The sequence below is a fragment of the Accipiter gentilis genome, chromosome 20 (assembly GCF_929443795.1).
Source record: "Accipiter gentilis chromosome 20, bAccGen1.1, whole genome shotgun sequence".
NCBI classification, from domain to species: domain Eukaryota; kingdom Metazoa; phylum Chordata; class Aves; order Accipitriformes; family Accipitridae; genus Astur; species Astur gentilis.
In genome coordinates, this window is record NC_064899.1 from 16,306,075 (window position 1) to 16,377,754 (window position 71,680).

Genomic DNA, 71,680 nt, shown 5'->3' on the forward strand with positions numbered 1-71,680 from the left:
TTACCACAAAATTGGCTCAGAGCAAGGTTAGTGGTTATCAGAGTAGTGGTTAAAACAGAGCTGGCCAGCCTACACAAAATCCTTACTAGCGTTCCTGAGGGTAGGCTGTTGCTAAAACAACAGTGGACTGTTTCACTTAAGGGCTGTATCCACAGAGGGAATGCGAGATGCTTGCAGAGGGTGAGGAGGAGGAGGGCAGGAGGGACACCTGACATCATGCCGTGTTACGCTGATAATCACCTGCCACGTGGAGCATGTCCACGCCACGGCTGAAGGTGCAACTGCAGCACGGGTGGGCTCCGCTGGGCTTTGTTTAGTGGCGCCGGCTCAGGTGGTAATGGCAATATAATGGCAAGAATGCAGTATCAGCAAGTAGCTGCGCAAGACATATTCTGGTCATCGGCCATGCTAAGTCCCTGCTGCTGGAGTTTCACCACTGCTGGCATCTGGTTGAAGATAACCCCCAGGCTTCTTGCTATGCTGGGGTCACGGGCAATCCCACAGCTACGTAGTCAGCCCCACCGGTGGGTTGCAGGCTGCTTCTGGTACAGCGCAACCACACGTGGGCTCTGCTCGCAGCACTCAGCTAGCCGGGAAACAGGCATATATTCTCGCTTAAAAATGCTGAACAGTCACGGTACAACTGCAGGCTTCTTCGTCTTTGATCAGCAACTTGCGGTAACGCTTCCCCCCTTCCTGAGAAATCCTTGATTTCAGCCATTCAGTGCTGCACCTCCTCCAGCTCTTCCCACAGCTTGCCCTGGAGCAGCCTTCCAGGAGCCCTGTAGAAAACTGCTCATCTGCTCCAGATGAAGCAACACAGCAAAATTAATATCTTAGTATGACGAGAGACTACCAGTGAGCCTACACAATCCGTGGTCTGCTTGGGAAGTAAACCCTGACCGCCTCAGGAAGAAAAGTCTGACCTACCAAGCAGTGGAGTGTCTTGTGTCTTTGGAGCCGGGACGTGGGAATTTTGTGCCCTCTGGGAGGGAGCAAGTTGATTTTCTCAATGTAGGAGGCCTGGGGGCAAACCAGCATGTCAGTGGTATGGACAATCAGGGGCCCAGGAGTGAAACAGGGAGTGAACCACAATGATAGTGTAGATGTGTCCTAAGGATGATGCTTGACAGTTTTACAACAGATTGTTCTAAGCAGAGAAAATGAAACTTAAACTGTAAATCAGCTTGGTTTCCATTTCTTCATAAGAATTTTGCATTGTTTTCTGCTTGTTACATTTCTAATGTTAGCATAGCCTTTATGTTGTCTCATCTCATTAGGTTGGCTCATTTGGCATCTCTCAGAGATGCCAAAATAGAGGGGATGTTTTTGGAAAGTATTTCATCAGTATTGTTACTGGGAAAATTACAATCAGCTCTAGTGTTCTAACATGCTTGAATGTGGATATCTAACTATAAAAAATAATAATAAAAAAAATCCCCTATGGAAAGTATTGTCTTCATCCACCCAGAAGAAAGAAATATCAGGCTCTCTACTGAGTCTGCCAGAACTTCTGTGTATGCTACTGAATAATGAAGGTGGTGATTTATGCCCTTTGGAATAAGGATATTCTAGGACAGATATGGCGTGTTCATGCTGCTATCAAACCTTTCTGAGGGACAGTGGTGAATGTGAAAGCTTTGTTACATGAATGAGAAGGTGGTGACTGGGAACGGCCAACATGGATCTACCAAGGTTAGATCATCAGATCACGTAGGCTTTGCGGGACCTCTAGAGGTCTCTCGTCCCACCCTTGCCCAAAGCAGGTCCAGGTAGAGCAGGTTGCTCAGGGCCTTGCCCAGCTGAGTTTTGAGTATCTCTAGGGTGGAGACTCCACAGCCCCTCTGGGCACCTGCTCCGGTGTTTACCCTCACGGTAAATTTATTTCCCCTAATATTGAGTGGGAATTTCCCCTGCTTGACCAACCTGATTGCTTTCTGTGATATGGGAAGAGCAGTGGTTGTTATCTACCTTGACTTTAACTTAATGTTAGACAGGAACTCCTACAGCACCTTTGTATCTTAAGCTGGAACATTCTGGTCTGGACAGATGGATTAGTAGAAGGGTGAAAAACTGGCTTGTTTGTTGAGCTTAAAGGGTTCATATTCTACCTGGAGGCCTTTACAAGCAGAGTTCTCCAGGGATCTATTCTGTCAATTTAATATCTTTGTCAGTGATAGGAAAGTGGAGACAGCATGCACCCTTATCAAGTTTGCAGCTGACACCAAACTGGGAAAGCAATCGACACATTCCAGTGCACGGTCGCCACTCAGAGGGACCTTGGCAGCTGGAGGAAGGGGTCAAGAAGAACCTTATGAAATTTGACAAGGACAAATGCAAAGTCCTGTAACTGGGGTGAAACAGCTCCTTGCAACCGTACAGGCTGCTGCTGAGCTCTGCAGGAGAGGACATAGGGGTGGTGCTGAGCAGTAGGCTAAATGTGAGCCAGCAGTGTGCTCTGGCAGCAAGGAAGGCCAAGAGCCCGACGCAGCCGGGGCTGTATCGACAGGAGCGCAGCCACTGGAAGGAGGGCAGCGATCATCCCCCTCTGTGCAGGACGCATTAGATCCATCTAGAGTACTGCATCCAGATGTCAGCACCGGTAGATAAATCTGTTACGAAGCCACCAAGATGGTTGGGGTTTAGAGACCGGCCCTGTAAGGAGAGGCTGAGGGACCATGCCTTGTCCAGCCCAGGGATGAGACATCTTCAGGGGAAGCTAAAAGCAGCTGTCAGCATCTACGAGCCACCAAAGCTCTTCACAGTGGTGTCTGGTGAGAGGACAACAGGCAGGGGGCATAAATTGAAACAAGAGAAGGTCCAACTGGGTATGAAGATGAACTTTTCCCCATGAGGATAACAAGCGGTGCAACAGGCAATGACGTTGTGCAGGTATCGTCCTTGGAGGTTTTCAAGACCTCGCTGGACAAAGCCCCGAGCCACTTTGTTCTCATAGCTAAAGGGCTTTGAGCAGGAGGTTGAACAACAGACCTGCTGAGATCCCTTCCAACCAAAACCATTCTGTGATTTCTTGTTAAAACTGGGAAGGGAGACTTTATTACTTATGTCGTTCAGCACCTAGAAGCCCTGGTGTCGTCCTACTGATATCAGGAAGTTCCCAGTGCTAGTCAGTGCTCACACACAGAAGTCCAGAAAAACTTAAGGCCTGATGAGATGAGGCAGGGAAAACTTTATAGCAAAATATGTCCGACATACATAAGAGTCCCTTCCTCCTCCTGCCCAGCGCTGCTGCACAGCAGCTCCCCTCGGGCACAGTGTCTCATGCCAATTCCCGTACACCCTTTGCCCAGTTCAGAAGCAGGTGGAGCGAGCCCCGGGTGCTCCTGCCTCTCCCAGAAGAGCCAGGTTGTGGTTCCTCTTGTTCTTGTCTGTGTCAACAGAGTGCATTAGCTGCAAAAGCACAAGAAAGCACACTGCCGTAAACAGTAGCCCAGTTCATAATTATTATTTTATTACTTTCTTGCAGACAAAACTGGCCTTTTTTCAAGGATGTGGCTAGAGTCTGTCCTGGAGGTGAGGCCATACCTGTCATGCAACTGGAAGGACTGGACTTATTCTTAATTTAAACTCATACTACATTTAACAGAGCAACATTGACAAGTGAAATTTCTGCTTACGTTGAAGGAAATCACGTATACAGTGTGTCACAGTGTTCTACACAGAGTGGTCCTCCAGTGTCTGTTTACAATGTTTTAAGGACTACTTGAGCACAGTTTGTTCACTGAGACATGTGCACAAGGAGGCATTGTTATAGTAAGTTGGTCTTGTTTCTTACAATGCTGTTTGGAGGTGATTTCTCAGGAATCCACAGGAGAAAATAAAACTAAGGAGAGCTGTCAGTCCCTCAGTGCCAGCATAAGAGCTCAGAGCTGTGCCAACAAGGTTAACTTGAAGCAATCCTTTTTTTTCCTGTTTCCCACAATTTACTTTTTTTTTTAATTGATGGTAACCTCACTGGTTCTTATGCTGCTAATCATGCAAAAGATGAGCATTTTTATGGAAACAGCTGGCTGTGTCCTAAAGGGATCTAAATGATCCTAACAGAAAAGTGGAGCTGAACAGAAGAAGAGGAAATAAAGTGATAATTTTATTTCCTACATGTCTGACTTAGACCTACTTACATAGAGAAGATATTGTAGATACCCACAGACACATCCAAATCACATGGAGAGCTGGGAAGAAAACATTAATGCAAAGTAGCCTTTTTAGCATCTCGTATCATATTAGAGCTCTAATCCTCTGGTCTCTTTATCAGACTTTTATAATTACATGGAGCTGAGAATGAGAAGGCAAAAAACTAAATGCAATTGATTCTGCTATTTGAACTACAAGGTTTGTGTAGGTGTTTGGGGGAAGGAAGAGAAGCGCACCAGCTCTTGAACGCTGAGCAGCAACACTATAGCAATAATTGAGGTCTGAGGAGGAGGACAGTATTCCATTGCAAGTCTGAGTGAAACCTAGGCAGCACTGGAATTTGGTCTAGACAGGAGAACACTTCCACATTTACATCGTCACATCTTGAAAGCTGTGGTAATCACAGATGTTTCATGATCCCCAGTGGCTGCCTTGCAGTATTCTGGTCCCACTGATGACAACTACTCAAGATTTAAATGATTTACGGTGATGGTTGTGCTTTTGTCATGGATGAGAATACAGTTGTAATAAAAAGCTCCCATTTCTGTTCAACATGACTCAGCTGGAAGAAGGAGAAAGGCTAACTTCAACTTCTTGCTTCCGATTTTGTCTTCAGAGGGTTAAGGGGGTGTGTGAGAGGGAAGGCTGGCTTTTTTTTTTTCTCACTTGTACTGCAAACTTTATACTAACAAAATTCCCTGTTAAATGATCGGGATAAAGACAACTCTTAGGAAACTTTCTTAAGTTTACACATTTGAAAAGGCTTTTTCAGCACAAAGCAATTCTTAATGCTGCCTTTACCAAGTAGTTCAAGGTCCCTTTGGTGTGGGGAGCTCTTGCTGGCTGAGTGTACAAGCAAGCACAGCTGGAGCACACAATGCTGTGATAACATCTGGAGTTTGTAGAGAGGGTATCTTGGTAAGGAGGTTTCCAATTCTACCAGGAGATAAATTTCCCTCCATAGCCTTAGGGTTTTGGAGAACAAAATATTCCTGTAAGGATGACACCCCCACTCCTCAGCTGTGAGAAGCAGTAAAGAACTGAACCTTTATCTTCCCTGGTTGTTATCAAAATAGTTGTGGTATGACCCACAAATTGAACATGAAACAACAGGTCTGCTTGCAAAAACTAATGCAAAGTGAGTTAATTGGCATTCTTTCCTATATATTAGATCCAGTTCTCCATTGTCCTCCACAGCCTGCAGCCATTATACACCATAAAAGTTCAGCAAAGGGGAGACGTGCATGAAAATCTGTTTTAAAAATCGTACTCTTCTCCATTAAGTTGGTAAAGATACTTGGGACCTTTATAACTGCTCTGATCTGGTATTCCCTCTTACAAGTTACAACATATTTTAAATTATGGTGGTAACATTTTAATAAGGCTATCAGTGCTCCAGGCCAAAGCAATAGCCCAGTTACTTGACATGTTGGGATGACAAGCATCTGTGACAATGTGCAACCTTGCTAATGGAGGATTCACGCTAATGAGGGGGAAGCCTGGGTGTCTACAGGGCTACTGTAGCAGCTCCCATTTGACCCTTTACTCCCATTTCCAAGAATGAGGGCATAAGCAGAAGAAAGGGATGGGTGTCAATAAAATCATCATGCTCCTTATCCCCTTGGGCTTGCAGATACCTGAGTGTAAATTACAGCAGCTGCAGCGTGAAGCAAGTGTAAAGATCCCTTGGGAGCTTCCACTGTCCCGTGTTTCGTCTTGTACTGCACGTGGCTGAGCCGCACTGTGGTATCTAGCATCAATTATCAAACTGCCTGAATAATGAGGGGAAGATGCCCCTTGCCAAAAGTTCATGTTTTATTAAAATAATTCATCCTCACGAATGCATTTTGCATGCAAGTCATGTGGCTGAAAAGATTTGTGTCCCACTACTAAAGAATACCTAGTCAGAAATGGCCTTGCATTGCTCTCAGCACTGTTAAGTATCTTTCTATATGTTAACTTCTCAAGCTCCAGCAAATGTCACCAAGTGTTGATGAAACAGAATTGTGAAGTGAGCTTTTAAAGGAACAGAAATAACGTAACACTAAGTAATTGACCTTGTACTGTCACTGTTGGGGTGCTCTGCTTGCAGTAACATGAGATCAAGAGCTGTATAGAAATATTGTGCGCACGCTCTGTCAGTCATGGTGGGACCATGGTGAGAAAAGGATGTCACGTGTTGGTTTCCACCTGAAGCAAAACAGCGAGGCATCTTGAAACTTTTTGTCTGAGTAGTCAGTCAGGTTTGACAAGGCTGACACATCCCTTACCACACCCTTTACTTCTGCATGGTATAGAAGGAATTGTGCAGTCCTAAGATGCATTCCCTCCTGATGAATTCAAAGACATTTTTTTTAACCCTACCAGAAACTGGTAGCATAATATTCCAGGGACTGTCTAAAAGGAGCACAGAGGGTGTTCAGGGACCTGGGAGCGATAACTCTTGGCAGGCAGTCCTGGGCTAGCACTGAGCACCTTGTGTCAGTCATTCCCTGCCCTCCCCAACCCCTCCAAACACTCGCTGGGGCATATCTACATTTTAAAATGGATTGTGCTGCAGGGCACCATAAATCTGCCCATAATTAGGCACCAGTTGAGTGTGTTTAAGATATATCTTCCCCACGACAGGGATATCTTTGAATAAGCTGTCTGAGCCCTCTCGGTTTGTTATTAATGCCATTTCAGACCATCTCTGCAGTCCCTATAGAGGTGTTGCTACTGGCACCAGCTGGTGAGTCTCTCTTCCCATGCAGAGAAGAGCTCAGACTGTGGACTCGGGAGCGATAACTGAATTTTCTGGGGAGAGTTCACCCTGAGTGAAGTGAGGAAGTCGAAATTCCCAGGACTGCCCTTCAGTCATAATAAACATGGACTTTGTGAATGCTGCCACTCAGCTTAAGCTGTCGCTTCCCAGGCAGCCCTTGCACAGGAGTGGTGGTGCATAGCAATCATTTTACAAAGGCACATAGCCAGATTAGTGGCTTGCACGTGCAAACTTGTCCTTCTCAAAACTGTAGGAGTTAGGAACACAGGAGTCACATGCTGTTTTACCTGGATGATTTGATCTCTGTTTGGAATACCAGACCTGTTTTTTCGCAAGCTACAATAATGGAAATCAGTTACCAAGCCATATTCAGATTTGTACTTTGAATGTCAGATGTCACTGGTTATCCATGTGTTTCAGCTATTTTAAATTTGTTTGGTTCCTCTCCATGCAAGGAGGGCATTAAAGAGAGGATGACATTAAATAAGCTCAGAAGATGGCATGTGAAATAGGAGGGGCTGGCAGCTACTGTTAGAATTAGTTAATTAACAAGCCATTGAGGGGAATTTCAGTGTGCCCCTGGGAATTCAGTTCTTAAAATAAAATACAGATATCTCTTTGGTATAGACAGGGACAAATGCAGCTTGTTACATTCACCTCAGGTAGTGTCCTGAATAACTAAAGACCCACTATCCAGCAGCCTAAGCCTAAAATAGAGCTTTTGGGTACACCATTTGGTGTTGGGAAGGAGCCTTTTATGAAACCTAAAGAAATAGATTATGCCTAGCCCTCGTATTATGTATAAATGAACTTCCCTCTGTTTACTAAAGCAGTGTTCAGCTGTAGCCCCTTTGCTTCTTTGGAATTGCTTTCTCCTAATATCCTTACGGTGTCTGCAATTCCAAAGGAGGTGAGTTAGGCTACAGGGCTGCAGGATGGACCTTGGGACTAGCTTGGTTTAAGGTGCCCAGAGGGAATATTATATCTCCTTTAGACTAACTTGCTTAAAGAGGGTCTGCTAAGACCCAGACAGTTTTTATGGATCCATGTCTTAAGAGGCAGAACTCAACCTTCTGCGAAGGCAGATGAGCAAGAAACTCCAAATTACTGCATTTTATTCTTTCCTGCACAGAGTTTTCCTCAGAAGGAAAATGAGACTCTGCAGCTTGCAGAGTTTGCTGGACATTTGCTCTCAAAAACTCTTTGAACTCAATGAAGGTCAAGGAACTTAGCATGTGGCCTTAGGTACATCAGGACCGGACCTTTCCAGAAGTAGTGGAGCAAGGTTTAAGCGAGATCATCCAGTTACAACACTGATATTTTCCTGTAGTCGGTAGAATTTTAAGCAATACCCATGTGACTTGATCCTGCTTCAAGATAACAGAGTCCACCACTTGGGTAAGCACCCAAGTAAAATTGACTGTTTCAGCAAATAAAAATATTCATATTTAGTTCTTTCATTTGCCTATGTATGAAAACAGACAGGACTATTGAGCTGTTTTCAGTATTGGTTCAGTCTTACCCTCTCCTCTTCATTTCAGTGGGGCTAATTCTGCAAGCAGGACCAGCAGAATCCACTTGCTATTTAAGTACATTTTTCTACATGTCCAAGTAACAGTGACTCATCCAGGCCTCTGGGTGTATCACACACATGCTGTCTCCATCACAGATAATGGAGTGTCTCACTGAGCTGGCACACCAGTCCAAGCTGAAAGGTGGGGCTGATTGGAGGTGGTGCTAAAACTTAGCAAGAACCTCAAATCAGTGTAATACTTTTGGATTTCTAAATACACATACGTAAAACTGGACAGCTCTCAAAGGGACTTGCTGAAAAATGCTTTCTGTTCGTATATGTCTCAATTCAAGTGCCTGGCTTGATGCATCACCACTCAAAAAATCTGACTTTTAGGTACGCTGGTGGTACTAATGCGGTGATCTGTATTTATGTTTCAAAAAGTTTGGACTGGAATATCAAGGCACAAAGTTCAACTTTCCCTCATTCTGCATTTCCCTCCTATTCTACATCAGTTTTCTAGCTTTTTACTTCCTTCTTTATGGCATTAAGCCTATGTATTTGTCTGTCTTACTCATCCTGACTGCTTTTGTATTCTGCTCCCTAATGACTTTGGAATGTAATGTCAAATCATCAAATCGTGCAGATGTAATCTGTATTCAAAGAAGCACCCCAAATCCACATATACATACATACATATATATGTATGTATGCGTGTGTGTGTATATGTATATATACGCACTGACATACAATGATTCACGTTATATATAATACAGCATATATATTACAATATAGAAGTCACTGTATGACTTCACAGATAATAGCCGACTTGCATTCTGCTTCTTTGTAGCACTCCATACAGCTCTGGGCAGTGCTGACAGGATGCCTTTTGGGACCAAGCAACCCCACGTTTGCTTGGAGGAGCTCTTATGCCCCCGCTACGCTGTGCCCACCATCACCTCCAGCAGCAGAGCAGGTTCTCACGTAACCTGCACCATGGTGCTCACACAGACCCCCAGCAGTTTCAGTGGCATTGAGGAGAATTGCTCTCATTTGGTTTTCTCTTTTTGTCCTTCGGTATGTTTGTGTAGTTGTTATTTGCTGTCCTGTGGCCTACCGCTTGGATTTAAAATACCGGGAAAATGATCAAGAAACAGGCCCAAGAATTTATGCATGGTGCAGGCTGCTGGTGACATCCCACAAGTTTAAAAAACTTACAGCACATGCACTGTTGCAGAGCATCAGATGACTGATATGGCTGGCTTCCGTACTGCACTTTGGGATGAAAGCCTCGGCATTATTTTGGAAAAGCTCGGCAGGGTTATTCACAAGTGACTCCTGCTTCTTAAAGTCAGGTCATCTTCTCTTTGTTTTCTGACACCATGGACAAGTGCCCCGACCAGCTGAGGCAGTGCCACTGAGCATAGCTAAGAAATTGTTCCCAGCCGACCCTTGACACTGACCCAGTGGTCAATGGCTGGTCACGAAGGCACCACTGGGCATCCTACAGCAAACTGCCTTTGCCGACACCCTGCACGCACACAAATGTATTAAGACGTTTTTTCCTCTAGGATCTGGCTTATTTTTTATTTTTTAAGAGTAAAGCTCAACTTTCAGAGCATCAGAAGGCAGGAATCAAGAAAAACTAAGGGAAAGAGTCAGTTTAAACACGCGTTTCTGGATATCCTCTTTCTCACGCACAAATGCGCTCAGCGCATGACACAACTCAAACATTTCATGTGCTGGGGCACAAGTTTCAGGGCTGTTTCAGAAACGCACTGGGCTTGGGGTACTGACAGCCTTCCCAAATGCGGGACCCGATGTATTTTGGAGTTGACGACGCAAACATTTACGCCGTTTTCCTGACGAGCACGCCGGCCCTGTGATGCGCAGGGAGGAGAGGGCTGCTGCCAGCAGACCGGACCCATCCTCCACATAACGGTGCCGATTTAACCGGCTTTGCCGTGTTTGGGTGTCGGTGCTTTCCGGAGCGGCAGAAGGGTGTTTGGTGTCGTGGGCACCCCCGGCCCTGCCGCCCTCACGGCAGCGCTCCCGGCCCCGTGCCCCAAGGCCCCTGCGAAGGCCACAGGGAAAGCGCAAAGCCGGTAGATACGATAGAGGCCAGGAGGGAGTTTTTAATGGGCTCCAACCTCCACTGGCAACTTACGAGGGCAGTCCACGCACCGAGGAAGGTGGAAACACCGGTGCGAGGCTGGGAGAGGCTTTGCGGCGCCCGGGCGGCCACCGGGGAGCGACACCGCCGCCGCCCCGGGGAGGCCGGGCCGGGGCGGGCCGGGACCGCGGAGAAACCCGAGTCGGCCGCCGAGGAGGACGCAGGAGAGGCGGCGGCTCCACGCCCAGGAGCGCCGCTTAAAACGGCCGCCGAAAGGTGTGGCTTCTCCTTTCCTCTGCCGGCGGGGAGGGGAGAGGACGGGACGGGACCTCCGCTCTTGCCGCCGCCGCCGCCGCCAGCCTCCGCCACCTCACACCGCTCCGCGGCGTCCCTGCCCTCCCCTCGACCTGCGGGCCGCGCCGACCCCCCGGCGCTCGGCCCTTCCCCGGCCCTCCTCGGTGGGCTGCGAGGGAGAGGCGGCACCGCGGCGGGCCCTCCCGGGGGTGAATGCCTTTCCCCCCGTCGCGTCTGGGTCAGTCTCCCCGTCGCTTGCCCGCTCGTCCCCTCTCCCCCCGGGCTCCCCCGCCGCCATGAGCATCAACGGCGGCTCGCACCCGCGGATCAACACCCTGGGCCGGATGGCGCGGGCCGAGTCGGGCACCGACCTGCGCTACGAGATGAGCTCCCATGTGGTGGGGGGCGGCGGCGGCGGCGGCGGCACCCACACCCACAAGACCTACTACTACCAGAAGACCTACGGCGGGGACTACGCCTCCGACGGATACGGGTACGTGGGGGCCGGGGTCGGGGTGGGGGGGGCTGTGGGGGAGCGGGCCCCGCCGGCCCCGCTGCCTCGGGCCCGCCTGGGCAGGGCTGCCGTGAGGCGCTGGCGGCTCGAGCTCGCAAGTCTTCCTTCTCCTCCCCGAGAAGACCAACCTCTAAAAGGCTTTTTAAAATGCAAGTAAAGAGCTGGCTTAATTTATTTAAAAGAAAAAAAACGAACACCCACGAAACGACTTTTGGCCGGGACTCTCTGTGAGGAGAGCGACGGGATGAAAGGCAGAACGGTAACCTCAGCGTCCCCGCTTCACGCTCTGGGGTGTCCCTGCCTCTGTGCCGGCTGTACCGACCCAACAGCTCTCTGCTGATAAAACCCCGCTTTGCTGGGTCGTGGAGAACAAGCTGTGCTGAGGTAAATTGCTTTATACCTCGTGCAGCCAGGCTCGGCTCTCGCTGTCCTCACCAGCAGTTGCGTTAACTAGGGCTATAGAACGATTCCAACCGGTGGGAATCGTTCTCTTGGTCATTTTTGAGTTTGTTTCTAGCTTGTGCAAGGCCCACGGGTTTAAGGCGGTGGTCTTTCATGCAGCGATCCCTGATACTTGGTGGCTGGAGCAAAGGTACAGCCTGCTTCCCCCCCTCTACCTTCTTAACTGTTTGCCGTGTTGCCGTGAGCGCCATGAAGATCTTGCGGGCAGGGTACTGGCTGTGGATCCTGGCTTGAAGAACACCTGCTTTCATGGATGCAGCTGTACCGGCAATCCCCGCAGATCGAGTCTGACAAAATAAGTGCAGTGGCCGTGAAGACCTCTCCATTAATCCCTTCGGCTGGGAGTTCACGGGACTGAAAAGCAGGCGGCAGTTAGAGTCGCTGAAGGAAACGGCACTGGTGTGTGATAAGGCGACTATACAAAACACTGCTGGTGATTACTCTTTTTCACATGTGGAATAGCTCCATTAAAGCTGTTGGCCTAATTATTCATGCCACTGACTTAGGGATTGATTTGGAAGTACTGTCATGTAATTTGTGTTAGAATTTAAGCCCTAATTGTACGGATAGTACATCAGGATTAGATTGCAGAAGGATGAGAATTACACATATATATTAAATAAACAGCAGATGAGAACAGGTGGGCTTTATTCTATCAAGCAGATCTATAAATGGCTGTAGAGAATTAGGATTATTACCCTAGAGAGCACCGAGAGCTCCGTTTAGGTACATCAGACCTGTTGCTAGAGGACTGCTGAACAAAAGACAAAACTTGCATTCTACCTATTTTTTTGTCTGTTACTCTGCCCAGTTCTTAGTTTTAGTTATTCATTTGGCTTTCAGTTTGGTATGTGCACAGGTAAGTTAGTTACGATGAATCGCAGCTATAACTCGTCTACTTACCATTACGGTAGTATGAGAATACCTATTTATTGCTATATAATTAGAAAGGTTCAGTACTTTACCATGGGAGAGTGCACATACTAGGACTGCAAAATGCCATCGCTGTGTTGCGCTTGTGAGGATCTGTTTTGCTAGTGGTGCTCCACTACAAATGCCTTTACTGTTTGCAAGAGACAGACATGAAAAATTAATGACAGAACATGTTACTTCCTGGCTGTTCTCTTTTTCCAGGCTTTACTCTGGTGCAACTATATTGGATTCACTAGACTGACTTCCCTATTATTCCTGACTTTCACTAGAGGAGAAATACCTTCCTTTAATTTAGCATTCCTGGGGTTTCTTACATATTTTAAACAGTCTATAGTTTGTTAGGCTCTTCTTTCTTTAGTATTCTGGGGTGGTGTAGCCAGAGTGGAAAGGACGCGCCTGATCAAGAGGTTAAAAACTTATCAACATCCTTTCATTTACTCTCTATAACATAATATTCATATCTCCTTTTTTGGAAGGCATATCTGGCAATGAGACTGCAATTAAAGTTCCTGTTCACTTTATTGCAAGGCTTCGGCATGGAACTAAAGACCCCTGTTAATGAGATCAAAATACATACATATACATATTTACATACAGGTTTTTTTGTATGAGAAAAGATCTGACCATTCAAAGCACTTTAAATAATTATTTACAAAACAATATACATGTTTGCACCTTTCTGAGTTGCATAGGTTTATTTTTAATCAGTGCTGATTTGAATTAAGATGTCCCCCGCAATACAAAATGAGGGTTTTGTTGCCAGTTAATGAAAAAAAGCAATCGCCCGATTTCTCACATTCACTGCGTGCAGAAAGTCCACTAAATCCTGTGCATGTTGTGCTTGCAGAATCAGGGCCATCGTCTATGGAATTGGTTTTAATAATTGCTTTCAGCCTGACATCTTCAGTGCCAAAGTATAGTGGCAGTTACCAAACTCGTAAAACTGAGGCTTCTTTTTCCATTGGGGAAGATTACTGTACCTTAATCCTAAATGGAGTAGGATTCAATTTAGGGTCTAGTCTTGTAAGTTTTGGGGCGTATTCTGCCGAACAAGTCCGTGCTGAGTATTACATTACTCACAGAGCAGTATAGGACGCTCCCTACCCTTAGGGCTCAGCAAGGTGCTTTTACAACATTCCCGGTTTCTTCTGGCTTGGGAACTCAGGATGAGCTTGGCCCTAGTACAGATACTCAGCTTGATGGTGAGTCACACGCTCCTAAAGTGCCAATTCATCAGTCGAATATTTATCAATGTTTTTGCTACAGAGAGATAAAATCTGATATGCTGTGAGAGAAAGGAAAGAAGTGGCAAGTTATGCAGTTTTATTTGTCATTGCTGAGAACAGAGAAAAAAAATAGCCTAGGATTCATGATCACTGTGTGATGTGAAAATAAATTAATTTACACAATTCTGCTTAAGAGTTAATGTAACTTCTGTGCTTTAAGCTAGAAAAGGAGTTAGAAATTCACATCCTGTGCCCTGACATTACTTTCAGGGACTAACAGACAAAGTAAGCTTGGAGAAAACAGATTCAAAGCTGTGGTTTTGCCCTTCTCATCAATCTTGCAGGGATCTGCAGGGTCCTGGCCAAGCTAAGTGGTGGTAGGGCTGGCGTGGTAAGGTCCCCTTTAAGCTCCTCTGCCACAGCATTGCATGGAGTGGGTAGAAACTGCCCCATGATGAACAAAAACATGGGCAGATGGAGAGGGAGGAATGTGTCTGAATTGCTGCTGAATACCTGCCACACCAGCAGAGCCTGCGCTGTGCTTGAGCTGGCTGAGAAATGGGTTTCAGCAACAGCTGGTGATGCTGCCACGCCATGAGACGAAAACCAGGTTGTACCTATCCCAGCTCACCTTTTCATAGGTACATGCATGAGATTTCAAGCTAGATACCTTTGCAAGCATGAAAGCCTCTGTCAGGCGAGGGATTTGCTGGCGTTTCGAGTGGCTGCTCTCCAGCACAGGTATATTTCCATGGTCCAGGCTGGACCCTGTGTTTGGCACCTCCCTCTCCCAGAGCCAGAGGTGGGAGAGGCAGCGTGTCTGCAGCACAGGGCAGGCATGGCCTTTGGAAATAGCGCTGTTGCTCCTGGTGGTTAATACCAGTGGGAAAAAGTGTGAGGATTTTCTGCAAATAGGTGTGGCGGGATCCCTTGTGAAACCCTGCTTGCTCTGAAGGCACTTGTCCTCAGGGGTCTTATGATTTCACCCACGACTCTTAAGGTTTTGCACATTTCTAATGGTGTTTAGAGCCCGATCGTGCAAGATGCAGGCATCTTTTGAGGTTTCCTGTCATCGTGCCTTAGTCCGTGTGGATACTCCGCAGATGGGACTAGTTTGGCGAGGCCATGGTGTACCAAAACTGATCCTAGTAAGAGCAGAGATGTATGGGGAGAACCCAGTTACAAAACTTTCGATGATTTCTGACACCGACATTCACCTTCTTTGAGGTGTGTGTGTGGGGGGAAGCTGTCCTGTATTATTTTAATTACTGGTTATATTCTTACGGATGTTGTGATTTGCCACCTTTTGCCAGTGTATGCCTGTGCAGGGGTTTTCAGGGGCACACACACACAACTGGCAGGTGGTGGCGGATGGGTGGTGGTTTAGTTGGTATGTGCAGGCTGTGTGCTGGGAATGGCCATTCCAGGTCAGGTTTTTCTTCTAACTTGCCTACCCTGGGCATACCAGGTAATCCCTTGATGAATCTATTGCTTGTTCAAACAAGTTTGTGTGGATGGGGTGGGGGGGTGGCGGCAGGCAGGGAAGAAAAAGTAGTGCTATTGTTTTGCTCTCATCGTTGTTATGGGAGTACCTCAATACTTTGGATCTGCAAAAAGACCTCTTTTTAAAGCTTCCTTTACTTTTTGAATGAAAAAAAAATGCTTTGAATTTTTAAAAGGCTAAATGTTTTGTGGAGGAATCAGAAAATTTAACAAGGATTATTCTAATTTGGTTTAAATTGCATCTTTGGGCCAAGAGTCTCCCCTTTGTGCTTCAAAAGCTTTAAGGAGCTGTCAAGCTGCTGGAAGGCTCCGCAGAGCTGCTGGAGGTGCTCCTGTGTCTCCTTTGCCTTGCTTCTCTAGACGCTAATCGCCCCCCGGATAACTCAGCGGCTGTGTACTAACAAAGGCAGAAACCAGAGCAGCCTCCACGTTGCAGGCGTTTATGCTGGGGGTGTGCAGGTCTTCAGCAGCAGGAGCCAAATGAGAAAGCAGAAGGTAGCTGGCTTTCTTCCTTGCCCCTCAGGTTCTGCAGTAGTGACAACTCGGTTGGGCCTGTAAGGGTGCAAGCTGAGTGCTTACAGAGGATATATCATTTATTCAAAACTTATCACTTAGGAAATCTTGCGACTGCTTGAATAAGTCAGTGGCAGCAGTAGTCAGCCCTGCTGTGTTCCCGGGACGTGGGCACTGCTGGGTTTGCCATGTCTGTCTCAACTCATCGCGTGACCTCGAGTGCATTTCTCAGTCCCGTTTATGAAAAACAGGAATAGTTATTTCTTGTTTCTGTAGAGCTGGGGGTCTTGTGAGGATCACTGGTACTGCTTAACAGTTAAGTACAATTCTAGTTCAGAAATTGCGGATTCACTGGGAAGGTAACGGCTGAGTTTAGCTCAGGTGGGGTATATTGCAGCAGGAAGATGATGTCTGAGCTACCATCCTGCCGAAATCCCAGTGGCAGCAGAGATGGGCTGTCCTCTCATCTCTCTAGGAGAGCAAGAGTGCAGTGGGAGAAATGTGTTCTGCCTTGACATGCAGCAAGCAGGGTGGCTTCTGTACAGAATGACAACAATGTGAAGATGCTGTGCCTTTCCTAGGGTTCTTCTGGCAGTAGAGAGATAGAGGGCTACATTTTCAGATCCCAAATAAAGTGATTCTTCTGTGTTTTGAAGTGTTCTCATAATTTTAAAGCAAAGACACTACCCCCCTTTGTTTTCCTTTATTCCTATTAAACTATGTAACTATTAAAATTAATGACTATTAAAACTAAGTCATTTTAATAAAGAACTCTGCTTAATAGTATCTTTCTGAAATTCGTGAGTTACCTTCAGAATAAGTGTCATGGTCTAAAATTTTGAATTGTAGGGACAAATAGGTAGTTAAGGTCTGAAGCAGTCCAGGTAGTTTTGCTCAGTGCTGTTCTGCAGGGTTTACAAAACCAAAGTAGTACAGCAAATAGTCAGATTATTGCAAATGTGTGTATTTGTTAGTAGGAGTCCCTGCACTCTTGTGTTAAAAGTCCTGCTAAAAGACCAAGCTCCAGTTCTTTGCCTTTCTGCTGGAGTGGTTGAAAATGTACGCTTTGTTTACAGGGGTGCAGTAAAACAAGTGAAAAACCTGTCCATGTTTTCACTGTGTGGTGTGCCTACAGTGTTTGGTGCAGCAGGATCATATTCACAGGTTCAAACTTTAGATGCTGCCAGAGTTAAAATCAAATCAAATTGTTTTCATAGCAGCAGTAGTTGTTACAATGACCAAACATTACTTTAAACTCATTCAGTTTCATGTAAACAAAATCAGAGAAAGCAAGAGAGACATTGACAAAATACCATCTATAGTAATCTGCTTACTCTGTGTCCTGTGAGGATTGTTGGGGTCCTATATCTTTCTGAGGGACAGAAATGTATTTTTATATAGTATCTAGGTTACATGGTTGTACTTTGAAAATCCAGCTTCATTCTTGCCTCCGCTTTACGATGCTGTCTAGCATGTTCAGGGGTTAGGGTTCGCCTCAGCTTCTTTGGGCCAGTATTTTTTGTGTTGGATATGGTTTTCCTTTGGCTGGCTCGTTCCTTCTGCTTCAAGGTTGGATGTCTGCTTACTCTGCATTGGGGTTTCCACTTTGATCTACTCATTTCCATTAAAGGCCTGTTGGCTTCAATAAGAGGAATATTATACTGAGGGCCTTTGAAACTGCTTATGAAATACTCTCCTGTCACATGAATGAAAAGTACTGAAGATGTGTCCATGTGAGACTGTGCTAGTGCCATCTGATGTATCAAGCAATATATGTTGAGGTATTGTCTTGTTAAGTATTTTTATTTTTTAAGTTCAGAAATTGATTTATGCCCTTCTTGAGTGTGTTTGTGCAGCTGAATCCTCTTCAGATTTGAAGTCTTTGAGTCCTGTTGACTTGGTGGAGCTATGCCATCAAACGTCAGCTCCTGTATTGGCATCTGTAGTCTCTGGGTATGCCCCATGTGGCTCTATTTGGTCGGCTGACGGATTTGAAGGCCGTTGGCTCGGCCAGTGTCATCAGCTGCCTTTAACAGGCCACTGCCTTTTCACCTGTTATCCCAGTATTGATCTCGGTATTTTGACTAGCAAAACAGTTACTTGTTTAAAAACAAAACTGACATCCAAGTTGTTAAAAACAGCATTGATGAAATATTGTGCTCTTTTTTGGTTTCAGTTTGTATTGCTCCAACTTCTGCCATTATTTTGGTTCGTCTTTATCGACTAGATTGGAGAGCCTTAAACACTTGCTGCTTTCTTCTTGTGAAGGTCCCCATGAACTGTAAACAAGTAACTTGTAGAGCTTTATATTAAGATCTAAATAGGGTGCGTTTAAGCCTCCCACTTTAAGGCATCTGCTCCTGCCTTTGAAACTGTTTTGTGCATCTGTATTAAACCATCTTCAGTTTTCCACCTTTTTTATTATTTGGACAATAATTCTGGATGTGGTATTCAAACATTATTGGGATGAACATAAAATACTTGTAATTCTACTTGTCCTATCTTTTAAATGGTTTTAGTAGTTTGATTTATTTGAAAATAGCTTTTCTTCACAATTTCTGAGTATGTTAACTGTGACAGCCATTGTTCAGACCTCCTTTCAGTGTAAAGTGAAGTAATGCCATTGAGGTCAGTGAAGTTACGCTGAAGCAAGTGGAGATACACTAATTTATTACAGTAGAAGTCTGGTCCCCATCTATAGTTCTTTTGGCTTTAATGGATATCCAGCTTTTATAGCTGTCAGGAGATGACTGAAAACGCAATTGAAGAAAAAACCCACTCTTCTGATGTTCTAAAAAGAGAAAATTGCTTGGAAGGTTCCTCTCTCTTCTTTATTATGTTTCATTCATGAGAATAATTGTGGGTATAATTAAATGTAAATTTTAGATGCAGTCAGATACTTCTGGATCCAAACACAACAGTGATGCCTAAGGAGAAGGAATGATTTAGAAAAGGAAGCTGATGGGAAGCCTGGCACACAATCAGACCCATATGTTATTCTTCACAATTGTTTTCTTTAAGCTGTTTCCAAGATATACAGGGGTGCATAGCAGAGTAGGGCGCAGCATTTGTGCAGCCAAAGGGTCGCAGTGCAAGCCAGGAGTTACATGTGTACAGCTTGTTTTAAGTTACCCAGTGATTCTTGAGTCCTGTCTCTGACAGTCTATTCCCTGGTAGTGGGGGAGGCTGGTGAAAATTTGCTCAAACTTTTTCCACTTGTTCGAGAAGAGCTAATAGGAGAACGGCAGGCTGCTGAAGCACCAACCGCACGCACTGCAGAAGAGCTCTTAAAAATATACTGTTCAACATTTCTCATCACTGCAGTGATTCTCCCAAGGACAGCTCTGACAAGTTTTTCATGTTGTCACAATTCCTTTTGCAAAGGATGGTTAGAGTCTGTTGAAGTCAGTGGAAAGATTTCCATTGAATCCACATGACTTCCTGGCTCTGAGCTGGACAGGTTTGCACCGATAGTCTTTTTGATGGTAGTGTTGTGTGGAAGATTTGTAATGGAAAAGGTTACCTACTGTGAACACAGGAGTTAGAAAACTAGACAAGGCTCGGAAGCATCTTAATTTCTTACTGTCTCTTAGTAGTGGTTTATTTTAGTTTCACTGGCAAGTGCTGGTGTTTGGGAGCCGCCTGGGCTTGCTTGGGAGCTCTGATTCCATCAGCAAGGAATGGTTCTGTGCTTGAAGCACCTCACCCATGTTCAATCAACTAGCAGTGGCTCGCTTTGGTGGCTGAATCCCAAATGCTGGAAGAGCAGCCTTCTGGTGGTATGGATGCAGTAAATTATGTGCAAGACAAAAATAACGACCCTGTTATCAATCTTGGCTTTTTCCCCCACTAGTGTTTTCAGTTCTGGAGTTTTAACTGGAATCCCCAAACTCCCACTTTATCTGTAAGAAAGCATGTCCTCTAACTCCAGGCCATACATCTGTTTTTGTAGTAGCTTGTGCATCTTGCAGTTCCTTCTTAAGACACTGCACTAAGCTTCATGCATTTCTGCTTATAGGAGAGCGCTTCGTACGTTTGTATGGACTTGTGTGCTCATACGCCTCTGTAGCAGAGGATCCTGCTTTCCTTTTGTGCTCTGACATTCGATGGCTGGTGTCATAACACTTACAATAACATCACCCAAAGGCTATGTTCTAATGTATTGACTTTAACAGAAGATTGTGAATAATTAATTCTCACTGTAATACTGCCAGAGTTTTGTCTATCAAAGCTACAAATACCTGTACTGGAAGAAAAACTTTCTCCTTTATGGCATGCCAGTTTCCACCTTCTACTCTATCCTGTGGCGAAGTCGGTCAATGCCTGCTGTTAGAGAGTTATAAAGTGGCTTTGCCATCATGGAATCAGCATTAAAACTTCAGAGTACAGTTATGCAGGAGGGCCAGATAAAGCGTGTGTGTTACTGAAGCTAAATGAGGTGGATTATTCCATGTAACTTCCCTTAGCTGTTCTGAATCTGTATGTCTCATGTCTCTTCAAAATGTGCGATTACTCTGTACTTACTTCATCTTCTTCTCCCCCACAACAGTCAGAATGGGACCTGTACAGTGTCCAGACGCCAGAACACCATCCAGGAGCTTTTGCAAAACTGTTCGGATTGCCTGATGCGAGCTGAGCTCATAGTACAACCCGTGAGTGCTTCTTGTTGTTCTTATCAAAAGTGATTATGAATATTACAGGGAGTGAACGCTGCGTTGTTATCTGGACTTACAGGCTCTGCTTCTTGGTCTCATTTCTCGCCTCTCAGCTGTTTGTGAGAGGCAACTGGGAGCAGAACAGCATACTTCCTTCGTAGGTCTCCCTCTTCTGTCTCCACTCAGTGTTCAGTAAAACTGACTGAAATGCATCCGATTAAGAAAAGGGGGACTTCTTGATTTAAAAAGACCCAACCCACCCTTCAAACAGGTTCTGCTCAGTGTAAACAGCTGTTAATAATGTTATGACCACTTATACTCTCTTAGTGTGTCTTGTAGAATATCATCATCATTTTCTGGGCCGTAATGAACCTGAACCACCATAGGAAACACCTTCATTACCTTTATATTTTATTTTTCCAGGTGATTCCTAAAGAAGTATATGAAAGTAGATTAAAATCTTGTTGACTGTTTCATCCCAAAAGCATACAGATGATTTTTGCTGTATGTTACACTGATATAAACCCATAGTGCCTGGGGGTGGGTTACTCATTGATGCTAGATTCAGCCCTGATGAACATGACTGTGCCAAAGTCAGAGGAGGTGCAGGGTGGTGAAGGCATCCTGCTGTTGAGGCCACTGAGATGCAAAACCTGTTCACAGTTCTGTCAGTAGATGTGATTTAATGCACACTTTTGGACCCTCTGTGGACAGAAAATTCTTTCAGGAATGAACTCTGGGGTTAGCAGTTCATTTCCTTTTCAGAGATACAGCATGTGTGAACATGTTTATATAAAAATCAATGCCAGAGTAAATACTGCCTCTTGTTAAGGATTAATATTATTCCAGTGAAGTTAAAACAAAGTGATGTTTAGTTCCAGCTCGGTGCCACAACATGCATTGCTTACTTGGGGTTTTTTCTTTTCTTTATGAAGGACAAAGTAATGAGGTCCAACATTTTATTTGCAAAATCAAATCACAGCTGGGTTATGTTTTGTTCAGCATGGCTGTGTCAGTGTGGGATGAGATCAAAGAGCCATGTTTTCCTGCTTGAAGCACCATGACTGTGCTGGTCCACTCCACTGAGGGTGCACAGAGAATTTGCCTGGACTTTGGGTGATAAGGTGGGATGCAAGTGTGACAGGGCATGGAGCTGGTCCCAGGCAAACAGGGTGCAGTCTGTGTTTTTGCAGGAGAGAAGGGTCTTAGAACCTCAGGGAAACTTCTGAAAAATCAGGAGCTATATCCACAAACTCCCACTAGGACAGTGTTTGCTTCTCATCCTCTAAACACAAAAGCATAAGGTCTTAAAAACTTAGCACACCGTGTGAAGCCTTGGCTCCACTGAAATAAACATCAGTCAGGATGTGCTGTTCTTTATGGAAAGATTTGGTTGGTACTATGTTTTAATAATTTTCTTTCGTATTTTATTTGTAATTAGGACTTTCCAATGACTGTGGATCCTCTGTTAATTGGCCTTCTGCCAGCTAAAATAGGCAGAGACCTAGCGGTTGAAACCTATCATGCTTCTTAAAAATAATCAGTCCTCATAACATATCTTTTAAAACAACCAAGCTGAAGCTTAGGTGATGAATATTTAATTTAATCTCCCATTTCTTTCTTTTTTATTTTGTTTGTTTTAGGAATTGAAATATGGGGATGGTGTCCAGATTAGAGGGAACAGAGATCTGGAAGAGTGTTTTGCACAGGCAAATGACCAAATGGATATCCTGGATGGGCTGATCAGAGAGATGAGGCAGATGGGCCAGCCCTGTGAGATGTATCAGAAAAGGTATTGCCAGGGAAGGGTTGGGGGAGGGAATGTGGCTGGTGAAAGTGTGTGGTATCTCAAGTGCTCACCTTCCGTGGTGTTGCAGGATGTGACAGATATCAATAAAGTGGAACTAAATCTGTTTGGGTCATGCTAACATGGAGAAGGGCCTTGCAGTAATATATTTCTTACAGAATTTCACACCTTGGTTGTCCCCATGAAATTTTAGTCAGTTTATTTTTTTTTCACAGCCTGTGCTTTCAGCACTTTGTTTTGAATACTTGGTGGTCCAGTGGGAGAGATTAATTGCAGTTTCCATGTTTTCTGGATGTTTTCCTCATAGATGCTAAGTGGCTTCTTCCCTTTCAGGCTGCTTCAACTTCAAGAGCAAATGCGTGCCCTGTACAAAGCCATCAGTGTGCCCCGTGCCAGGAGGGCCAGCTCCAAAGGTGGTGGTTGCTACTCCTCTCAGAGTGGCTCAGGTTGGGATGAGTACACGAAACGTGTCACAAGTGAATGTTTAAACTGGATGAGGCAGCAGAAGGTAAATCTATGGAAAACCAGAGACACTGCTAAGACCTGTTTATGAATTTCACCTCACATGTAGTAATGTTTTGGGTGCCAGCAGAAAATTAAAAGTACACATGAGTGCTCATACATTATTCCACGTTCATCTTTTTTTTTCTTTTTTTTTTTTTTTTTTCCCCCCGAGTATTGTACATATAGTGAGTTTCCACTGAAATATGAACATGGATTTGGGGTCATCTTCTGCAGAGGAAAAAGTGTGGAAGTTAGATTTGAAAGCTAAATGAGACACAGCTGTTAACATAACAAAAGGCATTGGCATGTTTGCCTTAGAGATTATTATGCTTGATATTTCCTTCCTTCCTTCCACAGGTTTCCTTTATGATTCATATTTATTTAACCCTTTACACCGATAGGACCAGCTTCACAGATTTAACCATTGTGCATATTTTACAGTTGTTCTCCCCGTCTAATCTATCCTTATCACAGTGGGAGCCAGAAGGTAGAGCTGATTGCCACAGGACTAGACTTCCGGAAGTCGCTGCCAAAATCCACGTGAAAATGCTGAAGTTGTGATCTGTTGCATTCCCAGAATAAATTTGCCTATGCACAGCCGTTGATGGTGTAACCTGGAGTAGAAAACACATGTTGAGAGCTCATAGTCTGTTTTTGTGCTGCTGAAGTGGGGTGTTTGTGGTTGACAGCCCTTTCTGAGAGGCAGGTAGGGAGGATGGAACAAGGTGGCTGAAGTTATACTTTGCAGACTCCTTGTAAATTGAAATTGCGTTATTTTTATCTCTCTCTATTAGGTGGTTGCTTAGTGATCCTGTCATAGTTATCTGCATATGGTGTTTGCCAGGTGGTTGCTGTGTAAACCAGATGAGGAGGGGAGAGCTCTGTACAGTTCCCATACTTTTATGTGAGTGCTAGTCATAGTCTAGTCTTTCGGTGCCCTCCCATAGCGTGGCATGTTTTAGAGGAAGAAGGGGAAGTGGAGATACACTCCTTCAGTGGTAACTTGTATAAGCATTGTGCCTGGACAGTAACAGCAGATATAATTGCTCTGCACCCACTGTGGGAGAGTAGGCTAATTGTCAGACCTGCCATGGTTTGAGGAGTGATGTTGAACAGACACTGGGCATGCTTCCAGCGATGAAGGACAGTGAACAAGCTGCACCTCCCAAAGATGCCACGTGACACCCTGCTCAGACACCCCTCGCTAAGCACGGGGAGCATAAGCAAGTGCTTTATAGCTGTGTTCCGACACAAAACCTCCTGTGAAAGTAAAAGTCTCTCTCTCCTCTCCACCCCCCCACCCCCCCACCCCCTTTTTCAGTCCCTAAGGCAAAGCTGAGGTGGGGCCAGTAAGCACTTAGCTCCCTGTTGGGCTTTTGAGATACTTTTTTTTTAGGGAAAATTTATTTTTAACTTTCCATCTTGCCTCTTCATCGTGCCTCGCTGTGTCCCATTACCTGCTCACATTGGGGCTAGGATAATGTTTCCCCTAGTAACATGGTGAGATGTGGGAAGAAGGTCTGAGCAGCTGTGGTTTTCTGCCGGTGTTTTTCTGTCTGGATGGTTTGCTGACAGGAGAATCGGGTAGTAGAAGGGTTGGTCAAATTTCCAGTACAGAATTAGGGAAAATGCAGTGAAATCCAGACAGCCTTTTTTTGCATACTGGCAGCCAGCCAGGACTGCCACTGTTGCTACAGTCTCTTTAGACTGCTTAAATATAATGAGGAGGGTCAAAGTCCTGTAACTTTTAAATGGCTGAATGCAAAATGGTTTTGTTTCTTGGATAGTTTTCAACAGTGCCTTTGAACCCCTGCGCTTGAGTGTGGTTCAGGCTTTATTGTCATCTGTTGGCTCTTAGAGATTTAGCTCCAGGCTGGTAATTACTAAATTCGGTCCCAACCCAAGATTAAGATACCTGTTTCTTTACTGTGTGCGTGCGCAGACAGGCATTCAGACAGAAACGGAGTGTGTCTTTAGAGCGTAAAAGAGGATTTGGAGTTTGAGGAGCTGAATTGTGATTACTGTGGCTTTTAATATTTAAAAATAATGAAACAAAGAACTGCAGTCAGGTAGTTTTTGAGTTAGTAATTATCCAGGTGTATAACTGTTTTTCAAAGGCTGTTTCTAGAGATTTTCACTTGCCAACCTACAATAAATGTTGCCAAAATGCAAGACAACACATTCTATAATAATTTCAGTTTTACGTTCTGTTTTTTTCATTTAGTTTGACTGCATTTAACTGAAGTTATTGGAGTTTATGTGAACATAATTAAGATGGAAATGTACTGTACTGGGCTACAGAACTTGGGACTAGGTGTTTTCACATGAATTGCATGAATAGCATTGTTTGTTAAAGTAATAATTTGTTTTCAGAGTGATAAGAATGTAACTATACTGTAGAACATAAACGAACAGTTTGGTCCAAAGAAAACAGATGAAAATACACTACTGAGTGTGCTTCATCTAGTCTAATTTTAAGCAACTTAAATGTTTTTCCTACTTTGTTTCTTCTACTTTGGAAGCCTGTCACACCGTTTAAGTGATGACAATTTTAAGAAATTGTAACCCCCTATTCTGAACTTCCCTTTGTTCAGTTTTGCTCTCTGCTGCAGAGTTGTGTTTCCTTCAGTTCAATTCCTTTATGCTCTGATTTAGATAATAAAGTTGGAAATGAAAGTACAAATACCGTGTCTTTCTCCTAGGCTGAAATGGAGCTAGTGAAATGGGGGTTTGATGCAGCGTCCATTGAGCAACAAATTGGTGACCACAGAAGAACTCACAATGCCATTGGAGACTATCGCTGGCACCTGGACAAAGTCAAAACAGATCTGGTAATTACTGTCTTCCCTTACAGGTTGCTTGGTGTAAATTTATACTATTGACTTGCTGCTGTTCCACTACAAAAAAGAATGCTGAATAGTTCAGCTTCTTTTCAGAAAGCACTGGTGTCATGATAGCAATCACTTTCAACCCCAATATTTATTATTTCGTGATTATTTTGTGTTCCACTTCTTTCCCTAGTATTTTAAAAATTTAGTAGGTATTTAACACTTTGTTGTAGTGTACCAAGGCTGGCAAATAAATATTGCAACATTTTTTGTGATAAGAATGGCTAAGAATGATTATTCTCGCTTTCTGTCTAGGTACATTAAAACAAGAAAGTGAAAGGATAAAGTGGGTGCTTAGTACAGCCTTAAGTAATGAGGAAATTTCTGTGAAAAATGCCCAAATTCTGGGCTGAGCTTAGAGCTTTTCTTAGGTGTGGATTTTTTGTTTTCTTTTTCTTTTTTTGCCCCTCTGAGGCTTCTGTTTCCCTCTGGATTTTGTGATTGGAATAAAGAAGTTGCTGGAATAAGGAAGTCATTGAAAATGCAGTGGTTAACTTCCTCTCCTATCAGCCCAGCAGCTAGGTATAGGAGAGAGCAGGCTTACTTCATTCCCTTTCTTCTTTTCTGTTAGTTGCTCACACAGACAGGATGAGAGAGTTGGATCTAAAGAAAAGGCACTCCGTTCTGGAGCTCTGATCTCTTAGCCAAGCTGAAGAGTGGAAGGGGTGTTATTCCCTTTTTGCTTCTTCAAATAGGAAAAGTGATAGTCTGGCCTTATGGAATACCAGTTCCAAGGTTGTGCAGATTCCCAGTCATAGGAACAGGAAAAAAATTGGAGCCTCCTGCTCACATCATAGTTTATACTACTTCATAATCTCCAAAGCTAGCTCTAGGACTAGCTGGTTCCCCACAGCTGTCTAGGAGTTTGGTACAGAAAGAGATCCAGTTTGGGGAGCTGTGTTGGTATTACAGGGGTTATGTGCAATCTTGCTTATATACTAAGCATCCCTGAGGGAAGTAAGTTTGTCCAAGCCTTGGCTTTATACTTCTTGTGGTCCTCCAGTTGTGCAGATCTGCTACTCACCTATGTCTGTTGCAGGCATTTGCAGGTTACCACCTGTAGTTACAACATTATGATATGACACTGTAAAGGAAGTATCAGCAAATAGGCAAATTGTAAAAGGCTCACTAAATATTTGCTGTCTCTGTTTCAGCGGGAGAAGGCTGCAGTTCATCAGCTGGAGGAAGAATATGAAGGACTGCTGGTGAGCATGAGATGTTGTTAATTTCTGATACCCTCTATGATGAATGCTCTTTCTGCTTTATTAACACTGGTGTTACAGTCAAGGGACACTTCGGGTTTCAACAGAGTGACAGATGCATATTTAAATAATTCTGTTCAGCAGTAAACTGTCAGTGTTTTGTAGTTTCTGTAAGGTTCAGTTTGAGTCATGAACTTGAGATTAATTCATTACCTCATGTATAATCGACTTACCCTCACGAGGAAGTTTCTAGTTTGCACCTGGTGAAGGGAATTGGTCACTAAGCTGGTGAAGAGTAGAGCTCTACCTCATTAATGGGAGTAAATGTAGCAATGAAGTTAGTCTATATAAGAAGCTTAAAAAGTTACTCAAAGGTGGGATTACAATCAAATTTGGTGTAGGGCTGTGCACCTTCCCTCTTTTGGATCTTCATGTAAAATACAGTGAGAATCTTGTGCAAATGGTAGATTTAACCCTTGGGATTGGAAGCTGATTCCTGTACAGCTTCAAGCAACAGGATGTGTATTAAGATGTGAGGGTGGAGAAGGAATCTTTTCATCAAGTGTCATCTGTGCAAAAGGTGCTACAACATCAAGGATGTACTATGAGCAGCAAATGCAAGTAGAAGTGATGTTAAATGTTCGGGTGTTTTTTGTATTTTTCCCCATGCCTTTTTGCTTGCCTGCCTACGTGTCTGCTACACTTGTGTTTGGAATAACTTTCAGAAGCTGCTGACTTGAGGTTCCCATTGTTCTATAAATCCAGACACATTGTCCACTGTCCATTGCCAGCAGGTTTCATGCCTCTATAAACGCAGGCGCATTATCTGCTGTCCATTGCCAACAGGTTTTATAGATGTGTGATTTTTACCGTTATTTTAGTTTTCAAAAAAAAGAAAGGACATGCTGTGCTCTTGGCTTCCCCTTCTGCACCCAGCAAAGGCATTTCTGTGTTTATGGCTTCTAATTTCTGGAATTCCTTGCAGAAATACTCCTTTGAAAGAATGGATCAGCTCCGTCAATTCCAGAACCTCATCCAAGCCACCAGCAGAGAGATCATGTGGATTAATGACTGTGAGGAAGAAGAGCTTCTCTATGATTGGAGTGACAGGAACACTGACATCGCCAGGAAGCAGGAGGCCTTCTCTGTAAGACAGCTCAACCTCCCCATGCTTTCCATGGGTCCTCTTTTGGGATAGTGAGGGAGGAACAGCCTGGCTCTGAGGGACTGATCACAGGACAGCTGTTTCTTCATTGTTTTGAAGTTTCTGGGGATTTTTATCCACACTTTCAGATTAAGTACTGCGTGACAACCTTTTGAGTCAAGATTGGACATCTATTGGAAGATTGTGGTCCCATTCAACCAGTTGTCATGGTTTCTTTTGACCTTGGAAGCTGGCCTTATCAGTGCAGTCCACTGTGGACTATTAATGACATATAGGTTGTACATGCTGTTGGCATGCTAAACTAAGGGACTTGAATCAAGTGGTTTAATTCTCCCTGTTAGGACTATATAGGAGTTAGAGGGTCCCCATGTTTGGCCCCAGTGTCTGTCATCAGGAAGTAAAGCTATACCAGAGGGAACTGGTCTCTTCCTCTGATGGTTTTGCCAGCAGCATGTTGAGCACATGGCCAGAGGTAGTTTGCACTGCTCCTTGTCTTCTGTGGGTACGTAGGGAAACTGAGCATGTGCATTTCTTTAACCAATATTGGTGCTGATCTCCAAATTGAAAAATGAATGAAAGTTCACACTACTGAGGAGGTACCTTTTTTTTTAGTTCAGCTATTCTGGATGTTGCAAGATGCAGTCGTTTTTGCTTCCATCATTCCTAGGAAAGGCAGAACTTTTGCCGCTTTGCTATGTGAAGCGGTAAGCCTAGAGACTAGAACTGAGATGATTGTACCTTCTTTGATTCTGCTGTCTTCATAATTAACTTCAGTACACTGAATAGAAATATGTAGTGTTAGCAGGATAATTTTACATTATCACAACTACCTGGAAAATTTTAAGTAAATCATCCTGTGCTGTGTACATTTGGGGGGTTGTTTAATGCTGTGTTTTGGTTGTTTAGAAACGCATGAGTGAACTGGAGCTTAAAGAAAAAGAACTCAATAAGCTAAAGCAAGAAAGTGACCAACTAGTGCTCAACCAGCACCCTGCTTCAGACAAAATTGAGGTGAGTTAGACTTTGTGTGATTTCACTTGCTCCTTTCGTTGCTATGTGGCAAAAGTTCTCAGTGAAAGTCTGCAAATGAAATGCTGCGTTTGGACCTGAGAAAGGTTTGCCTGCCAAAAAGTATGTCCGTCTTTATACAGCTATATGAGATGCTCTAATAAATGTTACTACCTTCCTCTACAAACCTGGCCGCAAGAACTGCAGGCTTCTTAAGAGCTATTGGGAGAGCTCTCATTGCTATCAAATTTGATGATAGATGCCTGTAAAAATTAATATGAGGCTTAGGGAGTTGTCTGAGTGTATTGAAATTGCTGTTATCTCGTTTGAGTTGCCTACAGTGTAGCAGAATCTATGGTGGGAAGGCATGTCATTGCTCTTCTGCTATTTTAGTAGGCATGTTTTGAAGAAAGCCACACCCTTTATTGAGGCTTTATATTTAATCCAGGTGCAAATACTTTCTGCAGCTGAAATTCGTAGTGCATTTCTACAGCTTAGCCAAGACATTTTTGCTTTCACAGCTTGGTGTACATTTGTCTTTCAATTACAAAGGCTGCAACAATTTGGAAAATCTCATTTTATTAGGAAATGTTGTAGTTCTTATAGTTTTAGGAGTGCATAAGAATCCTGAAACTAAAAGAAGCTAATGGGAAAACAGAGTCTTTTCTGCTTTTCAGTGTATTTACTTTGTTAACTGTTACCATGTTGTGTGAAATCACCATTCATATTTTTTCTATGGTCAGTTTCTGTCTTAAAGGAAAGATCCTTTTAAGGTCCAGCAGTGAAGTAAAAGTTGGGTGTAATTTTCTAAAGAATATACATGAGGACTACTTGAGAAGTTTGAATTTAAAAATAACCATCATAAAAAATCATGCTTGATAATGTTCCTTGGAAGGAGAACATGACAATTTGCAATTGAAATATTTTATTTGCACTACTGTTTGTGCTTTTCACCCCTTTTTGTTCATGCACTTCAGGCTTTATGCTGATCAAACAAAATTCAAGTCACGAACAAATTTCTCTCTTCATTCCACAACCAGTTATTTAACTCATTTCAGTTAGGTAGATCTTAGAAGTTGGGGAACTATTTGCATGAGTTACATTATTCTGGTGTGCATGAAATTGTTTCAGCAGATTTTTTCTTTTGCATTTATGTGGAGCATAAATAGTTTTGCCTGAGTCTAGATATGGGAGAGATCAGTGTGGTGGTTTGAGTTCTGTATACTACTATTTTTGTTAGGCCTACATGGATACATTACAAACTCAGTGGAGCTGGATTCTTCAGATCACCAAATGCATTGATGTTCATCTGAAAGAGAATGCAGCTTACTTTCAGGTGAGTAGTGATGTGGAAGCTTCATGGCACTTTTGTTAAAAGTGTGAATCCCATCACAGATATTTTTTTTTTCCTGTACCAACATCTTTCTAAATCCATACACAATTATGCATAACGCACTGTCACCATGTTGTAAATGGTACCATTCTGCTAGATGTGAACTGGGATTTCTCATGACAGGAACCCACTGATTTTTAGCAGACATTTCTAAGAGCTGTGTACAACTGAAATCACAATTTTTCTCCTGTAGTTCTTTGAAGAGGCGCAAGCCACAGAGTGCTACCTGAAGAACTTACAAGACTCCATCAGAAAGAAGTTCATCTGTGATAAAAGCATGTCACTGCAATCTTTGCTGGAGCAGATCAAAGAGCTGGAGGTACTGTCACACCCACCTAACAGGTTATGTTCTACTTTCCTTGGAAATCAGTTGCCCTTTTCAGATACCAAATGTAAAGCCAGGTGTACTGCAATGTTTATAAACAGTACTGTATGAACGTGAAACCATAATGGTATATTCCTGCCCATTTCTTAGGAAAGCCTACCTAACTATCCACAAATGGATCAGTGTTATTTTAATTTGTGTAATACCGTTTGTGAACTCTGATTTCTTTTTAAATCTGGAACGAGCCCAACATATTCCTGAGTTTCTGACATGCTAACAAATTACAAAAAATTAAAAAAAGAGAGACTTTAATTCATAGGTGGTAGAATAGATTTTGCCTCAAAGGATAAGTGCATTTAGTAAATAATTCATCATGTTGCTATATCACTGTAGTCTCTTTGAAAGGCCTTAGTTAGACAAAAAAGCTGGAGTTATTTGCTCATCATGAATTAGGTACTACAATTCCAAATTGAATATACTGGAGGAAAAAATGTTGGTGATGTAAAAGGGCAATTGATGAAGTCAGGTTTGAGAGTGTAGTTACTACTTTTTTTCAGTTAGCATTCATGTTGTAATAGATTCTTTCTGTTTATTGCTGTGTTTCTTACACATCACTTTAACCACATTGCAGATCCGTATGAAAAACCTGCTTTGCAAGTTTTGCAAACTTTGCAGCTTGCCAGAGTTGCAAAGATACTTTGATGTTTCTTTTCTCTTTTTTTAAAACTGCAATTTTACATGGTAGGCCAAAGACTCATCCCACTGGAGCTAAAGGAAGCTTTGCCTACTGTGGGCTCCAGATGTATCCCTCTCTTAATAAAACAGTGGGAACTAGATGTGGCTTCTTTTTAGAATTAATTTTTAACATACAATTAATCTTTGCAGAATGAACGAGAGAGAATTCTTGAATACAAGAGGCAAGTGCAGAGTTTGGTGAATAAATCCAAGAAGATCGTGCAGCTGAAGCCACGTAACCCAGACTACCGGAGTAGTAAGCCTATTATCCTCAAGGCTCTGTGTGACTACAAACAGGATCTGGTATTGTATCCCTTTTTGGCTGAGAATGAACATCGAGTAAACTAGAACGTGGCAAATGATTTAGTAAACAAACTGTTGAGCTGATAGGTATAGCCCCTTTGTCTGCTTTTGGTCAGCATTTAAATTTCTTTGACAAAAAAGCTCTGACTTGCTTGCAATTATGAATAAACAAGCTAGGTTCTGGTTGGTTAGTAAGTCTAGTCAAAATTACTAATATTAGCCCATTAAATAGTATTAATACTCATAGTTCAAATTAGCACAGAAAAAGTCTCATTGGTAATAGGGTTAAAATTGTTATACAGATGCTTCCCAGCATCTACACCTTTTTTTTTGGTGATTGCTTACCCTTCCAGTGTCCCTCTGGGTCCTTAGGTCAACACTTCATCTAACAAAAGGTGAGGAATGTACAGTGAGTCATTGGTATACCCAGTTTTTTGCTGGATGGAGTATGAAATCATTGATGGTGGTTTTTCTTCCTCCTCAGTACTGGGGCTGCTTGGGTTTATTTCTATATTTTTTCTTAACACTAGGCTTAGATGCGTTTTCTGCTTACGTGCTCTTTCTCTTCACTGATTCCCAATTACCCAATTATTTTGTTCTGTTATCTGTAAAACTTGTTTTACCTGATTTGCTAGGTTGCATTCCTGTAGTGACCAGTAATTGGCCACTCTGATTTGTGTTTACGATCTGGGGTTTCTGCTATCTACTCTGTGTCTGTGTTCTTCCATACCACATTTTATTCCAGAGACACAGAAGTTCAGCCCACACAGAGCAACTACTTGTTGTTACTATAAGCAAAACTAAACAAATTTAGGCAATGGTCCTGACTGCTTGGCAATTGCTCTTACTTTAAGCAAGCTAAATTCTGCTGAGATGAAGGTAAGCCCAGACAAGTCTGGAGCCCCTGCATGCTCAGATCAATGCAAAGCCTGTGGCCTTTTACTAGTTACGTCAAAAACTGTATTTGCTGGCTGCAGAAGTGTGATGCAGATAGAATCCTGTCAGGATAAATGATAGGAGGAGCCTTCCCTCTTGGATGTGAGTAGGTTGTAACCTGCACCATGGGTACACCCATGGCTGTATTGTGTCAGGATTTCTGGCAGCTGGGGCTGGTGGATCGAGCTCTGCTGTGCTCACTCCCAGTCCTTTTGCAAATATGGATGCAGCACTAAGCATCCTTAGGCCTCCAGCTCACATACATACAGGAATATGTATCCAGCTCTACAGTCACACATGGTTGCATAGCTTATTGTGGCCATGTGTCACGCTCAGTCTTTGATATCTCTCATGGCAAGCCCCAGGTCTGATGATCAACTGGACTGGCAACTGCTCAGAGTGTTCTGTGGCTCCCCCTTGGTTTTCTTGGGTTTTCTTGACATGGAAACTGGATTCAGGGAGAAGGGGTTGATCTGTACTGATTTCTTGCCCAGTGTGAAGCCAAGATGCACACCCAGACCTGGCAGCTGGGAAGCACTCCCACTTCTGTGATCTAGATGCATCTTCCTTGTCTGTCTCTCCTAGAAGCCCCATCTTACTTAACTAAAGAAAAAAAATGTCGTTCTGCATTCCTTACAGAAAACAGTACGCAAAGGAGATGAATGTATCCTGAAGGACAATAATGAGCGCAGCAAGTGGCTGGTGACTGGCCCTGGAGGAGTAGATATGCTGGTGCCATCTGTTAGTCTTATCATCCCACCTCCCAATCCGTTAGCAGTGGATCTTGCTACCAAGTGAGTTGCTGCCTGGGTTTGGACACCTGCCACTGGGAGTAGATAGAATAGTTTACTCAAAATAGCAACCAATCACAAAATCTGGTCTGTGCCTTGATCAGAGTGCCCCCTCACCCTATAAGGGTGGGGGATTAAGGACTAGACCCTTGATTTGAGGAAACTCACTTCAGTGAAGCTTGCTGAGATCTGGGTTGGGATCTAAAAATATTTAAAATTTAACTTCTACAAGGTTTTTCCTCATCTCTAATAACGAAAGTAATGGATAAATTAATTTCCAAGATCTTTTTTCAAGTAGAGAGCAAGCCTTAACACACTCCACATCCGGTGGATGTTTCTTTGAATGTTTTGTAGCTATGCTGCAAGGACAGGCACGTTTTGACCATGTAATTTCTTTTCTCATCTCAGAATTGAGCAATACTATGAAGCTATTTTAGCTTTGTGGAACCAGCTGTATATCAACATGAAGAGCCTGGTATCTTGGCATTATTGCATGATCGACATTGAGAAAATCAGGGCAATGACTATTGCCAAGGTAAGAATCCAGCTGGCCTTACCCATAGACCAGGGACATCCATGACCTGCCCTCTGCTGTCCCAAACAGTGCTTGCTGTGTCCTGTGCAGATGTATGTCCTGCAAAACCCTGGGCCTTCCTTTTGCTGGGTTGCACAAACGGCTATATGTGGAAGTTGTGGTTTTATTAAAGTAGAGGAAATATGCTTTCCCATTCAGATATGGTATGGATAAACAGGAAGATTAGTTGAGGGATTTTATTACATACTTGCTGTACTTGTTCCCACTATGCAAGGGAATGGGTAGACAGAGTAAGATGTATAATTTCTTAAGTTATGAAATGATTACAACAAGAACAGATTAGCTCAAATGCCACTTTTAGCACTGTACTTTTAGAGGCAGCCCGGTTAGATTTTATTCTAAAATGTGATTCCTTTGTTGTTGTTTTTTTAATATAGTTGTATTTGTTCCTTAATGACTAATTAGTCATAAACCTTCCTCAATTGTTGCTTCTTCCAAAATTTTCTTCTCCCTCAATTCAGCTGAAAACAATGCGTAAGGAAGATTACCAGAAAATAATAACTGACCTGGAGATCCATTATCAAGAATTCCTCAGGAACAGCCAAGGCTCAGAGATGTTTGGTGATGAAGACAAACGAAAGATCCAGACTCAGTTCACTGATGCTCAGAAGCACTACCAAACCTTGATTATACAACTGCCCAGTCAGTCACGGCAGCCACAAACAGGTTTGTCGTCCTCCTGTTTTTTGTGGAGATTGGACTGCTGGAGTTCCTTTGTTCAGATGGTGATGTATTCTTTCCATGTGAAAATGTTCTCCTAAACTTATGAATGGAAACCTTTTTGAGAATTGTACTGCTGTCTCCCAACATAACAAAACTGGCCATGCACAGGGAAGAGTATGTTTTGTTCTTCCTTCCTTTGGTGTGAACCTGGGAATAGTCCTCCGAAGTTTGTGGAACTTGCTGGGAAAATGAGAGGAATTTAGTCCATCTGATATGTTTTCAGTTATTAGGAAGCAAAATCTCACTGCTGCATTTGAGGAAGCAGGTTTATCTTTTTGTGAAGGAGGTATTTCATTCCTTGAAACAGCTGCGTAAGGGCCCAAATCTTCCTGTTCTTAGTTCTGCAGATCAATTCAGTGCTTAGGTCACTTGGGCACTACATTGGCTTTCTATATGTAGTGCTCAGTTCTCTGGCAGTTGACATTTACCCAATTTGTTTTACAGTTGTCCCAACTGAGAGCTGTCCTGTGGGTTCCTCAAACACCATTATTGTTAATGAGAGAAACCGAGAACATGAGAAGCAGGAGGCCTGGCTGCTGATGGAGCTTCAGAAGCTTCGGCGTCAGATCGAAGCTTCTGAGATTCAGATGGTTCAAAGAGCTCCTCTTGGAGTGGATCAAGGGGCTGTGCATGACTTTTCAGTCAGAATAAAGGATTTAGAGGTAACTGTGGATGTTTTCTTTGAGCATCTTAAGTTCAGTATGACTCTGCTGCAGAGCATGCTGCAGTTGTGTTTCTGATCAGCTGGGCAAGACACACATCCTGTGCAGAAAATTCTCAATTGGAAGCTAACCATGATGATTTGGATTGGAGTTTAGCTCCTAAGTAGAAGAATTTGACTGTTGGATTTTAGAAGTTGCATTCTGTCAGACAAAGAATACAGAAAGCGTGATGTCAAGCAGACATTAAGATTTGAAGGAGACTGGAGAGAGAAGATTAGTTACAAAAGAGAACAAGTTCAGCATATGAGAAATTCCCCTGAGGCAATGAGGTTGCAAAGGTCTTAAGAGCAGAAGGACCTTGGCATGTCTGTTGAGTGCAGTAGGCAGCTGGCAGTAAAGGGCTTTGCTTTCAACAGAGCTGAGTTTCAGAGTGGACAAGGTGCTCAAAAAGAGGCATTACCTGTTGTGAACTGTGCTAAAAAGAAACTGCCCAATGTTACCTTGAAGAAGGCAAGCTCAGGCACTGCTTCAGTCCTCAGTCAAGCTGGTTAGATAGCAGCAGACTATCTGGATAAGGATACCAATTGCATATGTGCTGTAGAATGTTCATTCAGCCACCAAAAATGTGTAAATCAGACATTCTCTTTCCTTAGGGTGTGCAGAATGACTCTCAAATAATGGCTGAAACCCTCAATAAGCATAAGGACTTGCTGCCTAACTTCAGAGGCTGTGAAAAGTATGTGTACTTGCAGTCAGAGATAAATGCCCTATTTCAAAAACTGGAAAATATTAATGGTGTTTCTGCTGGCTACTTAGACAGGTAAGAAAATCGATGTTGTAGCAATAAATCATTCACTTTCTTCCATAATTCTTGGTCCAGAAACCTGCCTTTTGTTACCAGCATTGTAAAATTACATCTTCTTTCCTACAAATGCTGTACATGTGGGTAGAAACGGACACTGATGTGAATTTTTCTCTTTTCTGAAAGACTTTAAAAAAAAAAAAAAAAAAGTGAGAATCATGGGTATCACTGAAATTTCTTCCGTATTGTCTATTCTCTTTAACTGATGATCTGCAATTAATTAGAAATAATCACCTTTCCTGCCCCAGTCCATTATGGATTTGTCTTGTATTATTTATTTTAGCTTGAATGCACTGAGGTGTCTGCTCCAGATTATTCTACAAACAGAAGATGTGATCAGAGTTTTTGAAATCAGACTGTCTGAAGAGGAGACTGTTCCTTTGGATCTTGATAAAGTGGAGGCTTACCGGGCTTGTCTGAAGGTGAGAGGCCAAGACCCAAGGACACAGGAAGGCAAAATTTGTAGCTGCCAGCATTGGCCTATTGAGCTGGTTGAAACCCTTCTGAAGCCACAGGAGATGGAAATGCTGATCCTGTCCTATATTATGACATAGACATACAATGCTTTTTCAAATTATTTCAAGAAATGTATGGGTTACTACTTCTTCCATCCCATCCCCTAGTTGTTGCTGCCCCCACAGCAAAGCCAGTCGCATGGAAGGTCTCCATAATCCATTTTTGTACAAAATTATATGTGTTTATTTGTATCATATATGAAGCTAGATTTGAAGGCAATACCTCCTTTCTTACACAAAGGCTTGTTAATTGCCCTTGCTGTCATCTAGTTGTAACAAGTAAATCTGAGTATTATTGTGTGTCCTGGTTTTGCCATAGAGTCAGTTTCAAATCTTAGTGAGAGCTATCCATCCTGTACAAGGGGAGAAGGCAAAGAGTAACTGCTTTGGCTGGGCACAGAGTTGGCTCGCAGAACCAGTACTTTATCTGATGTTGAACTGGTCCTTCTGTGCACTGAATGCCTTTGGGAGAGTAGGGGCTCTTCCATTCTTTCCTGTTCTCAGGTGTAATAGGGAAAAGTGTGTAGGTGGCATGAATGGAGCACAACCAGGTTACCTTTTTATCATGTTACATGAGAGCTGCAGTTCAGTTGCTGGGTGTTGTTCTTAGCTGGTGTAAATTTGAGCTACACAAAAAAAAAAAATGCTTGGGCATATTATTGAAGAATGCAGTCATCCCTGTGACTCGGGGCTGCAAGGCAGACCACCACCTGCACTGTAGATGCCATTTGGTGATACCCTACAGTATGCGAGTATATGTACACAAACAAGTGTGTTTGTGAAGAAACATCTTCATGGAAGATGTTTATAAACATGTAAACAGGAAAAAACCCCACAATCTGTGCAGTTTTTTAGATAACATTTAAAAACTGGATATGCCAATCCTGAGGCATGATTCTACAGCTGTTGCAAGTGCAGGAATCTTTTACGCTTCAGTGACATTTTCTAGTCAGTTTTTTCTAGGAACAAACAAGGCAGGCTCTTCCTGTTTTTTTGGGGGTGGGTGGATTTTTTTGTTTGTTTGTTTGGGTTTTTTTTGGTAACTGCTCTACATAGTTCTGAGAAACTGAAAGTTTAGCTACAGAATATGACAGCAGAGGGCTTTGGTTTAGCAAATTATTTAAGAGTGAGTCTAATTTTAAACACATTCCTAAGTCAAGCTTTTTACAAAAGTAGGTGCTTCACGTTAAATATATTAAGTCCAGCTGACATCAGTGTACATACCTTACTTAATTAGAAACAAAATCTTTAGATCCCAACACATTGTGCATGCTGTTGAAGGTTAAATTTGAGTATCCTCCCAAGGATAAAATGTATGACAGCATTTTGTTTTTTCTCCAGAAAATGAAAGCAGACCTAAACATGAAAAAGTCACTACTGAATACCCTGGAAAATGAGCTGCAGAAAACACTTCAGATTCACTCACAGTCTTGCCAGTCATATACCCTGTATGACATGGACATTGGAAAGTTCTGTGACAAAGTTACCCAGCTAATAGACCGCTGGCAGAGAGCTGATAAGCAGATAGATAACAGGTTTGCTCATATTTCCTAATAGCTTCTTCCTTACTGCTATTGCTACTAAGATCATCTTAACAGTGAGTCTAAAAGAACTGTTGTGCACTAATCGTCTCTCCAGAGGACAAATGATGACTTTTAGGGCAATAAGACTAGAGCAACTGTGAACAGGTTGAACATACTTTAGAAGGTATTGTGTAAGACCAAGCAGGAAAACGTAGTCATGTAAATGTCTAACCTATGTGCTAAGGAGTTGTTCTAATAATTTTTTTTATTCTTGCTAATGTTCCTGGATTAAGTATTTACAGTGTCAGCATTTTCCCCTCTCAAACAAAGCAACCATGCCTATTCCTGAATACCCTATACCTGAGGGTTAAAAAATTAACACTAAAAATTAGGTAAAAAAAAAAATCCCAGCAATTTTTTTCTAATGCTTTATTGAACTGAAGGCATATTCTGATTGTGGTTTTTTTGGGGGTGTGGTTTGTTTTGGTTTTACTTGAGGCCAAAATCTAGTCCTATTAATAAAAATTGACTGTTGCTGGTTGTTTTGGTGAAAACTGAGAACAAGAGTACTGAAGTCAGTGAACTTGATTCTTATCACTGCAAGGTTTTATCCATCTCTCAGTTGACAGAAAGTGCCAGCCTCTGTGTATTGCAGAGTTACTCAAAAGTGAGGCACTAAAAACCCATGTTGGGTGACTTAAAACCAGTACAATTCTCATTTATTTGAAATTTTTGTTCAGAATGTCCTTTTAGAGCTTCCTATAGTTTTACCTAATTTATTACTGTCTTATTTCTGAAAAATGCTTAAAGAGAGAGAAGGAGAATGCACCTTCCATTTTGACAGTTTCCCCTGTTTTTTTTTCTAGATCATGGGATTTAGAAAGGCAGATCAAACAGCTGAAAACTTACCGAGATCTCTACCAGGCTCTGTGCAAATGGATCTGTGATGCCAAGCGCAGGCAGGATTCTATCGAGTCCATGAAGCTGTGCGATTGCAACACTATCATGAGATACCTACATGATCAGAAGGTATGCGGCACCTGAATGAATCTTCTTCAATTATCTGGATTTTAAATTGTTTTGCTATTCAGAAAATACCAGTATCAATGCAGTCTGCGATACAGTGGCCTGTTTTGAATTATAAATTATGCAAGCTACCAAGAAACACTGCATGTGTAGAAGGCGGGAGAGAGGAAATATTATCCTTATTACTTTCTGTCAGCACTGCTACACATTATGAACAAGACCAGTTTTGACTTCTACATGGGCCCTGACACCTTTACACATCAGCTTTGAATTAATTCAAGGGATTGCATGGTGGTGCAAATTATGGGACAAATTATAGCACAAAAATAAAAAGCGAGGAAATACATCTAAGCTGAAGTCAAGGAACTCTCCCTCCCGAGTTCTGGGGGTTGTTCAGTTGCTAGGTGTTCTTTCTGAGAACAGCCTTCTCATGCACAGAGAACTTGCTGTTGTAAAAACTGCATGACTACAGGTCATTTCAGGTCTCAACCTCTGGGGCCCGAGTGGTCTCATACTGCTGGTGCCTTCTGATGGAGGCAGTGTGTACAGGAGGAAATAACTGGTAAATCTTGAGGGAGTGTTTCACAGCTCACTTTTTTTCTTGACAGAACTTGCACAGTGAAATCTGTGGGAAGCGAGACAAAGTTGAGGAGCTTCTCAAGCATGCAGATCAGTGTTCAGCTGCAATTAAGGTACTTGGATTTCAGCATTTTTATGGGGTGTGGTTTTTCACGGTCAGGCGCATCCCATTGTCTCTGCTCTGCTGGCAGGTGAAATGTCGGCTCCCTGATGTGTGTGTGCAGAAATTGCTGGGCTGAAGCACTTGTGTGTACAAAATATAATGAAAGCAATTTGTGTACTTGCCACCTGAAGACTACAGGATGATGCAGGAGATACCAGTGAGAGCTTCTCTTCAGAAGAATCAAAGCCTCTTTCTAGCCAGACCAAACTTTCCAGTTCACATGTTAAAAAAAATAAGGGACTAGAGAACAGATTGGTAGTTTAGGAATTAGGTCTGATTAGGATCTGGTCTAGGAGGCAAGACAAATGCAGATTAGCAGGAGGAATGGTGTGCAATAGCCATGAAAACCAAGAAGATATACAGGGAATGGTTTTGTGGTCTTTGTATTTTTATGTTATCCTTATATCGGTGCTTTCTCCAGCTCAGCCTAGCTTTCTGTGACAAAGATCTTGCTATATATGTGATGTGGCTTACGTGATATGAAAGAGATGCAGAAACAGTTATTTCTGATGAAGTTTTGGTTGATAACAGTACCTAGACCAGTTGCTCCCATCAATCTTTTTCACCTCTGGGTAGCCCTCAACTAACGGAAACGTGTATCTTCCCTTTTTTGTGAAATGTTTTTTCTCTTTTTCCCTTTGTCATTCTCCTTCATGAGTCTCCACAGTGGTACTTGAACTGATGGACTTCTGTTTATGATGGAGGATCATCTGTATGTGGCCAGAGATACAAACAAGGGATAATGTAGCTTTTTATTAAAAAAAAACCCCACCACAGAATAACCCCAAAATTTTATTTGCGTTTTGGGAAATCCAGATTCCCAGACTTCCTTGGCAGTTGCTAAATAGGTCTTACCTTTCCCTGTTGTTTTACAGGATTATGAACTACAGGTTGCTTCCTACAGTTCTGGATTAGAAACATTGCTCAACATACCTATCAAGAAGAGTGTGGTTCAGTCTCCTGCAGTGCTGATTCTACAAGAGGTATCTTTCTTTCCTCCCCATCAATCTTTTGAATACATTTGTTTGTCTGTATGAGTCATTGTGAGTTATATCCAGCTGTATTCTAATAATTAGCGCTGTCATTGGTAATGTGTACTAAGCACATAAGCACAAGAAATTAGTGCAGAATAGTCACTATGCTGTAAAATCATACTTAGGCTCATTTAGACAGTAGATTAGCCCTCAGAAATTTACCTCATTCCTATTCAGTGTCCATTGCATACATATTGTGAGAAAGTAAGATTCATGCCCCCGGTGGTTTAGTCACTTCCAACCTGGGAATTAACCACTATTAAAAGTTTAATTTGGGTTACTTGTGACTGTCAGACAGGAAGAGCATGATGAACCAGGGGATGAAGCCTTGGATTTAATATCACATCAGCTGCAGGGGAAAATAATCTTGAAAAGGAAGGTGTGGGTTTATCAGAAGGAAGAATTTATACATTTGGGGTCCCCAGAAAGTCATGTGAATTTGTGAGGAGGAGAATTTGCTTTTTACTTTGTCAAGTGATAATGTTTTCTCAAGTGAATTGGAATCCTTTAAATGATCTGAGACATAGGTGTGTTCATATCTAACTCTGTAGTATAAGCTGTTAACAATTCTCTTTCTTTTCAAGGCTAGTGAGGCTCAGTCTCGCTACATAGAGCTTCTTACAAGATCAGGAGATTATTACAGATTCTTAAGTGAAATGTTAAAGAGCATGGAGGACTTGAAGGTAATCTGACTCTTTTATTTTCTTTACCTTCTATTTTTATCAGAGGCTAGCAAGCTATCACTGATGAAAGACTTACTGCTTAAGTACAGTGCAAAACAGTCCACAAAACTGAACACTGAGCTCAGGGGTGTCCCATGAAGGAGGCATATAAGCAGTTTCATGCATCTTTTGTCAAAGAGTACAGTATCTTGCAAAGTTACCTCCAAGGTCACATGTGAAGTGGAGAACACTAGCCTTCTTGGTAAATAGGAGGTGTGCATCCAAGCACACAAGAGGTCCTTCTCTGCCCATCACAGTCTTGACCTCAGTGAGAGTACAGTTATCTTAGTGCTGAAAACTTGCTCCTTGTGGTTAAGGGGCCACACCTCATTTCAGGCCATGATCTAAAGTGTTTCAAATGGAGTAACTCCTGATTTGATACAGCTCAGTGGAAACAGAGAGGCTCATTTAAGATGTCACGTATATGGAATGTGAATCACCTATTTGAAAGTGATGCAGGTTCTAAAGAAGACTATTTAGTACTTTGCTGGTGAACTCTTGGTACATCAGATTTTACTATCTGTATTGCACCTCCCTCCCCCCATCAAGTACCATTTCCCCTCTGAAAGTCATGATGCTGACTTCTGAATAAGGTTTGACTCTGATTAAATAAGGATTCCAGAATTTGTCTTCATGACATTAAGTAAAAAAGGACTTTGAGCTCTCACTGAAGCAGAGAAAAAAAAATGCTTTGTAAGTTGTCAGTGTTACAAATGTATATTGTGTTGCATGTGATGATTTTGAAACAGTTGTCACAAGTGTTTATGTGGGTTTGTTTGTTTTTCTGCTATCATTTTGCAGATGAAAAACACCAAAATTGAACTCCTGGAAGAAGAACTCAGGCTTGCCAGGGATTCAAATTCAGAGACAAACAACAAACACAAATTCCTGGAGCAAAATCTGCAGAAGTACCAGATGGACATTTCTCAGCTGAAGGCAAAGCTGATGAGTTTGGAGGAGATGAAAAGACAAGCTGAAATGGATGGAAATTCTGCTAAGCAAAACCTGGACAAATGCTATGCCCAAATAAAGGATCTAAATGACAGAATAACTAGACTGACTTATGAGACTGAAGATGAGAAAAGGAAAAGGAAGTTGCTGGAGGATAGATATGAGCAGCAGAAGAATGACTATGACCAGCTGCAGAAGACAAGACAAAACGAGAAAGACAGCCTTGGTTGGCAAAAGTTAGAGTCTGAGAAGGTCATCAAGGAGAAGGAGTACGAGATAGAAAGATTAAGGGTTCTTCTTCAGGACGAAGGCACACGGAAGAGGGAATATGAAAATGAGCTGGCTAAGGTAAGAAACCAGTTTAGTGAGGAGATGAGTAATTTAAAGAACAAATATGAAACAGAAATTAATATCAAGAAGACTACAATCCAGCAGATAGCTGCACAGAAAGATGATGATGCAAAAGGCCTCAGAGCCCAGGTTGACAGACTGACAAGAGAAAATAGAGACCTTAAGGATGAGATTGTGAGGTTGAACGATGCCATTCTGCAAACCACAGATCAACGGAGGCGGGCAGAAGAAGATGCTCTTCAGCACAAGGCTTGCAGTTCTGAGGTGTCACAGCAAAAGCATCAGTTAGAGCTGGAGCTGAAACAGATCATTCAACTTCGTGGCGAAGACAACTCAAGATACAAGCAGGCTCTTGAGGAGGCTGCCTCAACTATTCAGGATAAAACTAAGGAGCTGGAAAGGCTAAAGGTTCAGCTTCAGGAAGAGGCTAAAAGCCGATGGGAACTTGAAAATGAATTGGCTAAGGTAAGGAACAGTTATGATGAGGAAATTATTAGTTTAAAGAACAAATATGAAACTGAAATTAATATCACAAAGACCACAATTCACCAAGTCACCATGCAAAAGGAAGAGGACACAAATAATTATAGAACACAGCTTGATAATGCTATGAGAGAAAATAGGAATTTGTGTGAGGAAATTAGGAGACTGAAGAATACAATAAGTCAAACAACAGATAATCTCCGGAAAATAGAAGAGAATGCTCAGCAGCAGAAGGCAGCTGGCTCAGAGCTTTCTCAGAAGAAACAGCAGCTGGAGATTGAGCTAAAACAAGTTATTCAGAGGCACTCTGAAGAAAGCATGCGGTACAAACAGTCGCTTGATGATGCTTCTAAGACCATTAAAGAAAGAAACAAAGAGATTGAAAGGCTGAGAAAGTTGTTGGATGTAGAAACAAGTCAGAGAAAAGAACTAGAGGATGAGAACAGTCAGTTAAAAAGAGTCCAGTTTGACCTGCAGAAAGCAAACACGAGTGCTACTGAGACAATTAACAAGCTGAGGATCCAAGAGCAGGAACTGGCCAGACTGAAAATTGACTATGAAAGAGTTTCGCAAGAGAAAAAAGGCAGGGATCAAGAAAGTGCAAAGTTCCAGAGCACTGTAAAAGACTTGCAGATCCAGAAGCATAAGCTGGAGGAGGAACTTTGCAGGCAGAATAAAAATGTAATGGAGGAGACGTCCAGGAGGAAGAAACTGGAGGAGGAAATAGAAGGCATGAGGAGATCTCTCAGAGAGCAATCGGTTAAAATAACTAATCTCACACAGCAGATAGAGGAAGTGTCTATTGTAAAGAAGAGGAATGAAGATGACCTTAGGCACCAAAGAGAAGTATTAGATGGTCATGTGAGAGAGAAGCAGAGATACATGGAGGAGATAAGAAAATACACATCTGATCTTGAGACTTTACGCCGTCAGTTGGTCCAAGAACAGGAGCAATTAAAACAGGCTCATCTACGATACGAGCACTTACAGAAAACCTCTGAGGAAAAAAGCAAAAACTTGAATGAGTGCAAAATAGAAATTGAAAGGCTTCAGTCTCTCACTGAGAACCTAACCAAGGAACACTTGTTACTGGAGGAAGAGCTGCGAAATGTTAGATTGGAGTACGATGACCTCAGAATGGTCAGAAGTGAAGTTGATGAGAAAAATACTGCCATTGCTGAACTAAAGAATCAGCTTCAGACAAGCAGCAAGCAAACCCTGGAACTTCAGGGGTTGATTAATGATTTACAGAAAGAAAGGGAAAAATTAAGACAGGAAATTGAAAAATTCCAAAAGCAAGCTCTAGAGGTATTCACACATATTTTGATCCCAGCTTTACTGTCTCTCAGATACATAGTTAATTGCAGTGCCCATTTGAATCAACTTAATTCACACTTTGCTGTTTAAGTTCACTGTACTTGTGACTAATATCCCCTTTATGGCACTTCCCCTTGTTCATTTTTAAACAAAAATGGCAGGATTTGGCCACTTTCTTAGCCTCTTTACTCCCTGGGAGCTGTGCTAGGGAGCCATAAGCTGTCTTACTGTCTAGCTGAGCCTTGGCCTCAGCCTTGCCTCAGGAGAAACCCTGGGTCTGTGCCAGTCTCCACCAAATCATCCTAGGGAAAGATAAGAGTACATGGAGTACCACTGTGCTTTAGCTGTACCATGCTGGCTGTGTGCTTCCCCAGGCTGTTTCAGCCAGGATGGGTTAAAGCAGTCCTTTGAGGCTGACCTGAGTGCTATCACAGACTAAACCAGCTAAAAATACCAGAACCAACAAGCTGTCAAAGTGCTGCTTAGCTGGGTAAGGTGTTGACTACAAGTGAGGATTAAAGATCATGTTGTCAGCTGTACGTAAGGTACTTAAAGCCTACATTTCATTAACTGTTTGGGGGATTTATGTTCCTAAGTCACTAAGGGCATTTGCAAATTTTACTCTTGGCCCTTATTTCTTAAACTTGAAGTGACAGCATAAACAAGTTAAAGAAAATACTTTTTCGTATTTCATTGTTCTGCCTGTTTTCTTGTCCAAAGAGCTACTGTTTAAATATACACAAGTGAGCACTTGTGAAAATGTTTCTTTGCTTTTTCCTATACTTGCCCTTTATATTTTTCTCTCGTTCCCATTCTCAACTATTCTTTCCCTTATTCGGTTTTTCTTTATTTTAAAAATCTTAATACTGATTTTTTAAAACTACTAACATTTAGGATTATCTGACATCTGTGCATATATATATACATATATATATGCATGTATTACGAATAAATAAAATTGTGTTCTGTTTAATATGGACTGCATACAAATGTGCATGCTTGTAGGTGTTTGTTTATATATATATGAAGGCATTAAGTGAATTAAAAAGTAAAGCAACACAGGTAAAATTGTTTGGAGTAACATGAAACTAATAGGAAAGCGAAAATTAAGTGATATATTTCCTTTTTATCCATGTATGACCAGTCCTTAGCTGATACAAATTCACCCAGGTTAGTAGGACTATGCCAGGGTACATCTGACTCTTAATGAGCCTTGAATGCTCTGTGTATGTGTAGGTGTACTATGAGAAGTATTAAAAAGTTATAAAGAGCTAACTAAATCAGCAGAAAATTAAGGTTATGGGTAACAGAATGAAATCTCCAGCAGTACGAGAGACATTGTCAGTGAAGGGACAATGTATCTTCACTGGTTTATGTGTATCCATGGTCTTGGGTAAGGCACTGCTGCAACTAGAATGTTTTTAAGTGGCAGCTTGCTGCAGGCTAAATGACAGGCTGAAGAGCATTATAAGTGGAGAGCATAACTCTAACCAGCATAAACTCTAACCATCCTCTCTTGGTTTATTTCTTCTTTAAAATTGTAGGCATCCAATAGGATTCAAGAATCCAAAAATCAGTATAGTCATATTATGCAAGAAAGAGAAACATTGCTGATAAAAATGAGTGCTTTGGAGCAAGACAAAGCCAGGCTGCAGAGATTAGAAGAGGAGCTGAACCGTTTGAAAGTTACCCTGGAATCAGAGTCTCGTTTGAAGCAACGCCTGGAAAGTGAGAAGCAACAAATCCTGAATGACCTCAATCAATGGAAGAGCCAGCACTCCCGGACAGAGGAATCCATAAGGAAGATCCAGTGTGAGAGAGAGAAGAGTGAGAGGGAGAAGAACACCCTGAGGAGTGAGATTGAAAGGCTGCAGATGGAGATCAAACGCATCGAGGAGAGATACCGGTGCAGACTGGAAGAGACCGCTGTCAAAAACCAGTCAGAGTTGGAGTCTGAGCGTCTCAGACTGCAAAGAGAGATCGAAAAACTCAAGCAACGCCCATATGGGTCCCACAGATCTACGCAGACCGAGGAAGACTTTTGTATCGATGCCTCCAAGTTGCTGTTCAGCGGTCTGCGGAAGAAGATTACAGCAATGCAGCTGTTTGAGTGTCAACTGATAGATAAACTCACACTGGATAAACTGCTGAAGGGGCAGAGGTCAGTGGAAGAAGTCGCAGCTGACATTGAACCCTACCTCAAAGGGGCAGGTGCTATTGCAGGGGTGTCTCTTTCACCCAGACAGAAGTACTCTTTTGTTGAGGCCAAACGGAATCAGCTGCTTACAGCAGAAAACGCAGTCCTGCTCTTAGAAGCCCAGGCAGCAACAGGAGGCGTGATAGACCCACATCGAAATGAGATGTTAACTGTGGACAGTGCTATCGCCAGAGATCTGATTGACTTTGATGACAGAGAACAAATCTATACAGCAGAAAAGGCTATTACAGGATTTAAAGATCCTTTCTCGGGCAAAACTGTGCCAGTATCTGAAGCCATCAAGAAAAACTTGGTTGACAGAGAAACTGGGATTCGTCTGCTTGAAGCCCAGCTGGCTGTAGGAGGGATTGTTGATCCTGTCAACAGTGTCTTCCTTCCCAAAGATATAGCTTTATCTCGTGGGTTGATTGACAAAGACCTGTACAGGATCCTAAACAACTGCCAAGGCACTACAAAGAATTTCATTGATCCTACCACCAAAAAGGCAGTCACTTACATGCAGTTGAAGGAAAAATGTAGAATTGAACCACACACTGGTCTGCTCCTCCTCCCAGTGCAGAAGAGGAGTATGTCATTCCAAGGAATCAGGCAGCCTGTCTCAGCAGATGCACTGCTCGAGGCTGGAATTATTAAGGAATCAACAAGGAATGATTTGGAAAGAGGTGCAATTACAGTGGAAGAAGTGAGTGCGAGAATTATTGATTTCCTTCAGGGCTCTAGCTGTATTGCTGGTATCTATAATGAGGCTACTAAAGAGAAGCTTGGCATTTATCAGGCTATGAAAATAGGTTTGGTTAGACCGGGGACAGCCCTTGAACTCCTGGAAGCACAGGCAGCCACAGGGTTCATAGTGGATCCTGTCAGCAATGTGAGGCTGCCCGTTGAGGAAGCTTACAAAAGAGGTCTTGTTGGAATTGAGTTTAAAGAGAAACTTCTCTCTGCTGAAAGAGCTGTCACTGGGTACAAAGACCCAGAAACTGGAAACATCATTTCTCTTTTTCAAGCAATGAACAAAGAGCTCATAGAGAGAGGCCACGGCATTCGTTTGCTGGAGGCCCAGATTGCTACCGGAGGAATCATTGACCCCAAAGAGAGCTACCGCTTGCCAGTGGAGACGGCCTACAAGCGTGGCTACTTCAATGAAGAGCTGAACCAGATCCTTAGTGATCCAAGTGATGACACCAAAGGGTTCTTTGATCCCAACACAGAGGAGAACTTGACGTACTTGCAGCTGAAAGATAGATGCATAAAGGATGAAGCAACAGGGCTGTGCCTTCTGCCCCTGAGAGAGAAGAAGAAGGTGGTGCACACCTCACAGAAGAACACCCTTAGGAAACGCCGGGTTGTCATTGTAGATCCAGAAACAAACAGGGAAATGTCTGTACAGGAGGCATACAGCAAAGGCCTCATAGATTATGACACCTATACAGAACTAGCTGAACAGGAGTGTGAGTGGGAAGAAATAACTATTACAGGATCAGATGGTAGCAGTAGAGTAGTCCTTGTCGACAGAAAAACCGGTAGCCAGTATGACATCCAAGACGCTATTGATAAAGGTCTGGTTGAGAGGAAGTTTTTTGACCAGTACCGTTCTGGCAGTTTAAGCCTGACGCAGTTTGCAGACATGATTTCCTGCCGTAATGGCACCGATGAGGTGTTTCGGCATGAGTCGGTGACTCGGTCTCCCACAGTGCTGAGCGTCAGGAGTTCTTCTTCACTGATCAGGAGCGGTTCTTTTTCAGAAACCCCAGAAGAGTGCAGTCCTATTGCAGCCATATTTGACACCGAAAACTTGGAGAAAATCTCCATTTCAGAAGCTATACAGCGGGGCATCGTGGATAGCATCACTGGGCAACGGTTACTTGAAGCCCAGGCCTGCACAGGGGGCATAATATGTCCTACCACAGGCCAGAGGCTTTCGCTTCAGGAAGCCACTAGCCAAGGCATCATTGATCAGGATATGGCCACGCGTCTCAAACCAGCCCAGAAGGCCTTCATAGGGTTCGAAGGCATAAAGGGCGGACGGAAGAGGATGTCAGCTGCTGAAGCAGTGAAGGAAAAATGGTTGCCTTACGAGGCTGGGCAGCGATTCCTTGAATTCCAGTACCTCACTGGAGGTCTCGTGGACCCAGAAGTGCGTGGAAGAATAAGTACTGAAGAAGCCATTAGGAATGGATTGATTGATGGTCGCGCTGCCCAGAAATTGCAAGACACGAACAGCTATCCCAAAATTCTGACCTGCCCCAAGACCAAACTGAAAATATCCTACAAAGATGCAATGAATCGGTCAATGGTGGAAGACATCACCGGGCTTAAACTCTTGGAAGCTGCCTCCGTTTCATCTAAAGGCATATCCAGTCCCTACAATGTCTCCTCAGCACCCGGCTCTCGCTCTGGCTCTCGCTCTGGCTCGCGTTCAGGCTCACGCAGTGGGTCTAGGAGGGGAAGTTTTGATGCATCAGCAAGTTCTTCATATTCTTACTCGTACTCAACCTTCAGCAGCGGGTCTATTGGGCGCTAGTAACAAGTGAGGGAATGTGTCTGCATTTTAATATCATTTAGATGATTCTATATCCCCTCTCCTTAGAAAAACCCCAAACAACCCAACAAGAAAGCAACCCAAAGCAAAACCCTTAAGTCTTTTCTGGGTGTGTTCAATTTCTCTTCTGAAAAAGCTGTAAAATGCTTGAATGCAAATTTATGGAATATAGGTTAGGGGATGCAAAAAAAGTCATGTTTGTGAATTTTGAGTTTTGGTTCCCATTTCCTTTTAGTGTTTGGATTTTAATTGGTCTCTGTATATTTTAAATACTGTCATGTGCCTTCTCCTGTTATCCGTAACTGTCAACCCATAAGCTGATAACTGAGGTTTGAAAGTCTTGCAGTAGTTATTTTTTTTCCACATAGACCTTTTTCAATTTGCTGTTATGAAGAAAAAACTACTAACAATGTGGACAGAAAATGCCTTTAATATTGGTTTAGAATCTATACTATAACATGAAAAGCTCTGTCTTCCAGATATGCTACTTCTCTGTGTTTGGCTAGCAATTTTCTTAAGTATAACTTGGTGGATATAAAGGGCTATTACTAGGCTGGGCTTTTGTTTTACTGTTACCCGTATGTATTTTCTACTGTTTTGCTTTATTTCCATGTAACAACAACAAAAACTACCTAACTGCACCAAGTGAGCTATCCTGGGCAATAAACTTTTGAAGTTTTAAAGTATTTGTTGTGTGCTTATTGAATTTAGCTATGGACCTTCTTGGAGGCACAGATTAGAGAAGGAAACATTTTAAAAAGTAACAAGTACTAGCTCTGTCATAAACATAGTGTACAGGCACATTATTTTTCATTATGCTGATCCGTGATTTTTATGAAATTGGAATTCTGATTCTGCATTTTCAGTAGGAAAATGAAGATAGCACCAATAATGGAAAGTATGCCCCTAGAACCAGAAAGCCCGTTTCTGCAGTTGGTTATAGACTTGATGATGGCCAGAAGCATATTTCTTCTGCTCGTGATCCAGCCTATTGTCTCTGCAGCTACAATCGACTGAGTCAATTCTCCCTTACGCATCTAGGTAACTTTGGACAATGAGCAGAACAAAGATAGAGTGATGGGGCTTAGCCAGCCAGCCAGCATGGTGGCACAGGAGGATCTTTCAAAACGTGAACAACCCTCTTGTAATGTCCTCCCACCTCTTCTGCTGAGTCTTGGAAGCTTAGGTTGAGAAAATAGTAAGAGTCTGTAAGTGTTTGCATGATGCCTTGCTGGTGGCAGCCTGCTGACTCCTTTTGTAGGAGCTGAGAAACCAGAACAGCACTAAATGACCACAGGATTAGAGGACATAATGTGGTTTGAAACTGCTTCAGCTGCCATGAATGTTCTTCAGCCAGTGCAGATTATTTGTACACATCAAGACTGTCTGTCCTCTCCCATTTGCCATGCAGTGCAGTTGCTTCTGAGTAGGCATTATGTTCTTGGCAGGAAAGAATCGCTGACAAGAATTTAGTGTGGTTTTAGACAACTGCTAGTACAGAGCTTTAATGAAGAAACTTGAAATAAATTCTTCCTGTAAGTAGTTGAAAGTGTTGCCTGAAGCACATACCTTCTTTTAGCCATGTACCATGTAGGATCACCACCTGTCTATTAATTTTACCAGTTGCTACGGATAGAAAGAAGCTGATAGGCACAAATGCTAATCACTGTTAATGATGCTGCCAGATTTTTGTAGCATGTTCCTTTTCTGGAGTAAGGAATAACATCGGTTTTCTGCAGTAAGGAATAGCATGGGTTTTGATACTGCTGTCTCTGGCTAAAGTGTACCTTCCAGCCTGAAAAGCATTTCCAGTGTTTTCTGAAGACGAGAGCTGTGTATAAAATCTCTGCTGTATATACAGTGTCCTCAGTTACTGGACTAAGAAATTAAATGGACTGGTACATAGACCTCTAAGGTGAGAAAGTGCCTCCCATCTCCTAGGAATCTCCGCAGCTTTGGAGGTTTCTCGCTACAGCTGAAGTTTATTAGCTGTACCCTAAAGGAAGAGCCAGTGTCTGAATGGCTTTCTGACTGCTAGGGAGAAACAGCCCCGTAAAAAAAAAAAAAAAATCACTGCTTTATTTTATCCCAGGCTGTTTCTGCAGTCTTAAATGACTAGGGGGTTCCTGGGGTCTACAGTGAAAGTAAAACTGGTCATTACTGAAGGAAAGTCTGCTGTTGGGTGCATGTACCCCTTGCCCGGGCTGAGAAATCCTGCACCCTCTTCGCAGCAGAATTGCCACAGGAATCGGGTTTTGCACAAGGCATTGCTGGCATCTCTGTTAGGTTGTTTAAAGCTCCATCTTTACGTATTACCTTTCTAACTGCTCCGTCAAGCTTTTGTCCTATCATAGTGGCCTAAATATAAGATCATCTCACAGAAATGATGACGACACCGCTTTCTCCTTGCATACGCTCCAGCAGCGATGCTAGTGTGGCATTAGTCAGTGGTGGCCTTATACAGCCAGAGGAGTTTAATGGAGGAGACCCAGGTGTTACTCAGGACCTGAGTAGCAGCTGAGCCAGAGTAGGCAGCAGGTGGGACAGGATACTGCTAACGTGGGGTGCTAAAGAAAATAAGTGCAGAGTTTTCCTCCACCATAAAAAGGTGCTGAGGAAGGAGCTTAGGAAGAATCTCTGTTTTCCAGAGCTGAAGTTTAGCAATTGCAACCCTATGGGGATTGCTCAGCTAGCGGAGAGGCGCAAGCAGGTGAGCACGCCCGGAGGGGCAGGGTGTTGTGGAGCTGGGGAGACTGGGTTTGTGGCAGTGCCCGGCGTTTCTGAGCTAGGAGGGCTATGCCTGGGGTTTGAAGAGCAGGCAGGCTGTGGCTTTGTTATGGTGTGATGTGGTGGGGGCGTAGAGGTGAGCATGGGGCTGCTGCTGTGGATTTGGGTGCGGGGAGTTCAGAGGGTCTCTATTTTGCAACAAAGGTGAAATGAACTCAGTTCATGCATTTCGGAAGAAAGGCTGGCAACTTTGAATGATCCCTGCTGCTGAGAAAGTAATTCTTGAGTACTGAAAAGCCAGAATAAACCTGTTGGTCCAGCTTGTGGCTGTGAGCACTTCCCTGTGCAAGAGGAGTGCTGGGCTGAGTGTACACACCAGCAGCCTTATAGCTTGCAGTCAGTCCTCTGAATTTGCTGTCTCCTGTTTCCTCCCTGCACCTTGGGGAAGGTGATGCTCACCGTATTCCATGGCAAATGGGTGCCCAGTGTGCTGACTTGGCTGCTATGGCTGGGGAGGATTCAGTCAGTAGTAGGGTCAGCTCCCTAGAGAATTGGGCTTTGCTCTAACAGGATTGGAATTTATTTCTGAGAGTTTTATTGACTGAGTTAATGGTCTTGATGTTGTGAACTTGCTGTCCTTTGGCTCAGGGCTGGGAAATGATGGCTGATTAGGACCCAAGGATATAAGGCACCACATGATTTGCACAATGCAGCAGTGCTCAAGCCAGAATTTTGCCTGTCTTCTGCTGTTTGGAAATGCACATGTGCCACGGTTAATTAATAGTCTAGTCATGTGAATATGAAAGACAACTGGGGAGATTCACAGAATAGCAATGATGTGACAGTGTAAAATTGTCTGAATTATTATTAAATTATAAGTATTTATGCAAAGGGTGGGCTTTGGGGTGGTGTGTTTTTTGGGTTTTTTTTGGTTTTGGTTTTTTTAGTATTTGTTCCAATTTCTGTACACTTTTATGATATAAATCTGGAGGAGCCATTTACTTTGAAGTTTCTGTGAACCTAGGCTGTTCTGAGATGAGCAGAATTTACTTGTCACGTGTTACTTTCTCAGAATAATGCTATACTTGAAAATACTTTTTTTTACATGCCCAAACAATGTGAGACCAATTCCTGGGCTCCTCAAGGCAGGCTGTACATAGGCTCTCTGCTTCTTTCTGACCCGTGTTTGCTAGCCTGGTGTTTAATGATTACGCACCTGTGATTTGATGTTAATTTTTTTCCTCAGTTACATCAAATACACAGTTGATACATATATAACTGTATCCTATAATAAAGAAAAAGTGATGTTTGGGGCTCCGTTCATTATCTTTCAGAGCCAGTTTCAGCTTTAGTAGTTTATCAGCAAAATATTTTATGGTAGCATTAATCCAGTGGGCGGCTCCATTAAGAGAGTTGAACATCTGTCAGTTAATACATCAGATGTTTAAGTAGCTGATCCCTCTGTAGTTTCCTATTCTGTTGGCAGGCTGGGGATGTATGTAATGCAATCCTTTGCTTCACAAGGTCCAGGTGAACCAGGGAGCGATGGGGTGCCCAGGGTGGCCACTGTGTCTGGGGGGATGTGTTTTGCCTGGCTGCCTATCTCGGGCAGCCACAGGATATCCAGGGGACCACGAAAAGGGAAAAAGGGTCTGTATAAAGAAGATATGCTGAAAGAGTTGACTCCCCACCAAGTACCACAAAGTCATCTGCTCGTGCTTGCTTTGACTGGGAGTGACTCCATGAGAAGTGGTGGAAATGCACTAGTGTAAAATTTGAGGAGGATCTGAGTCCAGCACACGCTTCAGAGAAAAATCTTTAACACCAGCAAATGGTGAGGATTAGGAGGTCAATTGGAATTGAGCAGCAAACTGTTGGGGAGGGACATGCCTTCTCTTAAATTCTCCAGCATGTGCTGCACCTGGGCTAGGGGGTCCTCATTGCTTACTCAGCCTGTGGCAGATACTTAAATGAGGGTGCCCGAGTTACCTGGCACTGGAAAGGCTGCTGGGAGACAAAGCGGATTTCTCTCCCTTTCCTTCAACGTGCCGACAGACATGCTCGTGCCGTTTGTCTCGCCAAGGCCCCAGGGATACATCCCGTTATCTGCCTATATGGTGGCAACTGTTGGACAAACTCAGTTTCTCACAGAGGTCGAATGAGTACTGTGATTCCAATGCAGCTAAAACAGTAAATATATAGGAGCTGCTGCTGAGTACTGTTATCTGATTAAAAATAAGCCCTTTACTATATAAAAAGCTTTCCCACTCCTATGATGTTGTGTTTAATGGCTGAATCAATGGTAAATAGAGGACAAAACTATTCAATAAGAGGTGGCTGTCACTCAACGTGTACATTACCTCCAAGACCTTGGCATCCATCTAAGCCAGGGAGACCTCTGCCCAAATTGCCCTTCTGCCCTTTACAGCCTTTGTCTCCTGCATGACACAACACAAGAGGAGAAGCACATCTAACCACCGTGTGACTGCTTTATGAACTGATCCTAGTGGGTTCTGGAGTCCTACCTGGTCTCCCAGCTGCTCCCTTCACTCCAGGAAATCCCATAGGTCCTCTGGGGCCAAGCACGCTGTTAAGTCCAGGCAGACCAGGTTTTCCCTTATTTAAAATGTTGCAGATCTTCTTTTTGTTAAATTAGGCCAAGAGTAATGTGTGTGTTTTTGTAGGATGAAAAAAATGAAGCTAAGAACAAAGTACTGGAAAGGGTTTGGGTTTTTTTGGGGGGTGGGGGTGGTGGTTTTGGTTTTGTTGGTGGTTTTTTTGTTGGTTTTTTTTTACAAGCAACCAAGGTTAGAACTGGGATAGTACTTGGTTCCTTGGCTGAGCTAAGGACCTTAAAAACATAATCCAATGTTTCATTTTCATATGGTTTTATTTTTAAAGCTTGATGATTAAACTTAGTTCAATTCTAAAATGTTGCTATAAACATTTGCATTTAGGAAATATCAGGAAAATCTTTAAACCTTTCTAGCTCTTTTTTTATTTGTAAAACTGCTCATGGCATTTAGCACAAGTTTCAAAATAGTTGTAACTGATCTGGCGTTGTTTAGTTTTCCGGCAAATAATTTGGCGAGGGGTAGGGAGTAGGAGGAATGCACTTATCTGTAGCCTGGGAACTTTAGAGTCTCCATTTCTTTCAGGTTGCTATTAGAGCTTCTGATGCAATGTTTTGCATTTTATTCACTTATCTGTGGACCCTCTGCTGTGCAAGTTGGAGGAGTAAGGGTGTGGGTTCCACCACTGTTTGACAAATATAGCAACCCTGGTGTTTGCAGATGACTTGGTTCTATTAAGTGAATCCTGGGATGGAATGCAGAAAAATATTGAAATTGTAGAGGTCTTTTGTGATCTGACAGGCCTCAAAACACAAGGGGAGAAGTGCCATGGCTTTCCATCCAGCCTACAAAGGACTTTCATACGATCAGTGACTGTCTGGCATGGACAATAAGCGGCACAGCCCTCAATATGACTCTCAAGTTCCTGGCAAGAGAAGGTTACCTGTCATCTTTTGAATCAGGCTCTGTCCACATCTGTGGACATAATACATATATTTGTGAGTCAAGCAAAAACTACTGTAAAACCTTAATTTACTGCAAACAAACTGATTTATCTTTTTTCCTAAGGTGGGAGCTGGACCCCAATGAGAGTGAAGGAGAGAGGTGGGAGAGGCCTGATGGTGCGTAGGGATGACAAGGGACTCTATCGTGACGCATCATCTTTCCTGCAGATACCAATCACCAGCCTTACTTAGATGGATGGGCTGCCTTTACTGAACCCAGAAAAGGAACATGTATAAGGTTTTTTTTTTATATGTTTGATAAATAGCCTGGGAACTTTAGAGCCTCCATTTCTTTCAGGCTGCTATTAGAGCTTCCAGACTCAATAAGGAACATGCTTATACCCATTGTGAGCTCCTGGTGGGGAGTGTTTGAAGACAGGGTGCAAAATCTTCTCTCGTGGTTGCCACCTCCTCTTACTGCTGGCTCTCCAAGGTGGTACGTGTGAGCTCTGGTCACAGCCAATATCCAGTTCCACAAGAGTATACTGGACACTTACCTGCTGTGTGTGAGGTGGAAGTGAGAGTACTTGCTATGGTATGTTGTGATAGGCCACGATAGTTTGTGGGGAGTCAGCACGGACCATCGCTGTTCTGGGTTGAGCTCTGGTCCCTGTGACGGAGCTGTCGCTGGAGCCAGGCCTGTGTCTTGGTCTATGCTGCATTACTCTGGCACAGCTCTTACCTTTTTCTTTCCCAGGTGGCCCTGGGGAACTAGTTAGTGCCACTTTGGTAGGGGGACAGGCACTGCTGTGCGTGTATTGGATGCTGGCCGTGTACTTGACTATCCAAGCTTTGACCATGGTCTGCCAAAGTTCATACACTTGGACTAGAAGACTTGTTAGATGCTGCAAACATGGCTCTGTGTGCGAGTCCTAAATTAATCAGAAATGACACTTGTTCTAGAGGCTATAAAATGGCAGGCTGTATCTAGACTTTGCTACTAATGTGCACAGAGGCTGCTTGAAAGGTCAGTTATATATCTGCTTGATTTTACTTAACATTAATGATACATTACCTTACTTAGGTTATTTTTACATGTGTACTTAAGAGGCTTGTAAGTTTGGTGGTTTTTTTTTTAATATTTTTTTCCCCACTTGGAAGATTTGGCTTATCTTTCCTCTAGAGATCATTTTTGGGCAGATTTTCTCTTTTACAGATTTGCCTGCTTTACAGTTCTCCAATTTCAATATTTGAAATATCTGTATCCTTAAGTCAAATTCAGACTTGGATCTTGAATTCTCCCAAAGTTTTGGTGGGCAGGTCTCCAGAAATATTCTTTTTTTCCCTTTTTCTCTCTGGAAACAAAAGCAGCTCCTATAAATAAGGCTTTCCCCTCCTGCTGGCAACCTTGGAAGCACCTTCAGATGACCGTTTCTCATCACACCTTGTTGAGCTGCAACTGCTGCACAGTGCCATGCACATCTGCCCCAGGGATCAGTAGGACTCTGCTTATAGCAGGGAGGTGATGCTTCCCTTAGTCCTAGCTACACCTCAGATATCCACATCATTCACAAGAAGATTGTAGTTGTGTGTCTGCCTGAGAAGGTGCAGTTAGACCTTAGCACCATGGCATCCTCCTGCCATCCACCAGCTTCTCTCTGGATTGCTGTCTTTCCTGCTTGGGTTTTGCAGCAGCCTGGAAATGGTATGTGAAGCAGCAAAAAAGAAAACCAAAAAAACCCAAAACCCCCCCTCAAAAAACCTGCAATCACTGCTTCCTACTGTCCTGGCACGTGGACAGGCATGTACTGCCACATATGTATTTGTACTACATTGGGTCCTAAAACTGGTACCCAAGCTGCACCGGTGAAGAAGTGGATAGTGTTGTGTAGCACAATAAAGCCTGGTCTTCCTGGGGAGCATCCTTGACCTTGCTCACCCTCAGGTCCTGCCAAGGCAGTTGAAAACATCTGGGATCATTCACTTCTGGAAAAAGGCAGTTAGTGATAATAGACCTTGATCCAAGCTCGCTATGCAGTTAAGGTGAATCTTAAGAGAGTTATTAAGCTGGACTTAGTCATCATGGCTTCTGGAACTTGTATTTATTGTTTTAGTTCTGGAGGAGTGATAAAATCTCTATTTCTAGCTCATTTTTACAGCAACCCTGACTAGCAAGAAAGAAGAAGCTTAGAAGGCAGCAGCAATAGCCAAGGATATTATTGCATTACATGGCAAGCCTCTTGGTGTAATCATAGTAAACATTAGGCTTTAGGAATCATCTGGAGTTCTTTAGCCACTCTTAGATTTTTGGCAAGGCTTCTAGCTCTAAAGTCAGTCATGTACTGTTGGAAGGTAAAGCCCTGGAAGATGCTACTTTCTGCTATAGTTTTGCTGCTGCTTTTTCTGTTTCCCAGTTACTGACAGTGCTAAAACTGATTTCACGTGCTAGCCATACTGTATTGCCTCCTGGTCCTGGGGATCCTGTCTTGCCCCCCTATCCCTGTGATCTCCAAGGGACCCTGAGGAAACAATGAAATCTTTGTCAGGGTATGCTTTTAGTGCCTGAAAACTGCCTTTGTTAGCATTTTGAATTGAACCCTAACTCACATGCTTTCCTGGACTGCTATCCATACCCTTCACCCTGGAAGTAACAAAGCACTCCAAATAAAGTTCCCCATCTTGCTTGGTATTTCTCAGTGTTGCAGAGGATGTTTTTGCTTTTGTTTGTATATCTAAGTGAATTTAATGCTCTCCAATAATTTGCTTTGATACGACTAGACAATTATTTCCAGCATAGAACAGGAACTGCTTGAAAGCTGGAAGTTTACACATCATGTTTCACTTACATGCTTTTAGTTAGCCATCTTCAGGCACAAAAGAACTTTGATTTTAGGCCAGCTGAACAATGTATGGAACAGTTTGTTCCTTTCTGTTTTCCAGCTCACCCCCCCCAAGAGAAAATCCTGTTAGCCTTTCAGCAAACCAGAGAAATGGCATTTTCTGCACAATGTTATGCAGTGAAGCCAAAGCATTGCAGTGAAGTCCTTTTAGAAGTAAGAACAAGGTGCTGTTCCACAGCAAGGATGCCGGCAATTTCCAAAAAGGGAAAAAATGGGATAAAATGTTTTCATTATGGATTCCTAAAAGTCACTTTTTAAAAAGTGCATTCGCTTTTGCAGAAACTTCTGGCACCATTGATATTGATGATATAGGACCAAACTCAAAATAGACTTTGTTTTATATCATATGCTCATCTTCTCCAGTCTCTCCCATACCTCCTGTATAACCTTAGGTAAAGCAAAATAAAAGGAATGGTACTGTAATCGAGTTGCCTGAAAGTGTGTGGTATGCAGCGTATGACATCAAAAAGATTGTGATCCTTTGAATAACAAGCATTAGAAAATCACCTTTTATAAGCTTTTATCAGTGTCATGGTTTAACCCCAGCCAGCAACTAAGCCCCACGCAGCTGCTCGCTCATTCCCCCTCGGTGGGATGGGGGAGAGAATCAGAAGGGTAAAAGTGAGAAAACTTGTGAGTTCAGATAAAGACAGTTTAATAGGGAAAGCAAAAGCCATGCGTGCGAGCAAATCGAAACAAGGAATTCATTCACCGCTTCCCATCGGCAGGCAGGTGTTCGGCCATCTCCAGGAAAGCAGGGCTTCACGCCTAATGGTGACTTGGGAAGACAAATGCCGTAAACTCCAAATGTCCCCCCCTTCCTTCTTCTTTCCCCAACTTTATATGCTGAGCATGATGTCATATGGTCTGGAATATCCCTTTGGTCAGTTGGGGTCAGCTGTCCCAGCTGTGTCCCCTCCCAACTCCTTGTGCCTGCCCCAGCCTGGTGGGGTAGGGTGAGAAGCAGAAAAGGCCTTGACTCTGTGTAAGCACTGCTCAGCAATAAGAAAAACATCTCGGCATTATCAACGCTGTTTTCAGCGCAAATCCAAAACATAGCCCCATATTAGCTACTATGAAGAAAATTAACTCCATCCCAGCCAAAACCAGCACAATCAGTCTTCAGTCTCAGAATGGCTGTTTTGCAAAGACTACAGTCAGGACTAATCACCCTGTATAATAATATTTAATAATTGTCATTTAATATAATAATTATTTCCTTAATTTTCATAGTAATGAATAAAATATCCTCAAGGCTACAGAGTGTCTGTCAACCATGTAGCAGTACATTTGAATCCTGTCCTTTGGTTAATGAAGTGAGATTGCCCAAGTGCTTTGTGCCCTTCTTAAGTAACTTGTGCGGAAATAGCAACCTTAAAGAGTAGACGGCTCTTGGTAGTCCTATTCTTTCAGCTAAGCCTGTTGAAAGTCACCAAATCTTTCCTGAAGCCTGATTTTTCCAGTCTTCTCGGTCCTTGAGCACTCAGTCCTGCTGGAGTTAGGAGGGCTCATTCTGGGGAAAGGTATTTCCATGAGTGAGCAGGAATAGTGACCTGGTCCCTGTAAAGGCATTTTTGTTACAGTGGTGGGGGCTGGGATGTGTAGGGCCTGTCTGGACCTCTTGGGAGCACCAGTGCTGGGATAAACCATGCCTCATTGCTAATGATCCTACTGGTTTCATTAATGACAACTTGAGTGAGCACCAAAGCAAATAATAGTTCTGTATAGAGTAGGTCTATAGTGCCTAAATCTTCTGTGACTTAGTTCTGCAAGATTTCTGTGAACTTATTTGGCCATGAGCACATGAAGGATTTGCGTGTTCAGGATGCCCATTCTCAGCATCGATGAAGGCACAACTCGTGGTTTGTCCTTCTGTAGACTTACCGTGTCTCCAGGTAGACAGTTAGGTCCATTAGCACCAGGAAAGCCCTGGCATGAAGACTGGAGATCTGTTATTCCAACTGTTTATTCCTCACTAAATTATGCTTGTACTCCTTTAGCTTCCACAGCCAGCTCTCTGAATTCACTAAACATTCTGTGCCATGATGAGTTCTCAAAACAATACCAGATTCAATATGATAAAGGAATAGGGCAAGTTCAGTTCAAGTTGTGCTCAGGTGCCCCTCTCCTTGCCCCCATTTCACTCTAGTTTCACTCTAGATTCATCTGAAGCCAGTCAGTGACACCAAGTTTAGCAAAATCTTTCTCTTCCTTTAAAATGTTATTTGAAGTTAATTCTATTGACATCTAGCTGGATTTGGTCGGCTGGTTCTGCAGTGATGCATTCAACCAATTACCTTGGATCCATCAATTCCTGGAGATCATTGTTTTCTCAGTGTTATTCCAGGACCCTAGTCCAAAATACAAACCCCAAACAGTATTTTATTATTTTAGTCTGTTTACATCTAATAAAATTTCTTGTGAAGGTCTTACTATAAATCCAGGCCAAATTTTCTGGCTTTAGCCAGTGCTCTCAGGCACTTGATGTCTCTGAGCAAAGTGATGTTTTTCGGCTACTGTATGCCTGCTCCCTGAGATTATCTGAGGATGTAGTTTCACATGCAAGTTATGCTGTTCTATGTGTGGGCTGTGATTGAAAGGGAAATCCTGCATTCATCCTGCTTTTGCTGACTTTTCTTATATAGCCTGATCAGAGAACAGATACAGTTGGAAACCAATGCATTTTTAAAAAAAAACAAACCCAAACATAGAAAAAGTAAGGTATAGCTGCTCAGGAATGGTGTGGATTTAGGATTGGCTTCTGCTGGCTCTTAAGCCACACCTAAAAGAGAATATCTAAGAACTGTAGTGGGCTTCAGCGGCTGTTTTAGCTACTTTATGAGCAGTGATGTGTCTCAGCACACTAAATTGGTGGGAGCTGGTAAACATGAAGAATATGTCGTTTGCATTGAGAAGACACACTGATGTTTGAACTAAAATCTGTCTTAAGGATAACATTGCCAGAAGTATCATGATTAAATGTCTACTTGCAGTGAAATGTTACTATTGAGTACTCATTTTTTGGACTTCTGTTTCTTACAAACACAGCAACAAGATCAAATCTCATAAATGCAAACTGTAATTAGGCTGGTATTTCATACCTTCTCTCTAGCAACCATCTCCCTCGCTCCTATCAATACTGTCCTGGGATGCAAAACCAGCTACTACTTTTGGGTTTTGAATGAGCAGTGTGATTACAGTGATTCTTACCTAGCTGCTTCCAGCAAACAATGTAAAAATACAAGGTATTAATTGTGTATCCTGTCCTCTTTTGGTTTAGATATACCCTGTGGACCTGGCAAACTAGGATATCCCTAGTTGGAGATACTCAAACAGTTAAAAATAGATACCTTAAATCAGTTGTTTCTTCATTTCTCAGCATCACAATACACACGGTTAGATGTTATTCCTTACTGAGTATGAATTCATCAAAACTAACTTTGGAAAAGGTCAAAAAAACTGCCAGAGCCCTGCGCTGCTTGGCTTCATCAAAACAACTAACAAAAGATAGTCTTGGACTGGGAAATACCACAATCTAAATATAGGACAGGAATTTGCATGTGAACAAGATGGGTAAAAAAGGGTGATAGGGTTATGTACTAATTAAATAAGTGAAGCTTAGTATTAAAGATGAGATATGAAGCAATGTAAAATATTGGCTTCCCCACCTTGAACAAACCTCACCTTTTTATTCAGAAAACTCAACAGTTATTCATGTGATTTTTATACAAGGAAGAAGTTTCAAGCCCGTGTACTGTGTGGTAGAACGTCTCTCTTTTTGGAACCACACAAACCCAAAGCTATTGAAGTCCTGCTAACCGATTTGCCTAATCGCTGGTACCTGGCATCTGATAACAAAAAAAGATAATATTTAATGAAGGGAACAAAAGAACACAGCAACTGGTATGTGTTTTGAAACTACATGGATTGTAATTACTTGTGGTGTTTAAGGTTTTTGATCATTTACCATAGTTCCTGAGTAGCCAGAGGGTCTTTCAGAGCCTACTGGGTCTGAGCCAACCTGTCAACTATAAAGCAAGTACTAATTGGTAAATCTGGAGCAGGAACATCACAGATAAGATGATATCATTTTCGAGCTGATGTTCTGGTAACATGAATAGTCCTGAAAGATGGAGAAAGGATGAAAGTGCTTCTCTAAAAGGTAGTTATACAACGCTTGGTGCCAAATAGTGATATGCTCTGCAATAATTCATACATACCATATGCCTTATGATTTTATGTATATATTAGACTTGTCTGAAAGCAGGCTGTTGGGGAGGGAAAGAAATAGGAAAAGAAAGCATCCATCTTAAACCATAATGATCCTGTAGTGTTTCATTGAGAGGCTGTGTAGGAATCGTACATGACATGTTAGTTGTGGATGTTGCTGGTGCTCAGCCAAGCTACCAGGCTTTCCTTTATAGTATTACCAGCCAGAAGATAAGGATTATAATGTAATTTATAGAAAGCATGTTCTACCTAAACACAGAAGGAATTTTGGATGAAAAGCTGTCCAAATAAAAATCAATGCAGATGTTAGACACTTGTGGGGACATGGGGTAGAGAAGCGGGCGGCAGTGTCAAAAAAGTAATCCACACTGAAATCACTGATTTCTTGTAATTTCTGTTTTCTTATAGTAATTCTTGGCATTTCACACATTTCATATTATTAACAGACTATCACTTTTTATTAGCTGCAGTTCAAATGCAAGATACTGGCTTTCATAGTGGGAATAAAGTTATAGCATGAAAAAAAAATTATTTCTAAACATCTGACACATAAGTATGATTTTCTGTTCCTAGGTGTGACCACGTGGTTGTCCTCCCTATGGTCACAGAATCACAGAATGGTTGAGGTGGGAGGGGACCTCTGGAGGTCATCTGGTCCAATCCCCCCTACTCAAGCAGGGCCACCTAGAGCTGGTTGTCCAGGACCATGTCTGGATGGGGTTTTGAGTATCTCCAAGGTTGGAGACTCCACAACCGTTCTGGGCAACCTGTGCCATGGCTTGGCCACCCTCACACTGAAGAAGTGTTTCCATATGTTTAGACAGAATCTCCTCTCTTTCAGCTTGTGCCCACTGCCTCTGGGCAACGCTGAAAAGAGCGTGGCTCTGTCTTCAGATATTTGTACAAATTGATGAGATTCCCCTGAACCTTCTCTTCTCTGGGCTGAACAGTCCCAGCTCTCTCAGCTTTTCCTCATATGTGAGCTGCTCCAGTTTCCCTACAGTATCTAGATGCCTTTCATTTTCATCCCTTGGATGAAAAGCACAAAAACATTTCTGGAGGGTAAGACATGATTGTGAGAACATTTGGTCAATCTTCACTTCTACTGACTTCCCTTGGACACAGTGTGCTTCAGACTATGCAGTGCGAGTCCCCTGTGAAGGAACAGTTCCCAGAGTCATACTTAAGGACAAAGAATATAAATCAGTAATGGACTGGGATAGTATACATCAGTGCTTCTGATGTATCATTGCAATATGATAACGTACCATACATCACAGAGACAGGAGAGTGGGATTGAGACTTCAGGCCAGAAATATTTAAGGGAGTTCTGTGAATGGGCTTCAGGTTACTAATATTTTACTGCCTTTGTTTATGAATCCTTCCCCCAACCCAGTGTGCATCACTATTGGTAAAAGCTAGTGTGCCTGTAAATAGTCAAGAAAGGAAAATATTCAGAGACTAGAAAAAGCCTCTCTTCAAAACTTAAATCTGTAGTGGCCCTAGAGCTGAAATTTATACTCTGATTCAAATACAGGTCCCAATCGGAGTAACCACACCTGTTTGTAATCTTAAGTAAATTAAGGAGAATTAGAAGTACTTTGATTTGCAGCTAGGAGAGAGGCTTTGCCTCCTGGAGATCTGGGGTGAAGTTCTGGCTCTACAAAAAGAACAGGGAACTGACTACTGATTCCAGTGGGACCAGTTTTTCACCTTAGTCCTTTAATATTTTCAGACAAAGTCAATCCTTTAAGCAAATGAGTAATACATTTTTGCAACCCCCGAATGCTTCATGTGCTGTTAGAGGCTCTACTTTAATCAGTAAATGTCTGTCCTCCTTACCAGGCGGACCGGCATGACCTGGGTCTCTAAAAACACTGCTGCAATCTGTTGGAGTTTCCACATATCCCAAACTAGCACTCTTGCAGGAAAGAAACATGCAACAACAACAAAAAAAATTCGTAGAGCATAGCTAGGCTAAACTTGGCCCATTTAAGCAGTACTTGACGTACATTTCCCTTGTGTGTTCCAAGGGGGAGAAAATACATATTTCTAATTTCCATATTTACAAATCCACAAAGTAAGAAACTCGCCTCCTAATCTTCCTGTAAAGAAGAGAAGAGGCGAAGGAAAGAGAAGGAAAGAACAACAAGGAAAACTAGGCAAATTAATTTAATTAAAATCTCAGGGAAAAGCAACCGCAAGGATGTGTTATTTGCAGTCAGTCAGTTCACCACCCCAGGAACTTCACAGCAGGTTTCCTCTGCTGCCAAGTTATGATCTACATGAAGTTGAGGCTGTTGCATATCAACCTATGGGACAAGTCAATAGGAAGACAGGTTTTAAAATTCCTGAACAGCTGCAGTCTAGCTCCTGTCTGTCTGCCTGCTTATCCGTATAGACACCTTGACTAGTGTATATGAGCATTTCCCAAAGATAGGACTAAGTGTAATAATTCCCAGTTTGTGGGAGAAGGAGCTTGGTAGGTTTGTGGATTTGCCTGCATGGGCTGGAGAGGATTTCTGGTGCTGTGGTGCTTGCATCTGAAGAACAAATTGTGGAAATATGATTTAATATCAAGGAAGTATTTCGTGCATTTAGTTTGCAGAGTGTTAAGGTCTGGAGTGATCTCAGCTGGGAGTGAGTTTCTAGAATTTTTTTATCTGTGAAATCCTGTGTTACTTTTCCAAGGTTGGGCGGCCCTGTATTGTTCCAGTGGTGGCTTTCTGTAGCAAGTCAAGGCCATGGAGGGAAGACAAATGCTATGACTGCTGTTTTGAGTCTCCAGGGTTATTTCGTTTATGGGACAGAAACTCATTCTCTATTTTGGAGGAACCAAAGCAAAGGGCAGAGCACACTCATCAGTCTCTTTTGTTAAACGGAAGTGTTGAAGATTTTTGAGCCAGTCGCTTCTAGTTACTGTGGAACACATCCTTTGCACCTGAAATAAAACAAACGCTGTTCCCAGACCCTAAATTCAGACCACTAACCACAGATCTGCTTCTAGCAGACAGTAATCCTAAAGGTAAACATTAATGAAGTAATGAACTCCTGCTATTACAATACATAACCGAAGTTGTGCATAGGGTAACTCTTGGCAGCCGAGGTCAAGTGGAGCTCTATGTATGCAGTAAGGCCCTGATGATCACCCCGGGAGTAACGTTGTCCTGGGCTCACCTTGCCAGGGCACCATCTCCATCTGCCCTCCTTGCTCTGTAGTGACTGATCGGGGCTGTGCCTGCCAGCTGGCAGTATGCAAACACAGTGAGCTGGCTTTCCCTAGCACTCGGGGCAAGTTTGTGCCAGTCTCCATCAAAAACCTTCCCCGTGTTCTCAAAGATGGTACTCTTGCTGCCAGACCCTCCTCCAGCTGCGTTGTAGATACTAATTGCCTTGCTCTCCCCATGGAGACATATCATGAACTGGTCAGCTGCATCTCTGTCCTTTTTTTCCCCAGAGGTCCAATGCCATCTAAGAAGCGTCCTCTCCTATTCTGAAAGGTGGAGACAATGGAGTATTCCTCAGGGAGAACAAATCTAGAAACAAACCACAGGGCAATTTTAGAAATATTTATTCTTTGTTGTCACTGCAACAATATGAAGCCCCCTTGAATTTTTTTTTTTTTTTTTCCATTAATGATACCTGGCATGGGGAATTATGGTTGTCAGTAGAAAGGGAATAAATTTACTAAACAGGGTTTTAAATGTATTGTAACACTCTTGAGGAAGGAGAAATACCCAGAGAAATGAGTAAAAGAAAATAATTCTCATGTTATCATCATATATTTTAAATGTGAATCGATGGGAACTGGACCTGCAGGTTACACTAAACCTGGTGTAGATATACTGATTTTCAGGAGGTATGGATACAGCGCGTTGTTTTTAGTACCTAGTTTGGCAGTTGGTTATGCTTGGGTTCACTGCTGACAAAGGTCATAGAAGGAGGAAGGGCTTGTATAATGTCTGTGTAAAAGCCTAAGAGTTTACCAACGTCACTTTGCATACCTGATTTTTCTTCTGATTTGCACACTTGGCCCAAGCCAATCAGGTTACTCTGTGATCCTGGAACAATGTAGACTCCAAAATCATTGGCTACATTGAATTGTTCCAACAGATCAATGACTAAAGTAGACAAGAAATAATAATAATAACAACAAAAATGTGAAAACATACTTGAAAGATTTTTTAAAAGAAAGGAAAACAGATATGCTATTTGAAAAGTTTGGATGAAAAGCCACCTCCAAGACAGGAAGTGTTCTTAGAGATAAATAGCAGAATAGCCCAGTTAGTTTCAACTCTAGAAGAGTGAGACATCAGAACTTTAAAAACAAACCCCACAAAATATGCCCCACAACAAACAAACTTGGAATGCTGTCTGAAAATAAATGGACCCGAGAGTACAGATTTATGGAGCAGAAGTATAATAATCTTTCACTGTGAAATGTAATTACATAAGAAAGCTGACAGTTTTTTTCTTTACGTTTCCAAATAGTCTTGCTTGTATTAGACGTCTAATATCAGAGAGATAAACAATGAGCCTGAAATACTACCTGAATAGAATGTTCTTTGCCTTATCAGCCATACATATTCTCAGCCCGTGAAAACTTTCACTTAGATGTTCTGTCACATGGATATTGTATTTAACTGTCACAACATACTGCAGGATAGGAATAAATATGCCACACACCTTGTTCCTTTGTGACTTCTTTCTTCCTGTTGAATGGTGTGGAGGCTGTGACACCTCTGGCATTGCTGTAGGTCTCTTGGAATGGGATAAGTACAGATTGCTTTCTGTGGGTCATATCCAGCAGCTGTGGACTCGCGATAGGCATGAGTGTTTTCCTCCACATAGTACGTGTCAGAATAGTCTGTGATGTGAGGCATGTTTGTGGTGATCATCTTTTGCTTATTCCCTGACTCATAGCTACTGAAGGGTGTAATTCCAGGTTCAGGAGCAGCTGGGAAGGATTCTGAGGCTGTTTGCCTATAGGTCGCATCATAACCTAATATGCATGTGAGAGATTGGTAACAATGACGATGAAAGTCTCTTGCTCTTCTTTTAGCCCATTAGCCCAGTGTTCCTGGGTTTTCATCCTACAGTACATACCTCTGTAGAAATCGCATTGGACTTCAAGATCTACAGGCATGTATAACTGACTTTATGACACACCAAAGGCAGGGTTAATCCCATCTAGCTTTAGTCATCTAAATGTTAAATGGCTACATTAAGCTAGTTAGCTAAGCATCCTCTATATTCAGGGGAAAAAATGAGAGGCGATATCTAAATGAGCTTGCTGAATCACACAGTGTGTATCAGCAGTCCCCGTCTCTTTCTTTTTACCCATTGGAGGTAAGTTAGGTGATTGGCTTAGACTAGGCACCCGCCTCTTGGAGAGTTAAAGTCAGATCTCGGCCTTGCAAGCTATGAGTGTCAGTTCCATCCTGCCTTCATTTCTGCTATAGCCTACCAATAGTTGTTGTCGTACACTTGCATCTTCATCTACTGGCATTTCACTACTTGGATTCACTGGTCTGTGACACATGGCAATTTTCACTGCCCTCCTTTTCTCTCTAGTGGCTTGTCACTTGGCTAATGCGCCCAGAAATCTTGATGAAAATCCCTTTAACTGTAGTATTTACAAATGAGTGCAGGTTAAGTTCAATCACTAACATTCATTTAATGACATAGATCAACAGAATAGTTGAGGTTGGAAAGGATCTCTGGAGGTCATCTGGTCCAACCCCCCCTACTCAACCAGGGCAACCTACAGCAACCTGCCCAGGACCATGGCTGGATGGGGTTTTGAGTATCTCCAAGGATGGAGACTCTGCAATCTTTCTGGGCAACCTGTGCCAGGGCTTAGTCACCCTCACAATAAAAAAGTCTTTCCTGATGTTCAGACAGCACCTCCTCTCTTTCAGTTTGTGACCACTGCTTCTGGTCCTGTCACTGGGGACCACTGAAAAGAGCCTGGCTCTGCCTTCTTTGCACACTCCTTTCAGGTATTTATATACACTGATGAGATCACCCCAATCCTTCTCTTCTCCAGGCTGAGCAGTCCCAACTCTCCCAGCCTCTCCTCATATGTGAGATTCTCCAGTCCCTCCATCATCTTAGTAACTATTTACTGAACTCTCTCCAGTAGCTCTATGTCTCTCTTGTGTCTCTCTTGTACTGAGCAGCCCAGGGCCGGACACTAGACATGATAACTTGCAATGACTTATGAGACAAAACTCAGGGCAAAAATATTTGATAATACATTTTTAAAAATCAATTTTAATGGTATTTCAGTGGAAATTAGACTTGCGTGAATGACCAGCTCTTTCTCTAGATGGCTATAGTCACCTAGTGATTCCTGCATGTTATTTCTCCTGATGTGCCTTATCTCGTACTTTATCAACACTGAATTATAACAGCCCTGGTGCCTCCTGATCTTTAAGAATGACCCCTGAAGTTTCCATTAATCTCTCTAGTTCTTATTGCTCTAAATGATTTTGTGTCATCTGGACACTTTGCCTCTTCAGTGTTAATCCCAATCTTCTGCAAAATCAGCCCTCCTTTATGGACTTTGGGATTCCTTCTGCTGTTTCTTAACTGTAGCACTATTTTGCCTCTTATTGGATGGTCACTTACTTTAATATCCTTCTGAGGTGTAAGAAGGGTGGCCTTGTTTTCTTCTTAAAAGGCTAGGAGGGAGAAAGGAGTTGTGACTTATTGGAAGCACTGATTTAGTGCACCACTTCCAGGTTTAATTTTGAATTAAGAAGCTATGGAGCTTGAAGACATGTTTAAAATGATGTACCTGATTAAGTGCTTTGTTGCCTTTGAGCATGAATGAATACAGATCAACACAGTGATGAAAACAGGCAACGTTAATGATTCAGTGGTTCCCTGAGAAAATTTTCTTTAGAAGTGGAACAAAACTTGCCATAAGAAATTATTTCAGTCACAGTGGCTTAAAATTCTGAAATGGCAGCAACTTATTCCCATTACCTTGATGTGTCAGAAAGTCAGGGGGTTTGTTACAATTTTAACTAGCAACTTTGTCTCCCAGTTTTTGTTTCAGGCTGAAAATGTTCTTGACTCTGTAGCTATTTGGTAACATGTTACTCTCTTAGGCTAGAAATCCTAAAATCCAACAGTTTACAGCTTTTTGTAGAAGTTACTTGATTTGTACAATCTCTTCAGATTGATAGAAGAAAGCTATTTTTTCATTGTAATATGTCTTCATGAGATATATGCATGTGTATTTATATAATATATAAAGATATATACACACATATATATATGCTTTTGTAATATATGAGGAGCAACTTCTTGCCCAAGTAGGCCACCAAAGTTAGCAGCGTGTAGTAATCTGTAGTGTGTCTCAGCTGTGTGTGTCACTGCAATAACTTTTAAGGTACAGTTTTGCCTTGCAGATTATCAATCTGTCTGAGCATTTTCCCTTGGGATACCAAAATATTTCCATTTCATTTCCATTTAATTTTCAGTGGGATGTTTGGTAGAAGGTTATTCAAATCAGGCTGTTAAACTCAGCACTTTGCATTGATGTGGGAACTGCTGAAATGGAAGTTAAAGGAGCTGATCTCGGGTGAACAGAAGGAGGTCCAGTGCAGTTGCTCTGGTGGAAAAGGGTGGCTGAATTAATTTTTAGTTTATTTCTTACTTGCCCAGAGAGCAAAGTGTTCAACAGAGAATCAAAATACTGAGCTAGAGGTCCTGGAATCATTTCTTAGAGGAGTTTTGTTTCATGGTTCACACCGTTGCCCGTTTGCAGCCTCAGAGCAACACTGCGGCAAATGTAGTCCTGATGCGTTAAAGTAATATTAGAAAGGATATGTGTATTTCCAACTGCCCTTCCGTGAAAGGGAAGGAGCCAGAACCATGGTTCTCGGTGACACCAATTCTTGAACAGTCCCGCTAGCTTCAGCTGGACTGATCAAAAATACGGCCTGCATGTGCCCAGGTGCAAATCTCAGTGAGGCTGCTCACGTGCCGACAGTTCAGCAGCTACTCTATACGTTGCCATACCATTGCCAGAGTGTCTAGAAAGCCAAGAGTTATGACTCTATCTAGCTTCCACTGGCGTGGCAGGATAAGAGTCTGTCCCTCACAGGTGACTGTGCAGGCGAGCCCACCTTTAATTATAGGTGACGGCCGGCCGGACAGTAGGATGAGTGTATTTGCATCCTTTTTTCCTCTCCCTTTTCTCTTCCCAGCCCCAAGTTAGAAGACCGGCCGCAGAGCCCGGCGGGGCGCGGGCGCTGTCCCTGGTGCTGAACGGCGGGGCGGGGGCAGCCTGCCTGCGCCCACCCGGCGCGGGGCCGGGAGCTGCGGT

The 71,680-nt window shown here is 42.7% G+C and overlaps 1 protein-coding gene across 3 annotated transcripts; it reads left to right on the forward strand.

Annotated features, from left to right (window-relative positions):
- The first annotated feature begins 10,851 nt into the window (after positions 1–10,851).
- Positions 10,852–50,620, forward strand: DSP (desmoplakin). Of its 3 annotated transcripts, none has more exons than XM_049823992.1 (24): positions 10,852–11,332; positions 20,540–20,642; positions 22,289–22,437; positions 22,786–22,960; positions 25,659–25,787; positions 26,999–27,049; positions 28,032–28,193; positions 29,118–29,222; positions 30,460–30,555; positions 30,806–30,931; positions 31,823–31,975; positions 33,551–33,705; positions 34,111–34,237; positions 34,759–34,963; positions 35,465–35,682; positions 36,336–36,502; positions 36,828–36,966; positions 38,401–38,594; positions 39,449–39,611; positions 40,217–40,300; positions 41,226–41,333; positions 41,969–42,067; positions 42,908–45,199; positions 46,753–50,620. In XM_049823992.1, exons 1-24 carry the CDS (start codon positions 11,136–11,138, stop codon positions 49,945–49,947), a joined length of 8,592 nt encoding a protein of 2,863 aa, XP_049679949.1. In that variant the 5' UTR covers positions 10,852–11,135; the 3' UTR covers positions 49,948–50,620. The 3 variants fall into 3 exon arrangements, with proteins under 3 accessions (XP_049679949.1, XP_049679951.1, XP_049679950.1); XM_049823994.1 differs by having other exon boundaries at positions 42,908–43,405; XM_049823993.1 differs by having other exon boundaries at positions 11,028–11,332; positions 42,908–43,873.
- Positions 50,621–71,680: the final 21,060 nt, after the last annotated feature.

Bases quoted from the DNA above. Each gene is read 5' to 3' on its own strand.
- DSP (XM_049823992.1), top strand. From the start codon at position 11,136: ATGAGCATCAACGGCGGCTCGCACCCGCGGATCAACACCCTGGGCCGG. The intron at 36,967-38,400 runs GTGAGAGGCCAA...TTTTTTCTCCAG, and splicing joins CTTACCGGGCTTGTCTGAAG to AAAATGAAAGCAGACCTAAA. The intron at 42,068-42,907 runs GTAATCTGACTC...ATCATTTTGCAG, and splicing joins AGAGCATGGAGGACTTGAAG to ATGAAAAACACCAAAATTGA.